This window comes from Symphalangus syndactylus, chromosome 1 (genome assembly GCF_028878055.3).
Source record: "Symphalangus syndactylus isolate Jambi chromosome 1, NHGRI_mSymSyn1-v2.1_pri, whole genome shotgun sequence".
NCBI classification, from domain to species: Eukaryota; Metazoa; Chordata; class Mammalia; order Primates; family Hylobatidae; genus Symphalangus; species Symphalangus syndactylus.
Window position 1 is genome coordinate 11,504,510 of NC_072423.2, and position 72,089 is coordinate 11,576,598.

A 72,089-nucleotide genomic window follows, 5' to 3' on the forward strand; every position below is an offset into this window, starting at 1 on the left:
TCAACATGAAAAAAGTGGTACGGAGGCTGAGCCCAGGTGGGGGAAATGTCCTTAGCAAGAGACCAGGTTATACTAGAAGTTTCTAAGACTCACGTGGGAGCCAAGCTTAAAGGAAGTAATACTCAGAAGTATTGTGGAGAATTAAATGCTGGCATCCTTCCTGCTGTCTCCTAGTGCATGCGTGCAGGTGCCAAGTTCTAATCAGCATGTATTGAGTGCCTGGAGCACACACTGCAAGAACAGAAAAGCTCATTTTATTGAGCACTTGTCAGGTGCTGTATGTCTATCCTATCGTTTGACCCTTGCAGGAACAACCTAAGATGCAGGCTTCATTACTATTACCATTCCCATCCCACGGATGAGGAAACCGAAGCTCAGACAGATGAGGTGACCTGCTCAAGGTCACATAGGCAGTACATAGCAGAATCAAAATTGAACTCAGGTCCGTCAGACTCCAGCCTAGATTCCCAAGCATTATGCTGAAGTACCCATCACAGCAGTTCTGTCAAGTAAAAAAAAAGAAAAGTATGGAGTGTCTCATGTTGGAATTTGGGAAGCAAACCACATCTGCATCACAACACAGATCACAAAGTCAAACGGGGCTCAGTGTGTCATGGGATTGGCTCCGCTGGGCTTGTTGGAAATTAGAAATCTTAGCTAGAGGCAAGACTGCAAACTAGGAAGAGAAGGCAAACGGAAAATTGGGGCTGAGGTCATTCCCTCTGCAGAGGTGCAATGGCAGGAGCCAGTAAGACCCAGCAGGAGGCAGGAGAGAGTTGCAGGAGGTCAGAGAGGAGGGGGCTTCTGGGTCGGGGAAGCAAGGTCAAAGAAGAATGGAAGTGGGCTGAAGAAGGATGATGCAGAGCTATTGTGGGCTCCACGCAGGGGAGTAACTTGATGAAAATAGCATTCTTGGAAGATTATCCTGCCAGCTATGTATAGGACGAACTGGAGCAGGAAGTGGGGACAGCAGAGAGCCTCGCCTGACGGCTGCTGAGGCTCTCCAGGCATGGTGCAGTGAGTGGGAGTGAGACTTGCAGGGGCAAGGGCCCAGAGGAGAAAATCCACCATGGAGGCAACCGGGAAGAGCACTCAGGACGGCTGCCAGCTCCCTGCAGCTTAGAGATGCCGCGTTCCAGGGGCTCCACAGGAGTTAAGCCACTGATGCCGCAAGAAGACATTGGTCAAAGACATCACTTTATCAATTTTAAGACTACCCATGGCCAGGTGCCATGGCTCACGCCTATAATCCCAGCATTTGGGGAGGCCCAGGTGGGTGGATCACTCTCTACAAAAAAAATATAAAAAGTAGCCATGCTTGGTGGTGCACATCCATGCTCCCAGCTATCAGGAGGCTGAGGTGGGAGGATTGCTTGAGCCTGGGAGGTCGAGGCTACGGTGAGCCATGACCTTGCCACTGCACTCCAGCCTGAGCAACAGAGCCAGACCCTGTCTCAAAAAAAAAAAAAAAAAAAAGACTATCCATGACCTCATACAGGAGAATTGCTTTCCTCATACAAAAGTTTGGTCTGGAGCATTGCTTTTGGCTATGTCTGCCCAGACAGACATTTGTCATTGTAAATGTGTAGTAGTTATAATTCTACCAATTATTTTGCCTATGGCTACAAGCACCATTCCCAGTGATATTTCCCCCAATGGTGTGTATGTGTCTGAGCATCTCATGGGATGGACCATAAGGAATGAGAGTCCTGTTACATGAGTGGTCAGAAGACAGGACGTGATGTCACTGGCTGTCCAGAGAAATTCTTATCTACAACACGGATGTCTGGAACCCGTAGCCAAGAGTGGACAAAAAACGTACCAGGACTTCATGAAAGACAGCCACACACACGTAGGACAAAGCATCACAAAACAGTCTCATTTACAACTTCAGTGAAAATAGGTGCCACTAGCTTATTCGCAGGGACTCGGAGATGCTGGTCCCCATGGAAGTGGGCTGGTTCTGTCTGAGTCTTTCAACAAGAACTTTCTATCAAAGGATTGGGGTCTGGAGAAGTTTGAAGGGGATAGGGACAGAGAGCAGGGGAGAGAAGGGAGTGACAAGACCAAATGCCCCACTTTTCAGGAGATGTGAGTTTCCAGAACAGCTACCCAGCTGCAGACACTCAATAAATCCTTCTCAGGCCATGTAGTTTATTTTCTATGAAGCCAAATTAACCTTCAGTGTGATTCAGCACAGGGACAAAGCCTTAGCAATAGCGGCAAGTAGCAAGAGAAAGATGCTGTGATCCTGCGTGGCGAATAACCGTATTTACACGCTTGAATGAAGAGCAGCATTGCATTGGCTTTTTGGTCTGAAGGTGTCCAGGACAAACAGTGCTCATGGCCATCTCTGTGTAAGCAGGTTCCCCCAGGAACAGGAGAGGACAGATCTCTACCGCTCCCAGTGTTTAGCCCAGTGAAGCTAAAACCACACTCCACACAGGGAAAGTCTGTTATCTGAGAGGAAGCTTCCTTCTGGGACTCCAATATCTCTCTAAGACCTCTTCCAGATCTGCCTCGGGGAAGACCAAGGCAGCGGCCAGCACCACCCACCTGACAAGCCTCAGAAGAGCAGCCAGTGCCTGGGCTCTGGGAGCCGCCCTTGGATGTCATGACCACCGGTCTCAACAACAGCGATGGGAACGCAGGGTGACGGAGGTGCCTCCCACACGGCCTGTACGGCACCACACGGCCAACAACCAGTGTCCGGTGGACTTCCCTGCACGGTATTGATTTCTGGAACTCTGGGTGCTTGGTCAGATGAAGATGGGAGGGGACTGATTGCTATTTCCCAGGTCCGAAGGGTGGCCAAGGGGAAGAGGAAGTGATCCTACTGGGCTTTTCAGGGACAGAATCATGACATCAGGAAGCAGATTTTGGTAAAGGAAGAAAGAACTTCCCAATCATTAGACTGCCTGAGAAAGGAATGGGCTGACTTGTGAGGCAGCGTTCCCTGTTGTAAGAGGTATTTAAGCAAAGGTTCAATGAATCGTCTGTACAGAAGGTCTGCCTCAGGCACAGAGGCTTGAGCTGATGTTGGAGCCCCTCCCACACAGAGCATTGGCATTTCCTCTTTGAAGCCCCCACAGAACTGCTGTGAGTCTCCCAGAACTGCCATAACAGTGTTCCACCAACTGGGTGGCTTCAGCAACAGCAATGGATTGGCTCGCAGTCCCGGAGACGGGTCTAAGTCTAAGGTCAAGGTGGCTGCAGTGGTGCTGGTGATTGCTGGTAGTTGCTGGCACTCCTTGGCTCATACAAGCATCATTCAGATCTCTGCCTTCATTTTCCCCTGACATTCTCTCTGTCTATGTCTGTCTGCAAATTTCCCCTTTTAATAAGGACACCAGTCACATTAAATTAGGGCCCACCCTGATGACATTGTAATTTGATTACCTCTGTAAAGATCATGTCTCCAAATAAAGCCACATTCTGAGGTAGTGGGGGTTAGGACATCAACATATTTAAATTTGGGGGAGACGCAATTCAACAAATGACAGAAACCTTTCTGATCAGGGCTAAGTCACCACATATTGTTGACCTGAGGTGTGTGGCTGTTTCAACAACCCAGGAAGACAAAATTGTTAAAACCTGAGGTGGCAGCAACACGAGGTAAACTTTTTCACAGGACTGCTACCACCCATGAAATGAGAAAGGCCTTCGTTTCTAAGCACCTCACCCGAGTTCCAAGAATTAAAGATTCCCCTGCAGCTCACTGCATATGACACGTTTGGCAGCTGAGAAATACACAGTCACCATCAGCGCTTCCTGAACTCCACAGGGGCCTCTGGGAGGCAGCAGTCCCCTCCATCCCCAGAGAACCTCCCTGTGCAGCTCACTGCCTGTGTGCATGACCCACAGAGCCACACCCTACATTACCATGACGACTTCACTGTCTGTCCTCCCACACCGGGTCCTCCATCACACTCCTTCATGCTTCATGTGACAGCCACCACGAGACGACTCCTTGACATAGTGGGGCGTTTCTGCAAGTCTCCATTTAAGTTAAACAAGGCCAGCTTCTCTGGGGTCTTGTTTTGACACTTGGTGGTGTGGGTCATACTGGATCCAAAAAAAAAAAGATATGTCCACGTCATAAGCACCGACACCTGAAAATGGGACCTTACCTGGAAATGGGGTCTTTGCAATCAAATTTAGATGAGGCCATACTGGACTGAGGTGGGCCCTATTGCAATAAGACTTTGTGTCCTTCTAAGAAGAGGAGAGACACAGAAACGCACAGGAGAAGGCCGCGTGACAACAGAGGCAAAGACTGGAATGATGCGTCCACAGGCCAAGGAACACCAAGGATGGCCAGCAGCCCCAGAGCTGGGAGGGAGGCCTGGGGTAGCTTCCCTAGAACCTTCGGAGAGAGCAGGGCCCTGTGGACACCTAGCGTTTGGACTTCTAGCCTCCAGACCGTCAGAGAATGGACTTCTGTTGTTTTAAGCCATCTAGTGTGAGGGACTTTGTTATAGCAGCCCTGGGAAACTAATACATTTAGGATGAGGATATAGCGAGATGCTGTTATAGTAAGAATAGTTGAGGCCAGACACGGTGGCTCACACCTGTCATCCCAGCACTTTGGGAAGCCGAGGCAGGTGGATCACTTGAGGTCAGGAGTTCGAGACCAGCCTGGCCAATGTAGTGAAACCCCGTCTCTACCAAAAGTATAAAAAATTAGCTGGGTGTGGTGGCAGGCGCCTGTAACCCCAGATACTTGGGAGGCTGAGACAGGAGAATTGCTTGCACACCACTGCACTCCAGCCTGGGCGACAGAGCTAGACTCTATCTAAAAAAAAAAAAAAAGAATAGTTGTACTATTGATAATGATAAAATGGCAATGTAAGGCTTCCTCTGTGTCCTGCATTTCCATCAACCCTTAGAACAGCCCCATAAAGGAAGTACCTCCGTTATTAACCCCATTTTACATATCAGAAAACAAAGAGACAGGCAGGTTAAAATGGCTTGGTGAAGTTCATACCAGTAAACAGGGAGAGAATGGTGAATCAATTAAAGGCCTTTTGGATCCAAAAGCCCAGGCTGTGTTCCAGAGCATTCACCTCAGCACAAGATATGCATATATTTTGCAAATAACAAAGATTTATACCAAATTTATAGACAGACATAGCATAGACTCTTCGCCAAAATTCACAGTGCTCCCCATTTTGGAATGATTTGCACAACTGTGATTTGGAATTTGTCTTTGATTTCACCCAGAAATATTGACACACATGCGTTACGGCAAAGGCAAAACAGTCCTCATGCTTCGTTCTCCATGAATCCAGAAATGACATTAACTGCATTTGCTGCAATTCATCCAAAATTTAAAATAAATATGAAAAGCATTGCTTTTTTCTGAAGCTAGTCATCTCAATATAAATGCAATTTAGATATTTAAATATGTCATACTATATCTATACTCATACCTTGAGCCTTTATAGAAACCGTGTTTCTAGCGTATGTACTTCAGTATAAAAAAATCAGGTTTAAAATATCATTTTAATAAACATTTATCAATTCTTATCCAGCAGAAAAGGAAAACATATTGTCTCCTCTTATCTTACACTGGCTAGAATATATAAATTCATATTACAAACAGCTTCATTTTTCTTGCTTCCTTCTTCCTTTTTTTTCCATGCAAATATGCACTTTGCGGGGGATTTGCTGTATTAATCAGAGTTTCTCGACTTAGCACTGTTGACGTTTGGGGCCGTATCATTCTGTATTGTGGAAGACTGTCCTGTGCATTGTAGGATGTTTAAGAGTCCCCTCTACCCACCAGATGTCAGTGGTGAGCCCCACCCCAGCCTGCCCCCCAAAAAACATCTCCAGACATTGCCAAGGACTCTTTGGGAGGAAGGGACAAAAGTGCCCCTGGCTGGGAAATAGGTACATTTACTATAGTGGAAACAGGTATGTTTCCAAATTCTTTCTGGTGTTAAGTTGCAAGACTGAATATTGACCTTGGAATGAAGCCATGTTCAAATAAATAATAACTTGGTAAAGAAATTAAAAGAGTAAACAAGTAGTAAATTTTCAAGCAAATTCAACATTTCTCCCCCCAGGATTCAGCCATCTCAGGGCCTTTTTCTAGGGAGTGGGGCCCTCCCCCGGGGGTGGGGGCTTCAAATTCCCCAGCTTCTAAGCCCAGGAGGCAGCCCCAGAACCCATGTTAGGCCTTCTCTTCCCTCACTCCCTCAGAGGCCACGGCCCCAGGCTAACCTGCAGGGAACGACTGAGGAATCGTGTCCCGTCTGAACTGCTCTTGAGACCACCAAAATAACCAAACCTATGGTGGCAAAACAATTGCAGTCCTAAAACAACCCGATGAGGTCCCCACAGAAGTCTTTGTTAAGAACTTTCCGTGGCCCTGACTTTGTGCTGGCTGTGTTTTCCAAGAAGAATGGGCAAACAGGCCCTCCCACTGAGAAATACTGGCCACATGAAAAATACCACCATGCATGGGACAGAGGTGCAGCTATTGGGGGTACGGCGACAGCCAAGACGACTGTGGCCTCCAGACTGCACACTGCACCTAACACACAGTAGGCGCTCTCTGTCTGTACTTGTGGAGTAAATGATAACTTAATCTTGCAATGCGGAAATAAAAGCAGCATTTAGAATGTCAGTGTGAAAATACCGTGCTGTTGTGACTTGATCCAGCTGCACATGGTGGCTGTGGTCAGTGCCGGTGGCTCCCAGGGTGAGGACACTGCCGACAGTGTACCGAGGAGAGAGAAGGAAAAACAATGATGAGAAGAAGCAAGATCAAAATGAGTGAGCAACACCTGAGAGATATGTAGAGGAGGGGTCTCAGGGGGGCTAGACAGTCATTTTCAAATATTCCAAGACCTACCAAATGTCTGGGGGGTAGGCTCAGTCCAGATGGTCCCAAGGGACAGAAGGAGGACAAATGCCACACCTGCAAGGCCACTCTCAGGCATCAGCAGCCCAGCCTTGCTTAATTATTTCACACGACCATTCCAAAGACAAATGACATCAGTCTTCTTTGAAACTGCAGAGATGGCAGGGACTTCCCGTTCACTCAGCGAGCCTCCCCGTGTTCAGATAAATAAATGTTGAAGTTATCACATGCTGCTTATTGAACACACAAGTTGCCAAATGAGGCTGGCTACTCACTGATTTTGTGAAGCTGTGAGTACTTGAATTCAATACAGAACATATTGCCTCTTGAAACACAGTACAGAAAGCCATTTTCATCATACTGGTACTATTCTGAATCAGCTATTCGAAGTTGCCTTTTGAAACTGCCTTTCAGAGGACACCCTGATGTATGAGCCCACGTGAGTTTTCTCATCCTCATTTTTGACCATTGTCAATCCCTCAACAACACTGTTGTTTACTTTGGTATTTGATTTCCTATTTCAAATGCTGGGAAACATCTTTACAATTGCAACGTTTCCTAAACATACAAGTTTGTTATAGCAGCAGTCTTCTGGGTTCTTGATTTCTGCTGCGAATCCCAGAGAACTAATTAAGCCAGAGCCCTTTCCACTGAAAACCTTGCCCTGTCACTGTCTGCTGCCAGGGGAACTAACTGGCAGCCATTACACTGCCTGGAAGGGGGTAGGGGGGCAGGGAGAGGCCAATTTACAGCAAGGTCCATGAAGAAGCAAGCTAATCACAATGAAAAAAACTTTGGAGGCCATTCTTCCCGTGTTTTAATCGTTTGAGGAAGCTGGTCAATTACCTGTGTATTTCTGGACTCTGCCGCCTCCACACCTGTGCTGTGTTGGGCTCTGAGCTTGCGTATACTCCCTTGCTTCATTTTAAAGGTACAGTGTGAGTTCCCACGGCCTTGAGTACCCGCATGCACTGAAATCTGCTGGGCACTAATGTCTTGTTTGAATGATTTCTGCAATGACTGCTGTTCAACTCGGCAAATGCCCTTTGAAAGGGCAAAACCAATTCTCTCTTAGATCAACTGGGGGTGAGACATAACATGGAAAATTCCAGTATAGGTTAAAAAAAAAAAAAAAAAAAGCTATTCCTGAATAAGTTCCATGCTGCCGTTTGAATTTATGCCCCTGGGGAAAAGTCGAAGAAATCAGAACACACAGCTCATTATTATTTGTGTAGATTATGCAAACTTTGCCTTTTAGAAAAAAATGACTAAGTTACAGAGGATCAGGGAAAGAATCTGGACTGTATTTAAGTGAGAGGGATTAGCTAGCAGGATGTTGATTTATAAACGGCAACAACCAATTCCTTATATTCCCCACTGCGGTCATGTCTCCTGCACGGTAATTCCCAGGGTTCCTTTTGAAAGCCCTTGGTGCTCAGTTAGCCCCGAGGTATAATGTTTGATAATGTAACCACTGCTTCTGTCACTGCGTTTTGTACAAACGCATTATATGTGGCCCAGAATGGTAAAGATTTATGTATGGGTATGGAAAATAGAAATCAGCATTGATTAAAAGCCCCAGATAGACCATCCAATACCGCCCAAAGAACATCAGTTATTTTGCATTTTGACGTGGCGATTGATAACTCATAAATGCAGGCAGGAATGACAAATGCGGATGGAAACTGGCTTTGACAAAAACGATAACAGTATCAGTCTCGAGGGGCGATGGAGGTATAAGCAGGAGCTGTTTAAAATATTTAATCATTTTATGAAGGCTGCAAGATGTTGTTTGACCCTGAAGGAGTGTGAATGTCACATGGATCAGAAATTGCCAAGTCTTTGAAGTGAAATAAAAAAATGGTGTTATTATAGATCCTTCTCGACATCCTATCACTTTTGTATAGGATTAAATATATGTATACAAAGCACCAGATAAAGGACTCCAGCAAAGGATGTGTTGGTTGAAGGGACAGGAAGTAAAGGCATCTTGGTCATGAATTTTTACCTCAAAACCCCAAAGCATTTCTTTCCTTTGCTTTTCTTTTCTTTTAAAGAGTTCCTATTAAAAAGATGCCATTGGTTTTTAAATAGAGGGTAAATCATCCTTTACTTTTGTTACCTGGGGTCCAGCTGTTGGAATTTCTTATCTCCCTTTTCCCCAAGCATTCTACCTCTCTTGGGTATTGTGTTTATAGCAAATGTTTCTATGTGGACAGTCATACCCAGCACTTCTGGCTGTAAATAAACCTGGGTGTATTTACACGCTGGTGTTTGCAGGGCCTCACGTGGCCCGTGGTGCATCGGTCATGGAGGCTCCCAGCTGCCGTGCTGCTCAGCACCCACCAGCTCCTCCAGCAGCCCACGCCACGGTGTTCTCACAGGTGGCAAAGCGGCTCGTGAATTCCCAGGACTATTCCTCACGGTTCACTCAGGAGCAGCAGCTAGTGGACTGTCACGCTGTTCTTTGTCTTCCCTCTCTGGTGTTGCTCTTCCGGGCTTTCCCCCATCTTGAATTTTCCCCTGTTCCTATTTTGTTGTGTCTGTGGGATGTGGGTGTTGGAAGTGGGTTTTTTCAGAAGGACTGTTTTTTCTCCTTTCTAGGAATGTGTGGCTCCTTACAGGAGCTGGTGTTCTGTGATTCCGAGATATTCTTGTTTTACCCATTTTGAACCACTCTGCAGAGTTCCTGGTGGCTGGAACTTACTTCATCCTGGCTGACGGATTCTGTTTTCTGGGATGGGAGCTGTACACGCAGACACACAGAGCAGAGGGAGGGCTTGGGCAGTTTTCCTCTTTGGTTCAAGTGTCCATTTCCTCTGTATTCATGGCTTCCACCAACCCGTGTGCAGGGTGCAGGGGAAGTGAGTGTTTGCTGACTTCGTGGAGGGGTCACTAACTGAGTGAGGCTTTCTGACCCCCCACTTCCCTGCAACACACATACACACTCACATGCAGACACACTCACTCATCACCTCACACACACACCCTCACATACACGCACACTCACACTCACTTACCAGACACACTTAGCCACTCATACACACATCACCTAGCCCATACACACACACTCACACATACAACCATACACTCACACTCATGCAAACACAGCCACTCACACGCACTCATTACTTCACATACACAAATTCACACACTCACACTCAAACTCAGCCATTCTTCACACTCACACTCACACTCCCTCACACTCAGCCATTCACTCACACTCAGCCACTCATGCACCCTCACACTTGCTCGTGAGAGTCTGTTATGAGTGACTCACACACACACACATATGCACACACACTCATGCAGACACAGACACACACACATCACCTCACACACAAACACACACGCCTTCACCCACACACAAAATCATGCAAACTCACACACACTTAACCACTCACACACACTCATCACCTCACACACAACCACTCATGCACCCTCACGCTCACTCGAAGAGTCCCTTATGAGTGAGTGACTCACATGCACGCGCACCCACGCTCACTGGTGGCCACTGCTCTCCCACACTCAGGACACCATCAGGAAGAGAGTTGTCACCAGTGCTTTGGTCCCAGTCTCTCTGTGTTCACCTGTTTATTCTGCTTATGCCTGGAGGACATGAGGACAGAGCGTGGCTGTGGAATGCCCCCCCGACATGGCCTCCCATGAAGACCTCAGCCCCACGTTCCCTCTGCACCACCTGGACGGGGACCCCCACTGCAGCAAGACCACACAGGCGGTCCCCTCGCCACCAGCTGGTCCTGCGGCCGTGGACACATGTTTGTCTCCATGCCCAGTATCTTCTGGAAGACAGCATTCCAGACACCCGAGAACCTGGCCAGGACACCCTCTAGTCTCAGACAAATGCAAGAAATCACTCAGCTAATGCTACCCCCACCTTGGAGAACAGAAGGAGTCCTGAAGGGGGAGGTGGGGCCCTCCAGTGTAGACTAATTGTCCTCATCACCCAAGTTCCGGGCTGGTGCAGCTAGACTCCCTCTCTGTCCCCCACCTCTCCCACCTCTCAGCTCCTCCATCTGCTCACCTCCTCCACCCCAGCCACCGCCTGAAGCCAGCAGAAAGGTCTGAGCAGCTTCTCCCTCCAGTCCTCCAGAAGGAGCCCACCCTGCCAACACCATGATCTGGGACATCTGACCCCCAGAGCTGTCAGACAATGAATTCCTGTGCTACGACGCCAGGTGTGTGGCACTTTGTGAACAGAGCCCTCACCCGTAGAACTCAGCGTAGCACAGGGAGGTGGTCCTGGACCATGCTGGTGGGCCTGATGCAATTGCATGTGTCATCACAAGAAGGAGGCAGAAGGGGCTTTGCCCGCAGGAGACAGAGGCAAGCAATGGAAGCAGAGAGAAGCCGACTCACAGAGAGGCTGTGCTGCTGGCTTGGACAACGGGGGCAGTGACCGTGACCCACAGAACACAAGGAATGCAGCTTTTGGTGTTGGAAAGGAAAGGAATCGGATTCTCTCCTGGACCACCCAGAAGGAATCCGGTCCCGTCAGCCCTCGATTTCAACTCACTGACGCTGAGTTCAGACTAGTGGCTTCTAGAAATAGGAAAGAATACATTTCTATTGTTTTCAACCTCCAAGTTGGTGATAATTTGTTACAACAGCCACAAGAAACTAATGCGGCCACCATAGACTGGGGTTTTTTCCACATATTAGGAACCAAACTAAGCATTTCGTAGATGTTATTACATGTAGCCCTTGGGAGTAAATTATATTATCCCCATTTTACAGAAGAGTAAACTGAGGACAGGTGAAAAAATATTCCCTGCCCAAGGTCATGCCACTAAGTGTGGAGCTTGGATTTGGCCTCAGAGCTGTCTAAGGAGGACCTCCAAGCTCTCAGCCTTCCTCACTGTGAGGAATCCCCTCTGTGTAGCTCCCAATGCACTCTTTACCTCCTACTCTGCTTCCCCTCCACCTGCCTCCGGACGCTGCCTCCAGCTCGTGTCACCTGCTGTTCCCCAGCTCAAAAGCTCCCAGAAGCTCCTCAGTTGCCACAGACCCCTCAGCCTGGCTTCCATGGCACCTAACAGCCTGAGCCACCCTAACCTTCCAACCTTGTCTCCCACAGTTTCCTCGGGGAGGTCTCTGTTTCCAGCGTGTTTCCTCACTTCCACTCCCCTCCCAGTCTTCAAGCCTTCAGAGGTGCACTCCCTCACTAGGACATCTTCTTACTTCCCTTCCACTTCTTAAGACAAATCGGATTCTAAGTTTTTCCAGTTATTTGAGTGCATACAAATATCTCCTTCCTCTGAATCCCCATTCTATGCAACACTCGGTTTAGTATACAATGATTCTTTATTGATTTTGTGTGTGTTAGTTTTCTCTTCCCTAGCTGTACTGTAAATTTCTTCAGGATTCTAAAGAACAATAAAAACATTTCCCTATCCTCATAAAGCTTATAGTTCAGCTGCAGAGACAAAACTTCTTAACATCAGAACAATCAACATCAAAGGATTTGATTTAATGAGGAAGCAGCAAGCTTCCACATGCCATATTGAGAACACAGGACAGGACGTCAAAAAAATTTGGTTCCAGGCCTGGTTTTGTGCCCTCAGGGAAGCCCCTCCAGCTCGCCAGCTCCCTTCCTCTTTATCTATAAAATCAGACACTTGAGCTACATGCCCCCTGATGTCTCTCCACTCTAGCGTCCTATGAGCCAGAGCTGGCATTGGAATGTGCTCCTGATCGAAAGACACCTTTCCCCCTCACTCAAGAATTCTGCCAGCGACTGAATCACATTTCCCATGAGGGCCATGCTGTAGCTATTTATCATCCTAAAAGCCTGGGTCCTGTGTGATTCACATCCAGCGAAGGCCACCTTGTCACTGAAGTCTTCATTGGCATTGAAACCTTGAAAGCTGCCCCTGACTTCTGCTACCTTGGCAGGACAGATCCAAACAGTGCCCTCTTATCCAAGGAGGTGGAAAATGGGAAACAAAGCCAGTGGACACGAGGCCAGACTCAAGAGTCTGGCACAGGCATAAGAGGAAGTTCTAAGCCGAAAGAAAAGCCCATGACACTGTGACTCCCCCACCAACCATCCACTCATGAACTCTGGATGTCACAGTTCACTTCTGGAAAACTGTATGTGCAGAAGCTTAATACCAAATGAAGGTCATGGATCATGAGTTCCTGGAGTGGTCCGTCAACTCAGCATCCTCATGACAACAGAGACATGCTGGTAGAGATGGGCTGCAGCCCACAGAGATGGGGGTGTCTCACTTGAAAAAGAAATGTTGTATTGCTTCCAAGCAAAGGCACCCATCAGTGGTGCCATGCCCTACAAACTGTGGTCAAATACCTCCCCCAAAGGCCATTGAATGCCCATTCTTGCTGGGCCTACACACAGGAGCAGAGACTAACAGGCATGAAAATTACTCCCATTCTTACGTCAGGTCAAGTTAATGAGCGCTCAACAGCTCACGATGGTCTCTGAGTTACAGAACTCTCTCCCTGCCCCCATACACCCTGTCCAGATGGACAACCTTGCTTGGGTTGAAAAAAAGTGGTGAGTAGGCTGCCCCAAGACCCTCCCTCCCTCACGCATGATAGTATCTTACGCATGCTCTGCCAACAGGGTTCTGGAGCAGCTTGCTGACTATCCAAGTTTTAATGTGCTATTAATATTAGTGTTGTTATTATTTTCCATAGCAAAAGCATTTGCATGCAAGCGTTTTATTGCGGAATAAGAGATAGGAAATCAACGTCACTAGCTAGAAAATGCAAGGTCGCAGCACCATCCAGTAGCACTTTCTGCAATGATGGCAATGCTCTATCATCTGTGCTGCCTAGTGTGGAAGCCACAAGCCAATGTGGCTTAAAATGTAGCTAGTGCAACCAAGAAGCTGCTTTTTAATTTTTAATTTAAGTTACATGTATTTAAATTTAAATTTTAAAAACTACACGTGGCTATTGGCTACCATGTTGAATAGTGCAGGTTGTGTTTCACTCCTTACTTCTGATATCATTTTGTTATTCATTTAACATGCATTTATTAGGGGCTTGCAGTATTCTGCTTTCATGCTAGATATTAGAGAATGAAACAAAGGAAAGGCTCTGGTGTCAAGAAAATCATCACAATGGAATGTAAGCACCCATTTGCAGCATATTATTAAAGAAACTAGGAGGGTAGGACAACAACAGAGATATGATTATTAGTGGCGCTCCTGGTCTTTTTCAGGATCTGTATCAGTTACTTCACATGTGTTTACCTCACTTAATCCCCACGATAAGCAATGAAATAGGCCCTTTCATAGATGAAGAAATTGAAACTACAAAAGGGTAAGTAATATGGCCAAGATCTGAAGATATGAATGGCAAAACCAAGGTTTGAACCCAAAATTATGTAAGACAGATCTTCCAAGAGTAGAAGAAACTTGGTCTGATACTTAAAGGGATGGGGTCAACCCAGGTAGGGAATTAGGGAGTAGCTTTGGAGGAGTAAAGGGCTGGGATAGAGGACAGGTGGAGAGTCAGGCAGAGCATTCCTAAAAGAGGAAACAGCATGTGCAAAAGCAGAGTTCCACACAGGGGCATGACGGGCCAGTGAGGCAATGGCCAGATCCCAGGAATGACTGCTCCACTAAGGAGCTGGAATTCTTCCCTGAAGGTCACAGGAATACCAAAGGTTTCTAAAGGCAAAATGAAGGTCTAGCATTAGAAAGGAAACTTACAGTCGTGGCAGAAGGATGAAGGGGAAGCAAGCATGTCTTCACATGGCAGCAGGAGAGAGAGACAGCAAAGGGGGAGGGGCCACATGCTTTCAAACAACCATATCTTGGGATAACTCACTCACTATCATAAGAAGAGCAAGAAGGAAGTCCACCCCATGATCCAGTCCCCTCCCCAGACCCCTCCTCCAACATTGGGTATTACAATTTGGCATGAGATTTGGGTGGGGACACAGCCAAACCATATCAATAAATAATCTTTTAAATTATTTTACTTATTAATGGCTCAATTTTTTTCTTTTTTTTTTTTTAACATGGAGTCTCACTTTGTCCCCAGGCTGGAGTGTAGTGGCACGATCTCGGCTTACTACAAGCTCACGCCATTCTCCTGTCTCAGCCTCCCGAGTAGCTGGGACTACAGGCACCTACCACCATACCCGGCTAATTTTTTGTATTTTTAGTAGAGACAGGGTTTCACCATGTTAGCCAGGATGGTCTTGATCTCCTGACCTCGTGATCCACCCGCCTCAGCCTCCCAAAGTGCTGGGATTATAAGCGTGAGCCACCGCGCCCGGCCTAATGGCTCAAATTTTTAATAAACTGATTTATTTTTGTTAATTTGTTGACATTAGGCAACATGATTGAATATGCATCATTACCTTTTAAAGTCTTGCTGTAAACCAGCATTTAACAAAGTGCAACTTGTCACTTAGGACCCCCAGAACCCATTCAGTCAGTCCATGAGGTCAAAATTATTTCCCTAATCATTTCCGTAATACCAGTTGTTATTTGCTATTTTCACTATGTGGACCTTGCTCTGGTGGTGCAAAATCAACAGTGAACAAAACTGTGGGTATCTAGGTACAACCATACTAGTAGTCATATTTTTCACTGTCATATCCACATTACAAAAAAGAGCCAATTTCACTTCCTGGATGAAGCTGTAAGAATTATTATTCAATCTTGATCTTCAAATACATGTCTTTTTAATATTCTGAGTGATGAAATGGGAACTTCTGCCTCACAACAAAGGAAGATGTTGTCTCCAGGAAAAGCATTTGCATGACTGTTGGATCTGGGAGCTGAACCAGCCACTTTTTTCATGGAACACCATTTTTGCTCAAAAGAATGACTGACAGAAAAACTATGGTTATTCACATTTGGGTATTTGGCACACATTTTCTCAAAATGAACAAAGTGAGCCTGTAACTACAGGGAAAAATAACTGACAGCATTTGTTGCCAAGGATAAAATTCAATCTTTCAAGTGAAAATTAGAATTTTGAAAAACATTGTCTACCACCATGAGCTTGACAGCTTCCCAAAACTTAAAGACTTTTCTTATGAGATTGGGTGATACTAACAAATGTGATATTTTGATAGTATATAATATAATGTTTCAACATTTGGAAGGTCTGCACAGTTTAGTGGGCAAATATTTTTGAAACAATGCAAAATGTTACAAAATTATACATGAATAAAAAATTTATTCAAAGTTCAAGAAAGACAAGTGGATTTTAATGTTAGAGAGTACAAAGATTCATTGACATGGAGGTTCATTGATATGATACAAAGGTTCAGAATCCATGTTACTAGTAAGAAACAACCATTTGTCAAGTTTTGGTGTAGTATCAAAGAAGAAGGTCTACAATTATCTGAAAAGCTACTCAGATATTTCTGCTTTTTCCAATTATGTAGTTGGATGAGCCAGATTTTCCTCATTTATTTCAATGAAAACAACATATCACAACAGATTAAATGCAGAAGCAGATATAACAATTCAGATAGGTATAAATCCTTACACTGAGGAGGTTTGCAAAAATGTAAAGAATGATACTCTTCTCTCTATATTTCTTTTGCTTTAGAAAATATAGCTATTTCATAAAAATATGTTATTTATGTTAAACAGCAACATGTTAAATGAATTCCTAAAATAATATTTCAAATGTTTTCAGTTTTAATTGCTAATGTAGTAAATACTAATAGGTATATCCCACATAAATTAAAGCTCTTTAAGGTTCTCAATAAATATTAAGGGTATAAGGGTATCCTGGGGTCAAAAAGCTTAAGAACCACTGATTTAAGCTGTAATGATATAGTTTAAGCAACGGTTACAAATTCAGTATAGGCCTATATTTTGTTGAATTTGTCATGATTGTTGAAAATGATAACTCACAAAATATGATATATATAACTAACATTTAGAACAGAAGAGCCTTCGTCCTTAAGGATAGTGGTTGTGAATACATATTTCAAACACTGCTCATTTTTAATTTTTTGGTCACCTTTTTGTCAGACTAGACTTTTGTTTTGGAAGAAGAAACACCCCTGTGAAGAGTAGAAGCCTCAAAGTTAACTATTTCTGATTAGCTTATTCCTGCATTATTAGCGTTATCTATAATATGTAATTTCTTTGCAAGAATTTATTAAGCCATTTGTCTATTTTGTGACCATTATCTTGATTAAGACTAGAAAATATGATTTGTAAAGCCACCAACTGGGCATGTGTGTTAGTCCATTCTCACACAGCTATGAAGAAATACTCAAGACTGGGTAATTTATAAAGGAAAGAGGTTTAATTGGCTCATAGTTCCTCAGGTCTGGGTAGGCCTCAGGAAACATACAATCATGGCAGGAGGGGAAGCAAACACATCCTTCTTTACATGGCAGCAGCAAGGAGAAGTGCAGAGTGAAATGGGGGAGCCCCCTTATAAAACCATCAGATCTTATGAGAACTCATCCACTATCATGAGAACAGCATGGAAGTAACTGCCCCTATGATTCAATTACCTCCTACCAGGTCCCTCTCATGACGTGTAGGGATTATGGGAAATATAATTCAAGATGAGATTTGGGTGGGGACACGGCCAAACCATATCATTCCACCCCAGCCCCTCCCAAATACCATGTCCTCACATTCCAAAACACAATCATGCTTTTCCAACACTCCCCCAAAGTCTTAGCTCATTCCAGCATTAGCCCAAAAGTCCAAGTCCAAAGTCTCATATGAGACAAGGCATGTCACTTCTGCCTATGAGCCTGTAAAACCAAAAGCAAGTTAGTTACATCCTAGATACAACAGGGGTACAGATATTGGGTAAATACAGCCTTTCCAAATGGGAGAAATTGGCCAAAACAATACAATGGGGGTAGAGGCATTGGGTAAATACAGCCTTTCCAAAGGGAAGAAATTAGTCAAAGCAAAGAGGTTACAGGCCCCATACAGATCCAAAATCCAGTGGGGCAGTCAAATCGTAAAGCTCCAAAATGATCTCCTTTGACTCCATGTCTCACATTCAGGTCATGTTGATGTAAGGGGTGGGTTCCCATGGTCTTGGGTAGCTCTGACCCTGTGGCTTTGCAGGGTGCAGCCCCCAACCTGGCTGCATTGAGTGTCTATGGCTTTTCCAGGTGCATGATGCAAGCTGTCAGCAGATCTACCATTCTGGGGTCTGGAGGACAGTGGCCCTCTTTTCACAACTCCACTAGACAGTGCCCCAGTGGGGACTCTTTGTGGGGGCTCTGGCCCCACATTTCCCTTACACACTGTCCTTCCACAGGTTCTACATGAGGGCTCCACCCCTGCAGCAGACTTCTGCCTGGACACCCAGGTGTTTCATTACATTCTCTGAAATCTAGGCTGAGGTTCCCAAACCTCAATTCTTGACTTTTGTACACCTGCAGGCTCAACACCACATGGAAGCTGCCAAGGCCTGGGGCTTGCACCTTCTGAAGCCACGACCTGAGCTGTATCTTGGCCCCTTTTAGCCATGGCTGGAGTGGCTAGGACATAGGGCACCAAGTCCCTAGGCTGCACACAACAGAGGAACCCTGGGCCCAGCCCATGAAGCCATTTTTCACTCCTAGGCCTCTGGGCCTGTGATGGGAGGGGCTTCCACAAAGGTCTCTGACATGCCCTGGAGACATCTCCCCCATTGTCTTGGCGAATAACATACGGTGCCTCATTACTTATGCAAATTCTTCAGCAGGCTTGAATTTCTCCCCAGAAAATTGGTTCTTCTTTTCTATTGCATCATTAGGCTACAAATTTTCTAAACTTTTATGCTCTGCTTCCTCTTGAATGCTTTCCCACTTAGAAATTTCTTCCATAAAATACCCTAAATCATCTCTCTGAAGTTCAAAGTTCCACAGATCTCTAGGGCAGGTGCAAAATGATGCCTGTCTCTTTGCTAAAGCACAAGAGTCACCTTTGCTCCAGTCCCCAACAAGTTCCTCATCTCCATCTGAGACCACCTCAGCCTGGACTTCATTGTCCATATTACTATCAGCATTTTGGTCAAAGCCATGCAACAAGTCTCTAGTAAGTTCCAAACTTTCCCACATCTTTCTGTCTTCTGAGCCCTCCAGTCTCTAGGAAGTCTCAAACTTTCCCACATTTTCCTGTCTTCTTTTGAGCCTGCTAAACTGTTCCAACCTCTTCCTGTTACCCAGTTCCAAAGTCTCTTCCACATTTTCAGGTATCTTTACAGCAGCATCCTACTCTCTGTGGTACCAATTTACTGTATTCGTTTGTTCTCATGCTGCCATGAAGAAATATCCAAGACTAGGTAATTTATAAAGGAAAGAGGTTTAATTGACTCACAGTTCTGCAGGGCGGGCTGGGGAGGCCTCAGGAAACTTACAATCATGGTGGAAGAGGAAGCAAACACTTTCTTCTTCACGTGGCAGCAGCAAGGAGAAGTGCAGAGTAGAGGGGTGGAAAAGCCCCTTATAAAACCATCAGATCTCGTGAGAACTCACTCACTATCACAAGAACAGCATGGAGGTAACCACCTTCATGATTTCATTACCTCCCTCCAGAGGTAATCATCCCTCCTGCAATACCTGGGATTATGGGAACTACAATTCAAGATGAGATTTGGGTGGGGACACAACCAAACCATATCAGTATACATAAACGACAATACTCTGAATGTCACTGGTCACTGCCGATGTACCCTCTGCTTTGGAGAGTGCCACCTTGCCCTCACCTACCTCATAGGCCATATGAATCTGCTGGGACTTCCATTACAAAGTACCATGGACTGGGTGGCATGAACAATAGATAGGGGTTTTTTCACAGTTCTGGAGTCTGGGAAGTCCAAGGTGCCAGCAGCTTCCATGGCTGGTTAGGGCTCTCTTTCTCATTTGCAGATGGCCACCTTCTCTCTGTGTCCTCATGTGATGGAAAAAGAGACCACTGGTCTCTTTTTTTTCTTATAAGGGCACTAATTCCATCCTAATAGCCCTACTTTTGTGATGAACATGTGCATTTGTGAATTCTTCACATTACGAGTTATTCAAATATCTCGTCATTCACTTTAATCCTGTTCCCTTTCATTGGTTGCTCCAGATAGATGAGGAAGCTGGCCTAACCCTACTGTGTACTTTAAAAGATAAACAACGAAGACCAGAAGGCATTGAGAAAGGGCCACACAGGCCTTGTCCACTTCTGCATTTCTTGTGGGGCCCTTACAAGATGAAATGGTGCTAGCTGATCACAGGGCTGTCCACACACATGCCTCCCGTCTGAGCACTAGGGCTGGCTGGGCGTCTCACTGCCTGGTGAAAGCCTTGTTCACTCCTTACAAAGCTTCCCACAGCTTCTCTGAACCCTGCTCTTTCCGGAAGGATATCGCGTTACTGGGCCATTGTCTATTTTCCCAAAAGTCACTTTAGAGCCCTGGGTGTGATGCCCATTCATGTGATTTGATGTTTTTCTACCATTTTTGACTTGGGTGAACTACAAATACAGAGCATTTAGAAGCGCAGCACTGAATATTCTGGAAGATTAAAGTGTTCACACATGGCCAGCATTTGGAGTCTTAAATTATCCGAGTTTCAAGTGATCCTTTTTCTTTCGGGGAGGAGGGTGTGCAAAGGGTTTGGGAGAGTGAACACCACGGATGGATTATCTCATTTTATTTATCCTGACTCTTCGTCTATCAAACCATGCAATTAACAATAGTACAAATGGAGCCTGCCTCAATCAAAACAAAGCATGAATCCATGTTCGAGGATTACTGGCCAGGCTTTCTGGATGGAGCTTTCCAGATCTTTCTGAAGACAAAGTGGTGAGTCAATTTGTAGTGAGACATCAAGGTGTGGACTTCTGTCTCCTCCCGCTCCTCCCCCTGCCTCCGTTGCTTCCCCTCCCTCACCCAGCGCATTCTTTTCAATACGCTTATAACGAAATCAGAGACAATGTGTAATTATACAGAAGAAAAATCTGTCAGAGGATAGCTGAAGTTGCTTAAATTGTGCTGATTTACAAAGATAAGAGATTCTTCCCCCCACTGTAAAAAAAATACCTTTTTGCATGTGTAATGGCAAACAACCTCCTGCAAAGTCAACTCCTTTTCTGAAAGTCATTGTGAGTTTTATAATTTCTGAGTCATTAGATAACAGATAGAACTCCACACGGAGTGGTTTCAAATGTTTATGGTCTGCAATTCATTCTTAATGAGCTCCCTCCATGTCTTTATTCTTCTCTGCACCCTCCTGCTGGGAAGTGTCTTACTCTGCCTTGCCTTTTGTTAATGATTCCACAATCATTTCAGAGCCATTTCTCCTGCCTTATGTAATTCTGACACTGCAGAAGAGCCCAGCTCACTGCCTCACAGTTGGAAATGTAACCTTTAATGTATTAATTTCTCTTGCTCAAAACAATTTAACCTCTGTCTTGGTTTTGTGATTGCTAAGTGTTCCAATTAAATGCCTCTTTCATTTTTTGTCCTGGAGGGCTTGATCCTACCCAAATTATGTAGCACACACCCCACCTCGCCACGAGGAGCATGCTGGGGCCCCTCACATGCCCACCATACATCCATTATCTCTCTCATGAGTGCCTGTCACATTTTCAAAACACCTCCTTCTCCAAAAAGATTAATTAAAGTAGTTTTAAATGAGGCAGCATTGTCTGTGGAGGAGAAACGAATCATCCTAGCCCAGAAGAGAGAGGCGTCCAGGAGGAGAAAATACTCCTCTCCCGCCCCCACTTCTGAACCGATCTGATCAACAGGAGATGGTGAGTGAATGGTCACTCTGCCGTGGACCGGCTGCTTCAAGATGCAGCCCTGGCAGCCCGAGTGAGGCGGGGAAATTAATCACAGCAACAAAAAGTCTCTGGACACTTGCCTTTTGAATTCTACCACCTGCTTCCAGGCAAAACAGGCCCAGTAAGAGGGAAGATTCGCTGAAGGATTCTCACACGTGGACGTGGAGCACCCAAGTCCTTGACAGTCAACACAGACACATAAAAGCAACGGGGAATAAAATCGAGGGACAGTGTAGGACAACCTATTCACAGCCCAACACGCAGGAGGCCCACAGCTGCTCCTGCTAGGGGGCACCGCCGTGCGGTCAATGCCTGGGAGCAGGGAGCCCCCTCCTCTGAAAAGCCTCACTTCAAATTGCCCGTTGTCTTGGTACCAACAAGTCTATACTCTCATCTCCTTCGCTTCTCTCAGAAGCTTAGAAAGGGTAACAATTTGGAGCTGGGGTCGGGGGCCTTATCAACCTCTGGTCCAACTCAGGAGTGTGCCTAGAGGAACAGCTCAAATCCATTTTGATGAAAACTATTTGCAATTAAGCATTCTATGGTCTTTAGAAAAGCTTCTCCAAGGCAGTCCATGATTGGAGACAAATAACTCTAGGAGAGCCACGTAGCTAGGGCACGCCCACCTCAAATTTGCATTCAAACAGTTGTTTACACATCCATTAATGCCATCCCATCAGCATGCCTGTGGTCAGTCCAGTGGCAAACCAGGGGTATGTGTTGGTGGGGGACTGAGACAGTCAGGCAGATTTGCCTGCCTCCTTCCTTTGGGAGGCAACAAATGGATGGTTTTGGTAAAAAGAGAAATGCCATGTATAGAAGGCGCTATAACAACCACAGGTCAACTAACTCATCATTAGAAAAAATTTACACAAATCAGCAGGGCGTGGTGGCTCATGCCTGTAATCCCAGCACTTTCGGAGGCCGAGGCGGGTGGATCACCTGAGGTCAGGAGTTCGAGACCAGGCTAGCCAACATGGCAAAACCCCGTCTCTACTAAAAATACACACACAAAAATTAGCTGGGCGTGGTGGCGGGCACCTGTAATCCCAGCTACCTGGGAAGCTGAGGCAGGAGAATTGCTTGAATCCAGGAGGCGGAGGTTGCAGTGAGCCAAGATCGTGCCTCTGCACCCCAGCCTGGGCAACGGAGTGCGACTCTATATCAAAAAAAAAAAAAAAGAAAAAAAAATTTACACAAATTGTGTCTACACAGTCCAAGTTGTCCCTGCCTGTTTCAATATTTATATCCTTCCATTGGGAGGGACACCAGGTGTCTCCTTACTTGCTAAGGAGAAAAGAAATGGATACCTTGCCCCTCCCACGGCTAATCAGGAAGCTGCCACTGCCTCTGAAATTCTGAAAAGTGCCTGTGAGAAGCTCCCGTAAAGTTCTTAATTTGTTTATTGAGAACTACATCAGACTCTGTTTGGGTTTAACATAGCATTCAGAAAGAACAAGAAAAATCTTCAGGAAGGAACCTACTGCCTGATGGAAGATTAGTTCACCGAAAGAATAATGCCCACATTTTTGGAGCAAATCAACATGCATGAAAGTATTGTTATTTGAAATAATCAGCATAGAAGCATCTTAAAACAGTTTCAGAGTTTTCACAAGTCCTGACTTTCTTTGGACCAGTATCAGTGGGCTATGAATTATTCTTGAAAAATAATTGAAAGTAATCTAGACCTAACTAATAGTTTACAGAAAATACAAGGGATAAAATAACTTATTAAACAACAGAAGCAAAGCAATCAGGCAAAGTCAAAGATATGGGAAATTCTACAGGCCAAAGGTTCACTTTTTCAAGAAACAAATGTCAGGAAAGCAGAGGGAGGTAAATCTGTAGATTAGGACCCTTAAGAGACATAGATGTATCAACAAAATACAATGTACAGACCTTGTTTAGACCTGGATTTGGTAAAAAAAAAAAAAAAAAAAAAAAAAAAAAAAAAAAAAAAAAAAAATTGAGATATACCTAAAACAACCTAAGAGAATATTAGCTGGATATTCAATGATTTTAAGAAGCCACTGTTAAGCTTGAGGTGTGATACTGGCATTGTGCTCATGTTTTGGGTTTTTTTTTTTAAGGCCCTTGATTTAAAAAAACACCTGAAATACTTATGAATATAATAGTACAATATCTGTGACTTGTTTTTAATAGTCCTTTGGGGGAGTGCCATAGTTTGGATATTTGTCTCCTCCAAATCTCGTGGAACTTTGACCCTCAGTGTTGGAAGTCGGGCCTAGAGGGGGATGTTGGGGTCATGGGGGTGTGTCCCTCATGAGTGGCTTAGTGCTGTTTTCCAGGGAATGAGTAAATTCTTGCTGTATTTTAGGAGCCTGGCGCCTCCCTCCTTCTCTTCATTCTTCTTTTACCATGTGATGCCTGGTCCCCTTCGCCTTCTGCCTTGAGGAGAAGCAGCCTGAGGTCCCACTAGACGTGGAAGCTATGCCATGCTTCTTGTATAGCCTGCAGAATCGCGAGCCAAATAAACCTGCTTTCTTTATAAATTACCCAGCCTCAGGGATTTCTTCACAGCAGTGCAAACAGACCAGGACTGGGAGGGAGAGGCTGATCATCACTGGAGCTGGGTGGCAGGTAGCTGGGATTCACTGTACTGTTCTCTCTACTCTTGTACATATATATATGTGTGTGTGTGTGTGTATATATATATATATATTTTTTTTTTCAGACGGAGTCTCTCTCTGTCGCCCAGGCTGGAGTGCAATGGTTCATTCTCAGCTCACCGCAACCTCCGCCTCAAGGGTTCAAGCGATTCTCATGCCTCAATCTCCCAAGTAGCTTGGGTTACAGGTGTGCACTACCATGCCCAGCTAATTTTTTGTATTTTTTTTTTTTTTTTTTTTTAGCGGAGACTGGTTTTCACCATGCTGGCCAGGCTGGTCTCAAACTCCCGACCTCAAATGATCTGCCGCCTCAGCCTCCCAAAGTGCTGGGATTACAGGCACGAGCCACCACGCCTGGCCATCTTGCACATATTTAAATGTTCTATAAACATTTTTATAAATGGCTGAGAGTGGTCCCTCCTGAGCTTGAGCCTCTCTGTGGCCATCTCTGTCTTGCTGTGAAGAACCCAAAGGCCCTCTCTGAGTTGTACAGGTCGGCATCGCACAGGGGACTCATTATCCCACCATTAAGACTTTCCTTTTCCAGACAAGGAGCCCCAGGCATTGTCCCAGGACTCAGATGTAGATGAGTCAGCGCACACGTGGCTCTTGCTGCCTGGGTCTCATCCTTCCAAGAAGGCTGGAAATGGATCCTACAGCCCCCCCGCCTGGAGTCTTTTTAACAGATACATTTGCTGGGGTCATGAGGGGTCACAGGAGGTCCTATAAAAAGAAATCACTGCAGCAGGTTGAGTTTTCACCCATCCTATCTAACATACTGCAGCACTTTTTCTGCTTGATTAAAAAACGCTTGTTTTCTTTATTACAAACCCATAGATGCTTATTGCAAAAAATTAATAAAAACACAAACAGGACAAAAGAGGAGAAAATAAAACTCACCGTAATTTCACCCCATATTTTTTAAAAATGAGAACAATTACATACAAATTTCCCACTAAATAATTCTCAGGTTAAAAAAAAATTCCTCCATGTTTCTCAGAATTGGGTTAAAATGAGTTTGAAAATCTTAGCACCTCTCCTACTTGCAAAGAAATTTAAAAGGGAACTGGGACCATTTTGTTTTATTTATCTTTTTTTTAGAGTTCTCTTATTTTAAAAGCAAATGAAAATATATTTCGGGTTGCATGAGAATTTCTGAATGCTGGAATGAAGCAGATGCCTCTTCTCAAGCCTTCCATGACATGCCAGCCGGTGGTGCCATCCTAGGGGCCAGGTGGGGAGATTAGGAATGAAAATCAAGTCTTTATTTGTTATTTGTTATGTGGCTCTGGAGAAGCTTCCCAACCCATCTCCATCTCAGTTTCCCAGTATCCCCTTTGCTGGGCATTGTAATGACTAATCACAGTAGCAAAATTGCAATGTGGCAGATACTGCATAAATGAAGACTGAATTATAAATCTTTTGTAATGATTACTTGGCTAAGAGCTGCCCTCTGAAAATCATAAGCAGTCTTTCTGGTAATCCCTACCAATGCCTTTCTCATATACACATGTTTTGGAAGCTAAAACAATTGTGATTTTCCCAGTAGGCTGGAATGATCAGACCTAGTTCTGATTCTCTTATTTAGGCAATATTTTTGTCCCTTGTTAATATCCACTTTGCTGTATAAATAGTAATCAGTTTATTTTTTCCCTTCCTAGGGGAGGAGCAGAGACATTTGACCTTAAACCAAATTAAAGAAGAAACCTTTTCTTTCCGAGGAATAAGTCTTCCAGGTAGCAGTTACTTGCCTTGTGATTGAAACTCGAGGTCAGAGCCTAAATGAATGCTGTGCTCAAGCAGGTAATCCAGGAAAGGCTGCTTTCTATTTGCCAACCCTTGACTTGCACTATTTTTTGTCTTTTCTCCAACAGGTTCATAATTAGAGACATTTACACTGTTACAAAACCTTCTTGACAATAATTTTAAAATGCTTGACAGTGGAAGACAGAGACATGCTAGTGAGGAAGAGTCTGGGAGGGAAACACAAACAGAAGCAAAGATCCCACCGTGCATGAGCAAAAATGGCTTTTGGTGTTGAATATAAGTGGATACTGCACTGTTCACTTTTGACAATCACCCGATGCTTTGCATTTTGGCCTTTGGTATTGCGTTTCCTAGCACCATTTTTATTGACATAAGCAAGCTGCAGCCCCGTCTGTGCTGGGGGGCAGGGTGACTGTAGCCCCCCACATGCATCCTAAGTCATCTCCCCTGGTGGTTACTACTCCTCCATGTCACCGCTGCGCGCCCTGGGCAAGGAAATGAACTGTGGCAAACTCGTTGGTTGGGCTGTAATGTTATGCTCTTGCAGAGGATAACTGAAATGTATCTTCAGACCCAAAGGTAGAGGTTGGAATGAACTGGGAATGAAGGCAAAACCTCCCTGAGTTCAGGTATTGAGAGTTTAGATCCTTCGTCACAGCCTGTGCCTCCCTCATCCCAACCTTGTTTAAAAGAAATACGACCCCCAACTAGATTCCAGACAACTGAATAGGGTTTCCATCTTAGCATAGACAGAGCACTCAGGCCTGCAGGTTCCTGAGCACCAAGGATGCGGAGGCAGGAGCCTGGGGAGGACTGGAGGTGGCCGGGGCCAGGACTTGGTCTCCCCGCAGCCTTCCCAGCCTCAGGGCCTCATCAGACTCTCCTTCACTCAGTGCCCACCTCGGACACTGGCTCCTTCCATTCAAAGGCAAACTGCAAACTCAGGCTGGGTGTGGTGGCTCATGCCTGTAATCCCAGCACTTTGGGAGGCTGAGGTAGGCAGATAACTTGAGGTCAGGAGTTCGAGACCAGCTTGGGCAACATGGTGAAAGCCCGTCTCTACTAAAAATACAATTAGCTGGGTGTGGTGGTGCATGCCCGTGATCTCAGCTACTCGGGAGGCTGAGGCACGAGAACTGCTTGAGCCCGGGAGGCAGAGGTTGCAGTGCGCCAAGATCATGCCACTGCTCTCCAGCCTGAGCCACAAAGCGAGACTCTGTCACAAAACAAAACAAAACAAACAAACAAACAAACAAACAAACAAAAAATGCAAACTCAGGGCAGCATCAGAGGCCAGCAGTGCAAACCACTAGCGCCCCTCAGCCTCTGCTCTCTGCTCTGCAGCGCCTCTCCTGCTTCCTTAAGAACCGGATGTCAGTGTCTCCCAGTGACCCATTGCCCAGGACTTGCTTTTATGTCTTCATGATTGGCATGACTGATTCTGCTGTCTCTGAGGGTTGTTTATGTGTGGCAACGTGGAATAAAACTGGATGGGACCTTGTTTTCTCCTCTATCTCAGATCATGTGAACACAAGCAACTCTACCTGTAATTCTCAGAGGAAATCTTTGCTTTAAAATGTATGCACGAGTCATCCTTCTGCTCAAGTGAAACTTGAAAGGGTGGATCTCAAAGAAGATACATAAAAAAAGAGGAAACTGTTCATGTTGTTCTGCTGTTATTATTTTAAAAGCTCATGATGCATAACCTCTTTAAAATTGTGTTTATTTTATGTTCTTATGTAATATTTATTTTATTTGTGTTTATGTGAATATCTATATAGCTATAATAAAATTATATCAATTTATATTTTATTTTTACACTGTTCTCATCAATAGCCAGGGTCATACTATATCACTAAAACAACCAATATTCAAACGTTGTCCCTTCTGAATGACAGTTTTGCCCACTAGAAATTCACACAGTCCTCTTGCCTATGCCCTGGTGTCACCAGGAAGGCCACCAGACACAGCCATTGAAACTGAGTCCCCTGGACAACTGCTGTGACCATTTCAGCCAAGTGGCTGCTCTTAGCCCATTCTGGGAAGCGGCACAGGATAGCCCTCCCCCAGCCCAACTCTCCCGAATGTCTTGCAAAAGGCAAAAGGACAGCGGAGGTCATGTCACCATTCAGCAGTGCTTTGAGGTGGAGTCTGTCTTTGGGATCTTGAATGAACCAAAACAAATTTGGGGTCAACTCAGGGGCATTCTGGGGACACCCGCACAGCGGCTGCTGGGCCAGACACACCACGCCTGTGTCTCCTGGTCTGTGCTTAGCAGCTTGAGCGGATGCAAGAGAGCTGGAGAAAAGTTAGGGCCTAAATAATAAAGAATAATTAGAAATTCTTGCCTCATGTAGCCACAGTTTTAGCATCTAATAATTATTGTTGCAAATGCAAATACTAGTCCCTGGGACTCCTTATGCATTTGAATCAATCGCTTAAAAACAATTGCTGCTCCAGATGAAAAACAATTTCTCAACAGCTGGAGAACATTTGCAGAAGGCAACTTTTAAAGAACAGAGCAAGGGAGAAAGACGGAGATAGACACAAAAGTAATCATCAGCCTCCCTTGTCTAAAGAAGTCTGAAGTCTTCAGATGGTGTGTTATTAATTACCATACCTACAGCTATGCTCACGCTAAGCCATAGTTAGACTAGCAAGGTAAGGCAGAATAGCATTTTGTGTTGTCAGCACTGTTAATCAAAAATTTCCCTGCCTTTTACTTTATTCAAAAACAGAGCTCTTTTTTTTTTTAAGAGCATCTTGTTACTGAGTTTTAAGGATAAAAAAATTGGAGGTTAGGATATCAAGGAGGTGCTCTAGGAAGACAACTATATCTTGAACATAATATTTAGCATGGGCAAGCAAGGAAGACCTTTTTTCATTGTGCTGAATTGAAACATTCATTAGGCAGGATTCTGGAGGGGCATGGGTAAAGGCGAAGGGAAGAGTGGGAGGGAGAGGGTGGAAGCACTAAGTCTTTCATTTGTGTATTTAGTTTGAAACTATGGATGTTTTGTGTCCAAAGCACACACATGAATTATAACCAAGTCCTGACATTTTAGATTAAATACCCGTGGCTTCTATTCTAATCTGTTTTATTTTGGCCCAATCACTTAGATTCAAGTTTAATATGAAATATTGATTGGTAATTAGATCATCATAATGATGGTAATAATAGCTAGCACTTCGTAGCACACACCACACACCAGACGTTGTTTTCCATGCTTTGACTCATTTAATCCTCATAAACCTGAAGAGGTGAGTATTATTATTATACCCATTTTACAGATGAGGGCACTGAAGTACCCACAGTTTACACGACCTGCTCAAGGTTACAGGGCTAGTAAATGATCAGTGTTTTTCAACCTGGACTTGCGACTGTAGTAATTGTGCTCTGCAATCAGTGAAAACAGCCTGCCAATATTAAATTATCCTCGGATGTGCTATGCTCCTGGCTGAAACAGTAACAACCGAGTGGAAGGCACACACCCAAACGACATAACCCCTGGGGATGCAGACATGCTCAGAGCAGAGGGCAAGCTGGCAAGTGGCCACATTTACCTGTGACTAGCTAAGTGGACTTACAGATGGTGTGGCTTAGTTTTATAGTTTTACCCTCACAAAATGAGCAGGCAGCTTACTAAAAGATTTGTACAAAGGGTCTGGGACTAGAAGATGGTACTAATAATGCCCAGACTAGCAACAAGAAAAGCAGCCATGGTCCCTGTCTGTTCAGCCAAATCAATAAACAAAAACAAAGAAAATCGAACCCATCCTCCGTTGTTAATGAGAGACCCCACCTTGAGCTCATCTTACACATGAAGATATTAGTTAATGGTAGTAGGAAGCCATTAGCACTAACAAGACATTTTGCAACTAAGCATCCAGAACATGAATGCAAACCTCTATGAACTCAAAGCAAAAATGTTTTTGTACAATTAGTAAATAAAATAATAGCTTAAAATATTTTGTCACTCACATATGATCATTTAATTTCTGTCATGTATGTCTCACAATGCATTTAAATTATTAACATGTATACCTACTTTACCAAAGAGTAAACATGCATAGAGAGAAGTGCTCAAAAATCTTTCACTGATAGGATTATGCAATCAAAAAAGTTTGGAATCAAGCACAGTGCTAGAGTTTAGTCCACCCCGTGGGGCTACTCTCAGGTAACCATGGCAACGCTAATCCGTGGCCAACTGTCTGGCAAAAGCTTAGCAACTCAACAGGGAGACAGGGAGGAGAAGGTGGACAGAGCCCAGCGGACCCGTGTCCACCCCGAGTGCACCCTGGCTCCTCACATCATCGCAGGGCCGGCCTTGAGCATCTGGAGGCATCAAGTCCTCAGGTGGGGTGGCTGTCACTCCACGTCGGTGGAATGCTTTGTAGCTAAAGAAATATGCATAATTATCACCATGAGTTGATCCTATTAACGTATCGAAAGCTAAATGAGGGACTAATAAATTGTCTGAGGTCGCAGAATTTTCAACATGTAATCTTCAAAACCAAATTTACAAAACAAGTTCTCATACTTTCAAAACTACCAAAAAAAAAGAGTTCTTTTATGAGCAAATGAAATCCCAGAAATGTAACAGAATTTCATGTCAGAACATAATGATGTTCAGAAACTGAGAAGCTTGTCTTTGGATAATATTCTGTGTAGAGAAAATATGAAAAGAGGATTCAAGAAGAAACTTGAAATGGTCACACACCTACGATATACGATATTCACCCACATGTATTTTCCTTTCTAAATGCATGATTTTGCATGGTTGATATTTTTCTTTTGCTTTATTCCTAATAAGATGTGTAAAGTAGCAGAATTTCCAAGTTATCACTGCAAAGACCTTGAATCATACTTCATGTCTCTCAAAAATTCGGTCAGGTGGATGTTTCCTACTAAGGATTTAAAGCTATTTCACTGGCTATGCATTCTGTATTTTATAAATCATTAACATGAACAAAGTAAGAACCAAAACAGAAATACCCATTTCCTAAGTGTGAAGACAGTTAACCTTTAAACAGATGGGTAGTCCCAGACAGCTCTGGAAAATTAATAGAGCTTAAACCTAAGGTCTCAGAGCTGCAGAATACATCTTTGGAGACCATGTTTTTGAGATCATCATAAATCAGCTTTTTCCTCATCAGTCCCTCCTGCCTACCCAGGCTCCTAGAACCGCCAGGTTATGAATATGTATATCAGGACACATCAACGGATCCAGTGCTCTGGTCTCAAAGGTTCGGGTCGTGTGTTCCCTCCGCCGTCCATCCTCCCTGTTCACACGGCTAGAAAGCCCCGCCTCGATGGGCCTGCAGCCTGGCGCGGCGGTGGCACTGGGAGACACCACTCCACATTCCAGCTCAGAGCCTGAGCACCCTTCACGCATGGCTCCCTTGGGGGGACGCATCTCCATTTTTTATTTGTAAGCCTTTGCTTCCTAAATCAGCGGTGTTATGGGGGATTGTTTTGTTGTCAAAGCACTGTGTTTTTCCATGGCCAAGTCAGTTCAGATCTTAAAAGAGGCACAGCGAGCGATGGGCAAACCTCCAAGCTGGGAGAACTGGAGGGATGAGGTTGTTGTCTCCCAGGAGATGGCTGCCTTAGCACTCACAAAAGACGTGGCTGGGCCGGCTGCAGAAAATTATACACACAAAAAGGAAGAAAATGACTAGCCAATGTTATCAACATTATCATTTTCAACTATTTAAGTAGGTGTTTGGAGGCATTTTTTAAGAATTGGGTGAAATTCTAAATGCGGCCACCAACCCTGTAAGAATGTAGATGTAAATGGAATTGAAGCCAAAAGTTTGATCTTACTGAGCTGCCAGCCTCAGCTAGGCCAGTCCAGGGAGATTCTTTCTTTGGCAACCAAGAAGACATTGGCCGTGGGAGAAATGTGGAATGGGATCAGGTCGTCTCTGGCCTGGAGACCTCCAGGGCCACTGCTCAGTGGGCAGTTGCAGAGCCAGCACACGGCTCTCTCTGCGCAAACATTAAGCCAATCGGTGATGCTCATGTGTAGAGAAACTTCACATTCGTTCCCCTGACATGTTGAAGGGAAGAAAGGCACGATGGAATACGGTCTCGGTGTAGAGTTAAACCTGGAGGTGAATAATCCCACCAAGGACAACAAACGGCACTTTGTTCTTTCAACACAAGCCCCACGCAAGAAACTTTTGTCACTTGCACTGAACAGGAACCCTGAAAAGTTTGTACATATTTGCAGCTACTTACTGTTAGAAAAGTTAATTTAGCAGCATTGTTGCAAACGTCAGGAAATTCAACAAGCATGAGGAACTCAATACAGATATGAGCAGAATATGTATGGCAGAGACCCAGGGGCACAGGTCATGACAGCCCAGGTTGTCTACGCACAGAACACAGCCGGGACAGGGCTGCACCCAGCGGGACAGGCTCAGGCTTCCAAGCAGTGAGACCCACTTCTAGGGAGTGTTCAGCAGCACGTGACATAAATGACATAAAGCTGTGGCCCTGTATCTTCTTTATTATTTTTATAGATACATTATTATTGAAGGGAGGCCATTCCATTCTTTATGGACTTGGGCGTCCATCTGCCTCTCTCCTCCCTGTTCTGTGGACAGTTCCCATCTTCCCGCAGCCCCGTTTGGAAAGAAAGAAACTGCGAGCTGTTTTATGAAGTGGGGAGGGTAGCCGGGTCCACTCGCAGGTACAGGTACAGCCCTCCTGGAGGAGGAGACAGTCCGTCGAGGGCTGCTTCCTGATGCAGGCGCTGTGCTCGGAATGTGTGTTACATCCCCGGGAGTTCCGCATCATAAAAATCATAAAGAGTAACGTCCCATGTCTGGAAACAGAAACGATTCCTATGAGAATTTATATGCTCAATGTAATTAATCTGTATGTTTGGGACATCTCATCACAGGCCTGTCTTCTTTGGCTAATTATTAAAGCCTGATTCAATGGATCTGCTCAATTATAATCCCAGATAAACAGCACTTCTCCCCACCCACCCCTGGATTATTTTACTTAAGGGTTTAGCAAATTCACCTGACAAAGAGTTAGGTTTCAACATTGACCCTCATAATGTGATTTTTTTATCTTCCTGTTTCGTTTTCTCCTTCTTAAAGAGATAGTCACCAGAGGCAATTCGACTTTCTGTAGCCACAGGATTCAACAAGGCCTCAGCTAATTGCCCTTCAGTACATCAGCGTTTCCCACCACGTGGGAGAAACTCAACCACATTCATTATAGAAATCCATCTAACCAAGAGAATTGTATTGTATGTAACAAGTATTTTCAGGCTTACTCTGTTTCCCAAACCTTTTATAGTAGAAATTTTCACTATCACCTCACTGGGCAAAAAAGTACCAAATCTGAATATTTGTGTTTTAACTGCTAATAGATGCCACGTTGGCTTCTGACATGCCAGGGACCACAACTATCGCTGATGGTCACAGGACCACCTGTGTGTTTGAACTGAGTGTTAGAGTGTTTACCAGAAAAGGCCACTCTCAGGGGAACCTGGTGCCAGTTACACAGTTTATAAATTAACAAGAAATGGAGGCTGATCTGAACGGGACTGATCTAGACTCTTTGGGAATTTTGTGCACTCAACAAAGATCTAAAGATACTGCAGACACCATCCACCAGCGTTGCCTCACCCAGACTTTAAACAAAAGACCCAGCAGAGGTAGCAGATGGGCTTTCATCCTGCCCTAGCTTGAGTGTCCCAAAGACAAAGTGATGTCTTTAGTAATTACAACACTGTTGCTTAATGTTTATTTTCCTCTTATGATGCCATAAGGCCCAGCAGCACCTCCTTATAGCACCAAATGTTCACTTGTGGCTGCTCCTCAGACATGCATGGTGAGAAGACGCCGGGGCTACCTCAAGTTTCCAACCTCAGCAGAGCAAAAAAGACCAAGAACCTCACAGGACAGCATGGATCCCACAGCTTTATGATCTTGTTAAAGTGATCAACAAAACAGCTTGAAACTGCAACTGGAAGATAGCCTCTTGCACTTTCTTTACAAACACTCTTTGAGCCTTAATTCCATTGTCCTCTTCCCGCCTGCCTTGGCCCCACCTGCAGCCCCGTGTTGGGTTAACCTGGCTCTGACCTCCAACATTCTCTCATCTTCTCAGCAGCACGCTGGATCCTGGTTGGTTTTCTTTTAGACATCATGACAGATGCTTTAGGTCACCCACTCATTGGCCATCCCTGTGCCCCTTGGCCCTCACCCTTTTTCCTTCCTAACAGAAGAATTTTGTCCTCTGTCCTGCCAGTGGCCCCATCCTTCAGGGGTGAGTCACATTCCCCATCCCAAAGGGGGATTGCAATTATCCAAGCTGAGTGACTGGCGTAGGTCTGGACCTGCAGCATAATTCTGGCCAATAAGACCTGGAGGAGAAAGGAGAGTTCAGGGAAAGTTTTTCTCATTCTGAAAAGGGACACAAGACCCTTACTGGGATGTGCAATGCCTAGACGTCTGGCTGGCAGTATTCAAGGCCAAAAGAATCTGCCTCCAAGCTTGGAGTCAGGCTGCATCCAGATGTCCTGTGACTTGCACCTGCATGAGGCTGACGCTCAACCCTCCAGCTGTCTGGGGCCTCCAGCCCTCACTGTTTATGCGCCAACAACCCTGCTGGGGACTGTCTCATCAGAGAGGGCAACTAGAGCACCCTCGGCCCCCACCCCATTCCCAGCCCCAGGACTCGGCTAGAGGAGTTCAGTCCGGAGAGCACGTATTCCCTTTAGTCCAATGTCCTGATGCCCGTCCGTGCTGGCAAGTGACCCTCTAAAATCACCCGAATCAATGATCGGGGTGAAGGGGAATAGCTCTAAACACAACTGGGGAAAGATATCGGTTCAGTTATGTGAACTCAAAAGGAATATTCAATAAAAAATTTTGAGTTCCATGACTGAGTCACTGAATAATATGGTCACCATTAAACAAAATTTTATTGTCTGCATGTTTGTTCCGTAAAATACATATATATTTTATCTAATCCAAATTGCATCCGACTGCTATAATTTGTGAGAGGCGTTGAAGTGCTTTTCTTGCCATTATTTTTAATGTGCTTTCCTAGATAATGAACTCAGGCTTAGAATCACAGAAATTAGAGATTGAAGGGCACTCCCGGGTCAGCGGACACCAGGCTGCCAGACTCAGGATGGGCGGGCACCCCCCCAAGGGACAGACCATAGAAGCAGGACGCCAGGAAGGGGGCAGGGAGAAGACTTTCATTGGCCATTTCTGGTTTGATAGCTCCAAGTTGCGGGTGCATCTCCTAGAGAAAGCTGTATTTTGCAACCTCTTCCCCACAAAATGAAGATCCTTATTGTTATTCTCAGGTACAGTCTTCTTTTTATTTGGGGGTGAAGGACAGGAAGGATAAAACCCAGGTGCGCTAGCTCAGTCATCTGTGCACGGGTAACTCACCACAAATTACAGCAAAATGACGAAAAGGCATCCCTCTCCCCTGTGTAACAGGTCACAGCCATGCTTCAAAACCCACTTTTTTTGAGAAAATAGAGCCTTTTATTTCATTTCTTAGTTAAATATTTAAAATACAAAACATAATCTTACATGGGTGCAAATAGTAGGTAACACGGATTTTCTTGGAAGGTCTTGAGAAAAGAGCATGAGCTCAGAGGACGATAAATAGCACAAAAGGATAAAGCTGTGCACACTCCACACACTTCACAACTGGATGGAGCAACACGTCTGGAACGTGTAGACACGCAGCCCACTTAATGCCACCTCTGTGGCAAGGATGCTTAATGCCCCCTCTGTGGCCATCCACGAAGACTCCGGTGCCTTCAGAGCAAGGCCCTCCCTGCCATCAGTGCAGTGAGTGTGCAGTGGGATGGGACACAGGGTCACAGGGAAAGGTGCACATGAGTGCTCATACACACACTCGAGCACATAACACACGAGTGCATACAAGGACATTACACACACGAGTACACATGCAAGACTGCACACACAAGGACACAACACACACACAAGTACATATACACAAGTGCACACACAATTACACAATACATGCACACACACGAGTAAACAACGTACGTGCACAGAAATGAGTGCACACATATGGGTACACACATGAGCACACAGCACACACGGGTACACATGTGCAAGTGCATACATGAACACGCAACACACATGCACACACAAATATACGTGAGTACACATGTGCGAGTGCACACACAATTACACAACACACACAGTCGACATTCCAGTGGTGGGGCTCTGCTTCCATCTCACCTCCTCACCTGGGAGTCACACATCTCAGGAGCTGGCGGGAATCCCAGGGCAGAATACATCGCCTGGAGATGTAGCAGGGCCTCCTGGAACCACGGGAGAGGGAAATGTGGGAATGTGGCCTGAGGTCGAAGGCATCAGGGGGGCGAGTGGGAGAAGGAGAAGCTCCAAGGAGATGGTTGTGACAGGGACGTCCCTCACAGGAGCCCCTGCCCAGCACCTGCACCGACAGTGTGACTGCAGGAGCCTGGGGCTGCTGGGCCCGTGGTCATGAAGGGCGCCAGCCGTGGGCAGACTGTCTGCAGGGTGCTGGCGGGGTGAGAGGCCATATTAGCAGCTACTCCTTGAAGAGGCTGAAACAGGATGTCACCCTGGCCACACTATACACCCTGTAACCTCCAGCACATGGGAGGGTGAGGCTCCTGGGGCCCGAGAGGCGGGGTAGTCTCTGCTCCCCTGGCCTGGGGCTGTGGTAATTTTGGCGTCAGGAGCATCTGTGGTGAATAATGACACAAATGTCACCTCGGCAGGAAGGAGTGAGAGAGGTGACGACTGTGAGTATCAGGTGGCCCCCAAGGAATTTTTCTAGAATCTTCTACCACAGTGGGTCTCAAGCATTTGGGTCTCAGCACTCTTTTACATCTAACTATGGAGAACCCAAATAACTTCAGTTTGTCTGGTTATAACTACTGATAGGCCAGGCGCAGTGACTCACGCCTGTAATTCCAGCACTTTGGGAGGCTGAGGTGGGCAGATCACAAGGTCAGAAGTTCAAGACCAGCCTGGCCAATATGGTGATATGCCAGCTCTAAGATAGACCCTAAATAAAGGAACTAAGAGTTAGAAAGACCAGGTACATAAGAAGAGTGCTGGCAGCCATGTTTTCAGGGTGGCAAAGGATTGTGCTCTTCTCTCCAATACCTGCTGCATGTCAGCCATCTACCAGAAGCTCCTCTGGGCTGGGATTCAGCAGAGACGTGGTCCTCACCCTGTGTCCTGAGAGAGCTCACGTTCAGATGAGGACTGTGGAACCAGGGAACAGAATTGGTAAAATGAGGTCACTGGAGAGGGTGTGGGGCAGACGGCGCTGGACGCATCCGGCAGTGAGACCGCTGGGAGGAGACTGCCGCGGTCCTGACTTCAAGGAGCCCTGGGAGGTGGACATCCATCCCCATCCCAGCCAGGGTTACACAGCCAAGAGGAAGAGAAGCGCCGCCCCCAGCTGGCTGGCCCACTCCCAGGCCCCCACACAGCACATCAGGAAGGCACACTAGGGTCCGAGTGGCTCCCCAACCCCTGTTACCACATTTCATCTCCAAGGAAAAGTCAGCACCATTCCCTAGGATGTGAAGCTTGATAAAAATAAATGCCCACACCAGCTTTCCTGGGAGACACGAAGAACACCGAGCCCCTTCTTTGCAGAGCACCCTCTGGCGTTCCACCCTACAAGAAGTCCTGAGCTTGTGCAAACCGTGGGAGAAAAGCGGGGCCCAATGTTAAACAGAGAAGTGCCCTTGGGGATCCCTGCTGCCTTCTTGCACGTCTCTTCTAAGGGCGGATAACCAGGGTGGGGAGGTTCCTGCACACAAGGCCACGCCATTGTCACGGTAAGGAGGGGCCTGCACTGTCTCCCAGCACCTCCTCAACAGAAGCGAACCCCAGAGCTGGCCCGACCATCGGATGGAGCCATTCAGATGCAAGCATCATGAAGGTACAGGACCCGTCTCTAGAATCAGACACGCCCAGCGCTTCCTCCAGCCTCTGCACCTTCTCAGAATTTCAACCTCTCAGCATCTCAGGTTCGTCTACCATGAAGCAGAAAAAATAAAGCTACTCCCCAGTTGTTGGGAAGAGCCAAAGAAATGATTTTCGTGAAACACTACCTAAATACTGTGATGTTAACCAGCTGTTGGCTTCAACCGACAGCTCATTCTGTCAGACTCTCTGATGACTTCCGCCTGCACGGCCCAAGTAGTCCATGTATTGGTAAAAAGACACAGATGACACCAAAATACATTTTCTGCCACACTTTAAAAAATACCCTTTGAGTTTGAGTCTAGTACGTAATTGTGCAAAATTTCTTCATTCCTGTAACTTGGGCTTGATTTAGAAACACACACCTTGCCTTCTCTTTGTCCTGTAAGAACATGGCCCGGCACACACATGTGCCAATGTTCTAAGATAAAGAAAGCTTTCACGGCCCAGGGCCGTCAGATATCAAGGAAACTATATAACTTCCCTCTGATTTCTTTTTTTCTTCTTTCCTTACCTTTTTTTGTTTTTTTGACGTCACAAGAGTGGTATTTGTCAGGTGCTAGGTAGAGAATAATGACACCGTATAAAAGAAATAGCCTGGGTGACCTGTTCCTTCCTCGAGTGGTGGATGGGTGCTTTTGAATTACAGAAAAACCTCTGCTTTTTGAACTACTGAGTAAAAAGGGAAAAAATAACCACAACCCAGTGCTTTTACAGTTCACATATGCTCTCTGGGTATGCAGTGCAGGGTGCCGTGAATGAACGCAGGATTTGGTATAAATCTTTTCCTATTTTGTGTTTCAGAAGGTATGCAATAGAAAACCCATTCTAACAATAAATGCTAGTCACCTGAGGTCTATAGCTTGTTTTGTAGCTAAGAAAATAAAGCCTCCGCTCACCCTTGGCCAACTGAGTTACATTGTACGCTATTATTAATGCATTGCAAGCCTTTTTTCCATATCAATTTGAAATTATACATCTGGGAAATCCCAGTACAACAGCAGTCAACGCTTTGTTCCTCTGTGTGGCCCCCTGCAATTACTAGAATGTGCAGCTATAATTTAGCTCAGGTAAAATTCAATCAGTCACCCCAAGCACAATGAAATCTCCATCTACAGAAAAAAGAAAGAGGAGGAGGAGGAGGAGGAAGAGAAGGGAATGGAAAGAGGGGGAGAAGGAGGGAAAGAGGAAGACGAAGAAGTAGAAGGGGAAAAACCAGGAGGCAGAGGAGAAATAAAAGGAAAAACTGATGAGGGTTTTCCTGCAAATGGCCCAGGGAGCCATAGGAGTTTCTACAACAAATTGATTAGAATATTTAAATTCTGATTGTAATAGGAAATTTAGCTGAAGAGAAGCAGTGCTAAGCATTGGAATTGACATGAAACAGATTTTAATCTGTTTTACAGCCTTCTTGGATTCATTATAAAATATAATATTCTGTGCATTAAAAATAGAAAGAGGAGAAGAAAGAAGGGAGATTTTGTTGGTGTGCTGAATTTCACAGGGAGACGCCTGGAGAAGGGGAGTAGGCCAACCTGAAAAGCACTGTCCAGTGGAAAAAATATTTATTGAGAGAAGTCAGCAGGTCATTTGCCTAACTGGAAAGTGGAATCCCACCGTCAAAGAGCCTAGGTTCTTTAAAGAAAAAGTCTCAGATGGCTCAACTCATTTTTTTATTTCATTCTTTTATCTCACAACTTTTACAAGTTATATAGGAAAGACTGTGATTGTTAATCAAATATTTCTAGACTTTTGTTCCATAATTGTTTCATATACATCACTTAGTCAAGAGCAGATAATTTAGCAATAATTCACTTAGAGGTCAAGCATCTTCCTTCTACCACTGATAGGCTGGTCCTCATGTTATACACATTTTCAAGGCAATAATTTGATTTACTATAATATTTAACCAATGTTCGTTTGCTTCTAGTCACGTGACCTTGTAAATTCACACCTTGATCTCTTCATTCTGCTCTAAATCCCCCAGTATAGATAAAATGTCTTTAAACTTTTTATTTTGAGATTCCCTTGCAGTTGTAAGAAATAATGCAAAGGGATCCCATCTACCCTTTTCCCGGTTCCTCTGTGGCAACATCTTTCAAAACTACAGTATAACAACACCCCAGGATGTTGACCCAGAGACAGGCAAGATAACGAACAATACAGCCACACAGGATCGCCCCTCTCGCCTTCTCATCATTCCTCCTGCTGCCACTCCATCTTTAGCCTCTGCAAACCACTAATCTGTTCTCTATTTCAATAATTTTGTCGTTTCAATGATGCTATACAAATGCGCTCTTTTCCACACAGCATAAATCCCTGAAGATCCATCCAAGGCATTACACACATTAATAATCCACTCCTTCCTATTAGCAGAGTAGAGTTCCACAGCATGGGTGTACCAGAATTTGCCTAACCATTCACTGATGAAGGACATCTAGGTTGTTTCTAGCTTAGGCCTATTACAAATGAAACTGCTGGCTGGGCACGGTGACTCACACCTGTAATCCTAGCACTTTGGGAGGGCAAGGCAGGTGAACCACTTGAGGTCAGGAGTTTGAGGCCAGCCTGGCCAACATGGTGAAACCCCATCTCTACTAAAAAAAAAAATACAAAATTAGCAAGGTGTAGTGGCACGCACCTGTAGTCCCTGCTACTGGGGAGGCTGAGGCATATGTATTGCTTGAACCTGAGAAGCAGAGGTTGCAGTGAGCTGAGATCACACCACTATACTCCAGCCTGGGCAACAATGGGAAACTCTGTCTCAAAAAAAAAATAAAAATAAAAATAAATAAAAAATAAAACTTTTGTATACAGTCATACATAGATTTTTATGTGCGCATATGATTTTACTTATCTGGGAAAAATGCTTGGGAGTGAAATTATTGGGTCATATGGTAGTTGCAAGGTTAGTTTTTTAAGAAACTGTCAAACTGTTTTACAAAATGGCTATACCATTTTGCATTTCACAAGAGAAGTCTGAGTGGCCCAGTCTCTCCTCATTCTCACCAGGCCTTGGTATTGTCATTATTTTTTATTTTAGCCATTCTGATAGATGTATAATATCTCATTGCAATTTTAATTTGCATTCCCCTAATGGCTAATGATATTGAGCATATTTTTATGTGCTTATTTGCCATCTGTATGTCCTCTTAGATGAAATGTCTGTCTACGTCTTATGTGAATTTTCTAATTGGATTGTTTGCTCTTTTACTGTTGGATTTTGAAAACTTCTTATATATTCTAGATACTAATCATTTTCAGATATGTAGTTTGCAAATACATTCTCGATTTCTGTAAATTGTCTTGTATCCTCCTGGCAAGGTCTATCATGGAGCAGAAGTTTTTTTATTTTTATGAAATCCAGTTTATCAAATTTTTCTTTTGTGGCTCGTAGTTTTGGTCTAGAATCTAAGAACTCTTTAGATGGCCCTAGGTTAGAAAATTTTCTGTATGTTTTCTCTAAAACTTTTACAGTTTTACATTTTACCATCTTATATCCATTTTGCATTAATTTTTGTATAGGATATGAGGTTTAGGTTACAGGGTTTGTTTTTGTTTTGTTTTGGACATAGGAATGTCAAATTACTCCAGCACCATTTGCTATTAAAAAAAAGGCTATCTTTCTTCCATTAAATTGCTTTTGCACCTTTTTCAAAAGTAAGTTGTTTGTATTTGTGTGAGGTATATATCTGGATTATCTATTCTTTTGCACTGATCTACACAGCTGCCTTCTACCAACGCCATGCAGTCTTGATTACTGTAGTTACATAATAAGTCTGAAATTCAATAGACTGCTCCCATTTTAACCTTGTTTTTGAAAATTATTTTAGCTATTTTAGTTCCCTTGCATTTCAATATAATTCTACAATAATCTCGAATATGTCTACAAAAAGCCTTGCTGGAATTTTGAAAGGAATTGTGTTAAACCTTCATGTCTATTAATATTTAGAGAGAAACGATATCTTCAAAATGATGAATCTTCCAATTCATGAACTCAGCATGACCCTTCATTTATTTAAATATTCTTTGATTCTTTCATCTGTATTTTGCGTATGCATCCTGTATATGTTTTGTTAGATTTGCACTTAAGTATTTCAGTTTTGGGGGTGGTTGGAAATGGTACTTGTATTTTTAATGTCAGTTTCAATGTGTTCATTGCCAGTATATAGAAGTTTTTGTATATTTATCTTGTATATTGCCACCTTGCTTAACTCATTTACTAGTTCCAGGAGTTTTTTGAAAGATTCCTTGGGATTGTCTATACAGACCACCATGTTATCTAATAGGGAGAATTGTACGTTCTCTTTCTGATCTATATGCCTTTTATTTTATTTTCTTGCCTGATTAAACTGGCTCAAATTTCCAGCACAATGTTGAATAAGAGTAATGAGAACAGACATCTTTGCTTTTTTTCCAATCTTAAGGAAAAAGCATTCAGTATTTCACTACTAAATATAATGTTAGCTGGAGGATTTGTGCAGATGCCCTTTATCAAGTTGAAAAGTTGCCATCTATTTCTGTTTCTCTGAGGTTGTTTTTTTTAACATGAATGGATGTTGAATTTTGTTAAGTGATTTCGCTGTATTGATTGATATGAGAATGTGATTTATTTAGCCTGTTAAAATAATTAATTACATTAATTGATTTTTGAATATTGAGCCAGCTTGTATCCCTGAAATAAATGCTATTTGGTCAGGGTGTATAATTTTCCATACATGGCTGAATTTTATTTGCTAATTTTTTTGTAAAGAATTCTTGCATCTATATTCATGAAGGACACTGGCTTATAGTTTTCTTTTTTTGTACTGTCTAGTGTTGGCATCAAAGTAATACTCATTTAATAAAATATTAGAAAATGTTCCCCTTCTCTTTCATTTTCTAGAATAGATTGTGTAAATGTGACAATAATTCTTTAAGCATTTGGTGGAAGTCTCCAGTGAAACCATCTGGGCTTGGAGATTTAATTTATGACAAATTTTAAACTATGAATTAAATTTACTTAATATATATAAAGCTATTCCTTGTATTCATTTTTACATTAGGTGTGCTGTGACAGTTTATGTTTTTCAAAGAATTAGTTCATTTCATCTAAGTTGCCAAATTTATGGATGTATAATTGTTCCCAGAATTCCCTTATCATTTTGAAATGCCTGTGAGGTTTGTAAGATCCTATTTTCATTCCTAGTAACTTTTTTTTTCTTCTTTTTTCTTTGCCAGCCTTGCTAGAGCTTTGTCAATTTGATTGGTCTGTTCAAAAAACCAGCTTTTTGTTTCATTGATTTTTCTCTATTGTTTTTCTGTTTTCAATTTTATTGACTTCTGCTCTTATTTCCTTCCTTCTGCTTGCTTTGCATTTATTTTACCTTTTTTCTAGATTCTTGAGGTGGGAGCTTATATTATTGATTTGATACTTTTCTTATCATACTGATATAGCCACTACTGCTTTCCTTTGATTAATGTTTGCATGATGTATCTTTTTCTATCCTTTCAATTGTGCTATATTGTTAAGGTAAGTTTCTTGTTGAAAGCTTATAGTTATGTCATGCGTTCTAATTTATTCTGCCAATCTCTGTCTTTTAATTGATGTATTTAGACAATTTACATTTAATGTAATCATTGATATGTTAGGTCTCATGACTGACTTTTTCTTTTCCTGCTTGTTCTTGCTGTTTTTTTGTTTCTCTCAGTTCTTTTTCATGTCTTCCTGTGGATTACTTGAACTTTTTTTAGAATTTGATTTTAATTTATCTGTAATCCTTCTTAGTGTAACACTGTCTATTGGTTTCATCATTTTACCAGTTCAAATCAAATATAAAAACCTTACCTCCTTTTACATTCCTTACTTTCCCCTAATTATAGTTATCTTTAATATATCCTTTTCATATATTTAGAACTTTATCAGAAAGTGATTTAATTCTTGTTTCAACCATTAAACACGATTTAGAAAAGTCAAGAGGAGAAACAAATTCTATTATATTTACCCATATTTTTGTTTACCTTGTTCTTCTTTGCTTTATGATGGTTCAAGATTCCCTTTTATCATTTCCTTCCTCTTAAGAGAACTCCTTTAGCCATTCTTTTTGAGTAGGTCTGCTGGAGACAAATTATTTTAGTTTTCATTCATCTGACACTGTTTAGATTTCCTCTTTATTTCTAAAGAATATTTTCACTGAATATATGATTCGGGGTTGACAGTTCTTTCCTTTCAGCACTTGAAAATCATTCCATGGGTTCCCATAAAAAAAAAAAAAATCCAAAGTCATCAAAATTGTTTCTTTCCTCTAGGTAAGGTCCACTTCTTTATTATTGCTTTCAATATTTTTTTATCTTTAGTTTTTAGAAATTTGGTGATGCTATGTCTTAGTGTAAATTTACTTGGGTTTATTCTGCTTGAGGTTCATGCAGCTTCTGGAATTTGTAGGTTTATGTCTTTTCTTTCTATTTTGTCATCTTTTGCTAGAGAAGAGAAGTTATTGTAAAGTTTTCTGTTTTGTTAGATTGCTCTCTCCTGATCCTATAGCAAGAGGGCTTTCTGTCTGTGCCAACTGGCCTTGCTGAGTTGTCAGGTTTTTCAGCTCCATGTCTAGTATATATGAGGCAAAAAGAAAACCCGTAGAATGTACCGTTGTGTCATTCCTTGGGTCCCAACCTCTCTGGGCATCTACTTTCTTCTCTCTATTATTCAGAGTCTCCTTATATTTGTTTCCTATATAATGACTAGGGATTTTAGTTTACTTAGTGGAAGGAAAAGAGTGTTGACTCTGCCTCAAAATGAAAACAGCCACCAAAACATATATAAATCTATGTTTGAAAAGTCTAGCCAAGCTCAAGTATAATGTGCACATGTATGTTCCCTCTTCCTTAAACAGGAAGGAAAAAAGCCACATGGAAATGGGTGTATCTAGAGAAGGTTTTCCATCCAGAAACACTCAGAAGCAATTAAGAGTCCAGGTTCCCATGCAGCAACAGGTCCGAAGCACCCACCAGTACAAGGAATGGAAGCCATTCTCATTTCAGGAGCTGAGATTGAGCTCTTCCAGCCACAAATAGGGGCTGCTGAAAACTCATTTATGTAGAGAGCATCACATGTGCAAGGGTGGGAAGAAGTGGGGAAAGCACCTAGACCAAACATCAAGAATAAAGAGAAAATCTTACACATGACTAGAAAAATTACATGCAATTAGAATGATGGCAGATTTCAAATCAGCTATAAAATTTTCAAATCAGCACACAATGAAGTAGTATCATTGGAATGTTAAAGAAAATACACTGTCAATTTACAATTCTGTATCCAGACACATGATCACTCAATAATAAAGATAGAATAAAGAAATTTCCAGGCTTATGAAAACTGAGAATTTACTAATTAAGAACCCTCCCTCGGAGGGAAGAAAAAACTACCAAAAATATGTGCTTAGCAAGAAGGAAAGTAAACCCAGAAGGGGAGAGATAGTGTAATAGCAAGCCAAGAAATCAGTAAAAGAAAAAAAAGTTGATAAATCTAACTGCTAATTTTTAAATCAATTTTTAAAAAGAAGAAACTAATGAAAAGACTAAAGTTTGTGGATTTTTAAAATGCTGAAGCAGAAGTTCTAAATCAGTGCTATTCCCAATCCGATTGGGACATGTGTAAAAAGTAATGAGGTCGATCCTCCCCCTTGGAGAGTTTGGGAAGCGCTGCTCTCCAAGCAGCAAGAGGGGGAGGCTGAGGGGGAGGGGTTCATGGCAAAGTCAAAGTGCGCTAAGATCTTTGTCTTTTACTGAAGGAAGTTAGAGATCAAGAATAAATTTAGATTTAATTAGAAATTTGTCCATCTGCTTCGAGGTATTAGACAAGTGTTTGCCAGGTTTTTTAAGCCATTTAAGGCTGTTTGAACAATTAGCATTACCAACAAAATAAACTCATGCCCAATGGAAGATAGTATATTTTGCCATTAAAAGTCATCAAAGCAAGTTTCTCAAATCCTGAATGTCTTGCAATTACCTTCTAATGTATTTTGCATATTTTTAGACAGAACTAACTTCCCATTTACAAAGTGAATAGCTCTAGAAAGAGTCTGCTGATGTTTCTGGCAGATTTGAATAGTGATCCCATCCAGGGAAAGTCAATGAGGCCAGTATGAGGTATCTGGAAGCCTTTTTACCAATGGAAATGTCTTCTTGCCAAACTTCTCTCTTTCTTTCTTTTTTTTTTTCTTTATCATTATTATTATTATACTTTAAGTTTTAGGGCACATGTGCACAATGTGCAGGTTTGTTACATATGTATCCATGTGCCACGTTGGTGTGCTGCACCCATTAACTCGTCGTTTAGCATTAGGTATATCTCCTAATTCTGTCCCTCCCCCCTCCCCCCATCCCACAACAGTCCCCGGAGTGTGATGTTCCCCTTCCTGTGTCCATGTGTTCTCATTGTTCAATTCCCACCTATGAGTGAGAACATGCGGTGTTTGGTTTTTTGTCCTTGTGATAGTTTACTGAGAATGATGGTTTCCAGTTTCATCCATGTCCCTACAAAGGACATGAACTCATCATTTTTATGGCTGCATAGTATTCCATGGTGTATATGTGCCACATTTTCTTAATCCAGTCTATCGTTGTTGGACATTTGGGTTGGTTCCAAGTCTTTGCTATTGTTAATAGTGCCACAATAAACATACGTGTGCATGTGTCTTTATAGCAGCATGATTTATAGTCCTTTGGGTATATACCCAGTAATGGGATGGCTGGGTCAAATGGTATTTCTAGTTCTAGATCCCTGAGGAATCGCCACACTGACTTCCACAATGGTTGAACTAGTTTACAGTCCCACCAACAGCGTAAAAGTGTTCCTATTTCTCCACATCCTCTCCAGCACCTGTCGTTTCCTGACTTTTTAATGATGGCCATTCTAACTGGTGTGAGATGGTATCTCATTGTGGTTTTGATTTGCATTTCTCTGATGGCCAGTGATGATGAGCATTTTTTCATATGTTTTTTGGCTGCATAAATGTCTTCTTTTGAGAAGTGTCTGTTCATGTCCTTCGCCCACTTTTTAATGGGGTTGTTTGTTTTTTTCTTGTAAATTTGTTTGAGTTCATTGTAGATTCTGGATATTAGCCCTTTGTCAGATGAGTAGCTTGCGAAAATTTTCTCCCATTTTGTAGGATGCCTGTTCACTCTGGTGGTAGTTTCTTTTGCTGTGCAGAAGCTCTTTAGTTTAATTAGACCCCACTTGTCAATTTTGGCTTTTGTTGCCATTGCTTTCGGTGTTTTAGACATGAAGTCCTTGCCCATGCCTATGTCCTGAATGGTATTGCCTAGGTTTTCTTCTAGGGTTTTTATGGTTTTAGGTCTAACATGTAAGTCTTTAATCCATCTTGAATTAATTTTTGTATAAGGTGGGATCCAGTTTCAGCTTTCTACATATGGCTAGCCAGTTTTCCCAGCACCATTTATTAAATAGGGAATCCTTTTCCCATTGCTTGTTTTTGTCAGGTTTGTCAAAGATCAGATAGTTGTAGATATGTGGCATTATTTCTGAGGGCTTTGTTCTGATCCATTGATCTATGTCTCTGTTGTGGTACCAGTACCATGCTGTTTTGGTTACTGTAGCCTTGTAGTATAGTTTGAAGTCAGGTAGTGTGATGCCTCCAGCTTTGTTCTTTTGGCTTAGGATTGACTTGGCGATGCAGGGTCTTTTTTGCTTCCATATGAACTTTAAAGTAGTTTTTTCCAACTCTGTGAAGAAAGTCATTGGTAGCTTCACGGGGATGGCATTGAATCTATAAATTACCTTGGGCAGTATGGCCATTTTCACGATATTGATTCTTCCAACCCATGAGCATGGAATGTTCTTCCATTTGTTTGTATCCTCTTTTATTTCATTGAGCAGTGGTTTGTAGTTCTCCTTGAAGAGGTCTTTCACGTCCCTTGTAAGTTGGATTCCTAGGTATTTGATTCTCTTTGAAGCAATTGTGATGGGAGTTCACTCATGATTTGGCTCTCTGTTTGTCTGTGATTGGTGTACAAGAATGCTTGTGATTTTTGTACATTGATTTTGTATGCTGAGACTTTGCTGAAGTTGCTAATCAGCTTAAGGAGATTTGGGGCTGAGACGATGGGGTTTTCTAGATATACAATCATATCATCTGCAAACAGGGACAATTTGACTTCCTCTTTTCCTAATTGAATACTCTTTATTTCCTTCTCCTGCCTGATTGCCCTGGCCAGAACTTCCAGCACTAATACAATCTACCATCAGAGAATACTACAAACACCTCTACGCAAATAAACCAGAAAATCTAGAAGAAATGGATAAATTCCTCGACAAATACACCCTCCCAAGACTAAACCAGAAAGAAGTTGAATCTCTGAATAGACCAATAACAGGCTCTGAAATTGTGGCAATAATCAATAGCTTACCAACCAAAAAGAGTCCAGGACCTGGTGGATTCACAGCCAAATTCTACAAGAGGTACAAGGAAGAACTGGTACCATTCCTTCTGAAACTATTCCAATCGATAGAAAAAGAGGGAATCCTCCCTAACACATTTTATGAGGCCAGCATCATCCTGATACCAAAGCCTGGCAGAGATACAACCAAAAAAGAGAATTTCAAACCAATATCCTTGATGAACATTGATCCAAAAATCCTCAATAAAATACTGGCAAACCGAATCCAGCAGCACATCAAAAAGCTTATCCACCATGATCAAGTGGGCTTCATCCCTGGGATGCAAGGCTGGTTCAACATACGCAAATCAATAAATGTAATCCAGCATATAAACAGAACCAAAGACAAAAACCACATGATTATCTCAATAGATGCAGAAAAGGCCTTTGACAAAATTCAACAACCCTTCATGCTAAAAACTCTCAATAAATTAGGTATCGATGGGATGTATCTCAAAATAATAAGAGCTATCTATGACAAACCCACAGTCAATATCATACTGAATGGGCAAAAACTGGAAGCATTCCCTGTGAAAACTGGCACAAGACAGGGATGCCCTCTCTCACCACCCCTATTCAACATAGTGCCAAACTTCTTCCTAATGCAGCGTGGCCACTTAAGTATTGTAAACATTCTGTTTAATTTTCAATCTAATATTTTGCAGCTTACAAATGTGCCTAACTTAATCATTTTTAGGTTGGAAAAAAAAGTAAATTCCTACATACCTCACCACTTTATTACTGCATTAATAATAAGCAAAGGTTTTAGAGGAAAGGGAGGGTCCAGGTAAGCTTTGTGGGATGGATGTGCAGGCACAGCTGGTTGTTGGTGTTATTTTATAACATTATTCCTGGTGTTTCAAAGTAATGTTATGTATATTATATATATATATATATATATATATTCATTTATTCATTATATAAAATTTGGGAAAAAATTTTATTCACATCTTTTTTTAATTGACAAATAAAGATTGTATACATTTATGGTGTGCATCATTGTTAAAGAAATTAAGTGAAACTTGCCATAACACCACCATAGTGTCTGGAATTTTCCTTCTGGCCTTTCTTCCATGTGTAAATATGACCACACCGGTACCACCAGCACTTACGTGTGTCACGCACAGTGCAAAGTGCTTCATGCACGTGATGTCGTCTCAAATATTTTGCCCTTGAGGAAATGAAAATGCACTGGGTGAGTGTCTTGTCAAAGTCACACAGCCAAAAGGAGGAAGCTGCAGGATTCAAAGGAGAGTTGGCCTCCAAAGCCGCAGCTTTCCCAGCTAACACTGCTGTGGTCCTCTCTCCTGTGCTGAAAGGTGAGTTATTATCACACCAATGTTTCCAATAATTCCCTGAGGCTCAGAAGTGCTGGGGAGATTGCCATGTAACAGACATGGCTGGCAAGGGAACCCAGGTCCACTGATGCCACGGCGGCTCTCTTCACCTTTTCCTGCTGTCACCTCCCTCCTGCTGGGACAGCCTCAGGACCAACGCCCAGAGCTGAGAACAGGGAGAGGAGGAGGGGGGATTTCAGGTCAGGAAGGCAGACGAGGCCACGTGGCGGGGGGTCTCCTGGCCCAGGGCCCTAAGGGGATAAAACTACAGAAGAGCAGAATAAAAAGGAAGACGGGGTGGGAAGAGGTGACAAGTGGGATTCTTCCAGATTTAATAATTTTGTCAGCTGTTTTCTCACACCTAGTTTGGCAGCAATACAGTTTTTAGCAACTTGCTATTGTCAGTCTTTCAAAGGAGTAAACCTAAATTTAGTGGAAGCAATGCTTATTTTCCACATGTATATATAACGCATTTACAACATACTTCATTAAATCACACCAGTATAATAAAAAAGGAGAAACCAGACTAAATACGGCTGGGAGCAAACGCCAGCCAGTCCGGGTCAGGCTGCACTGGCCGGGGTGCAGGGCAGGCCCCGGGCACATGCCCTGTCCTCCTCTCAAAGAAGCCACAGTGGATGTGTACGCCCAGCTCACTGTACGCCCAGCTCACGTGTCCTTGGTGGTAGCACGTTGAGGTGAGTGACCCCACTGTGCCCTCACGCATGGAGAAGGGAGTCTGGGAGTTGGACTGAGGACGAGCCCGGCACCGACAGCCTTGGAGGGCTCCCTGGGGACTCCAGGCCACTCCCATGGGGTACGCTCAGGGGACCCTTGCCAGTGCCCCCCAGACAGCCACCCTCCTCACACTGCCAGACTAGACCCCTCCCAGTTCCCAGCAGTCACCTCGAGGCCCTGCCCCAAATTCCCACCCCAGGAAGCTTGGCAGGCCACCTGCCCCCCACAGTGGCCACCAGGACCCTCTCACAGGAACCAGCAAACCTGGTCTCCTCTGCCTCCCTCCTAGCCTTGTCTCTGTCCACCTGTCCGGAAGCCTCCTCCCCTCCAGCTCAGCTGGGTTTTTCTGGCTGCCCTCAGGCTTGACAGGGGATGATGTCCTTTCTGTCCCCTCCATTCCTAACCAGCACTGAGCTCTGAACCACGCCCTGGGTGGGTCAGCTCTGCAGGCAGCCACTGTGCCCCCAGCTGCGACACTCCCTCTGCAGCGAGGAGAGAGCCGTGACCTTGCAGGTGACCTTCCAGCACCCACCCTGCAGCTCTGGGACCCCAGTCCTCGCTGGGCTCCGTGGGGGACACCTCAGCCTACCATCGTCCCCGGACTCCTTGGCCCTCTCTGGGCAATGCTCCTCCCCAGGGCGTCGCAGCTTGGGTTCTCTTTGTCTCCTTCTGGTCTTTACTCCAATGTCACCCTCTCAGCGAGGTTCTTCTGCAACCCCATCTGGCCTTGACACCCACACACACCTGCCTGCTGCCTTGCTGGCTTCCCTGGTCCCCTGAATGCGCTGCGCACCTCAGTTAATTCCTGTCTCTCCAGGATGGACTGGAAACTCCGCCAGGGCAAGGATTTGGGACTGATTTGTTCACGTTTGTGTCTGCAGCCCCTAGAAAGTGCAGGTCCACCATAGGCACTTCACACATCAGGTGAGGGGTGAATGAACTTGGTTTTCGGGCACTGCCACCACGGAAGAATCCAGGACTCACCTTAGTCTCACTGAGCTTAGAGCAGGAAGCCGGGCACCTACTTGACTCGGCCCTCGCTGAGTGCTAGTTACACAGCACATAAACACAGCCTTTTCGTTTTAAACTTTGGGAATGCACCTGAACAAATTTGTTTGTGGTTGTAGGACATAATGTAAATGTTAACAACCTTGTGAAACTGCAGCTGATAGAAAGCAGGATGTGGAAGAAAAAGTAGGAGTGTTGATATCCTCATCTTACAAATAAGGGAGTCGAGCTGAGGGAGCAAGGAATCGAAGTTTAAGGGTGTTTTCTGTAAAGTCACAAAGGCAACCATAAGAAAAACTAAAAATAATAATAGTAGGCCAAGCGCAGTGGCTCACACCTGTAATCTCAGCACTTTGGGAGGCGGAGGAAGGTGGATCACCTGAGGTCAGGAGCTTGAGACAAGCCTGACCAATATGGTAAAACCCCATCTCTACTAAAAATACAAAAATTAGCCAGGCATGGTGGCGGACACATGTAATCCCAGCTGCTAGGGAGGCTGGGGCATGAGAATTGCTTGAACCTGGGAGGTGGAGGTTGCAGTGAGCCAAGATTGCGCCACTGCACGCCAGCGTGGGTGACAGAGCGAGACTCCCTCTCCAAATAAATAAATAAATAATAGCAATGCCAGGCACTGTGAATCGGCCAAGAGGAGGAAGTTGGTGGGGCACATTCAGTCCTCACGTTTCACATGGGAATGCACACCCACCTGGGCGCCATCCACGCTGCTGTATTAAGGAGACGTGCAATGGTGATGGCTGGAGCGAGAGAACTGCTCTTTCCTCCCTTCTAAGGTTGGTGGGTGATGCAGGGCAGGAAGGTCTCTTTCTCCAAGAGGTCCTCCTGGAGCCAGGACCCTTCCCCTGCCTGCCCAGTCATTCCCAGCCTGCTGCCCCCTGTTGGGTGCACCTGGCTGCCCCTGCAGCCCATCTGATGTGGGGGAAGGGGAAGAACAAGCAGTTTCTTTTCAAGGATGTGACCCAGAAATTTCACATTTTTGCTTCTCACATCCTGGTGGCCAGATCTAATCACAAGGCCACATCGAGCTTCACCTGAAATGTGCTGGGGGAAGAAAGAATTGATGCAGTGAGTGAACAGATATTCTACAAAGCTATAAACAACAACAACAAAAATACAAAAGTGGAGTATTAAGATTTACATTGGTCTGTCAGTCAGGACAGGCTAAATTTTCTTGTTAATAAATAATCAAAAAACCTCACTGGCTTAAAAGTTTTTTAAAAAATGTTGTCCTTGTTCGGACTACATGCTCAACTTGGGGGCTCTGCTCACATTGTCCTGAGTCAGGGCCGCAGGCCGGCAGACCTGGTCATTGCAGCAAGGGAAAATAAATAACAGGAAATCATGGTTAGAGGTCAAATTGTGTCCTTCAAAAGATATCTTGAAGAACTAACTCCCAGTGCAGCAGAGTGCGACCTTATTTGGAAATGGGGTTGTCGCAGATACCTAACTAAATGAGGTTGTACTGGACGAGGGTGGGTCCTACATCTAATATGACCAGTGTCCTTACTAGTAGAGAAGACGCAGAGACACGGACACACAGGGAGAACGCCATGCAAAGACAGAGGCGGGGTGGAGTGATATGTCCACCAACCGAAGGGCCGAGGACTGCTGGAAGCCACAGCAGCTGCAAGAGGTGGGAGGGATCCTCCCCTAGAGGCTTCAGAGGGAGCATGGACCAGCTGACACCTTGGCTCCAGAATTAAAGCCTCCAGAACTGTGAGACAATACGTGTCTGCTGTGTTAAGACACCCAGTTTGTGGTACTTCATTATGGCAGCCACCGGAAACTAATCAAATCACGCAGTCACTCTTAAAGGCTTTTACCTGGGAGTAACTTGCAATAATTCTTCACACATTCTGTTGGCCAAAGCAAGTCACAGCCATGCCTAATGCAAGGAGGAAATTAGCAAGGTAGCAGATCTCCGAAAGCTGGTTTTGTGTTTTTGCTTCATTTTGTTATTCTGTGTCTCTTTATCTGTGAACCTCCATCGCCAAATAACTCAGCCATTAGCCCTGCCAAGTGCCCAAGATGAGTTTTGGGGCCTTCTCTGTTAATATTATTAGGAGAGCTTCGTTAAGAAAAATATAATATTGTTCAAAACAAATCAGACAGCTACATGAAGACACTGCTCCCAGGGCCTCTGAAGGGACCATGCAAATGAGACACAGAAACCTTCTCTGGCCATGACGGGCTCCCAGCTGTCTCCAGGGCTGGGGTCCCCAGACCGTCTCTACCTGAATGCTCAGCCCCTGCAGCCCAAGAATAAAGACCTGCCACCCTCCGAATTATGACCAGTGTCCTTATTAGTAGAGAAGACACAGAGACACGGACACACAGGGAGAACGCCATGCAAAGACAGAGGCGGGGTGGAGTGATATGTCCACCAACCGAAGGGCCAAGGACTGCTGGAAGCCACAGCAGCTGCAAGAGGTGGGAGGGATCCTCCCATAGGGGCTTCAGAGGGAGCATGGAGCAGCATGTTCCCTACGCCAAACTCATATCATGCATTCATGGTGGAATAAATGTTCACGGTGCACCTGAAGCAGGCCCCAGCCCAGACAGCACTGGAGAGCCACCGTGCCTGCTCCTAAGGAGACCTGGACAGGTGCACGGGATCTGCTAGACGTCCAGGCTGTGTCTCTCACCATGCTCTCAAGTATTCTAGAGGCATTTGGTGCCTAAACTCAGGCTTCAAGGGTGAGGAGGAATTAACAAAGTGAAGTAATGGGAAAGAATTCCATGAAAACAGAAAGAATAGGAAGTAAATTAAATAAATGGTAGCCACTGTCATAAGAATGGAGGCACATGGGGCAAATCAGCATCCCACTCCACAGGCACACACGCACTCACACAGGCTCACAGACACACCACTCCTGTCCCCAGCGTGATAGAGGGCTCTCCTGGAGTTCACGTCTCTCCTCTCCTGAACCTGGAGCAGAGCTGTGTGCAGCCCCTCCGGTGAGCCAGAAGGATCCCAGTGCCCCAGAACGTGGCCTTTGCTGTTATTAGGAGCCATTGAGGGTTGGGGACAGTGCCTCAGACAGTGGCCACCCTTCAATTGCATTCAGACAAGTGTGGAGTCAACGAGGGGCAGGGAAGACAGGTAAACATATTGGAAGAGGTTTGTTATCTACCTCTCAACCTAAAAATCTCAGCTAAATTGTCACTTCTTCAGGGAAACCTCACAGAGTTCCCTATTGTTGGTTCCCATGGCAGCAATGCTTGCCTCTCTCCTTGGTAAATTTGTCACTCAGATTGTTACCCATATATCCATGCAATTATTTAATTATAATGAATGGAAGGATGGCTAAACGGATGGATGAGTGGATGGATGGACGAATACCTTTATAACGCACTAGTCCAACACCCAACTCAAAAATGAAATACTCCAGCAGAATTAGAGGAGACGTGATGCCTCTATTGATCACTAAAGGGCTCCGATGCAGCACCTACCGGCTCTTTGAAAAATGACTCGCAGTTCCTCATACTGAACTAACTTGGTGCGCTTCAGAAAAGTCCCTAAAAGACCCCGTTCCACTTATAGAATATCACATCGAAGAACACAGCGTAGTCTGTAGCTGATTTGTGGAGCTGATACCACTTGGACTTGTTTGTAGAGAGTTCTGGCAGGGAGTGGGACTTAAATTATCCATAAAAACCTGCTATCTTCACACCAAGCCAGTAAGTCTCCACACTCACGGAGAGTCATATAGCCGAATCGGTCTCGGTTCCAATAATAGATATGAGCATTTTGTTTGAACTTAAGCCAAATAATGAGAAATTCTCCCATTCTCTTTACACAGGCATGGGACAGGTTAGAGGGCAACCGGAGTGTATCAACAAGGGCGTTACAGGCACAGAAGTGGCACATCTGTGCCCCACACCATCGTCACCCCACGCCCCGAGTGAAATGCACACCGAATGTGGCAGACCACGTTTTCACTCCACTCCAGCTGCCGTCCGCTGGAACTATCACTTCCCTGTAGTTGGGCTCACACTCTGCGATTGGCGATTTCTTCAGAGACCTCCAATTCAATTAAGTCTTAAAGCTCAATGCAGAGCTAGACCATGAATATAAGATGTCACATTAATATGAAATTTTTTCCAGTCAAAATAGGATTACTTCAAAGCCACAGTCCACACAGGCGCTGGTGACACCAGCTGGCATTTGCCATACAATTTGCTCTGTGGCTCCTACAGTCTTCATGGTGGAAGCACTTGGGGCCAGGGCTGGGTAGAGGTCATTAATTCTCTCCCCAGCACAGCTAAGGGCCCCACTCCAGAGACCACGGCACCCTGTGTCACAGGGGTGAGACCATTGTTCCTGCCGCTTCCATGCCCTCAATTCTAGTTTCAACCTGATTGTCCCACATCTATGCAGGGTTTTGAGATGGGCCATCGCTAGTCTGTCCTCTGGCGCGGATTTCAAGGCCTTCCCTGGAGAGGGCTCTCAGACCCACCAGCGTGGCTCATGAACTTGCCATGGCTAGCCACATTCTGCCCCATCTACAAATTCATCACTGGCTCCTAGGATACTGTACCCAACTCTGGGACCTATACTCCAGGCCAGGAGGCTCCCTCGTGTGTGGAAGAGAGAATCACACTTAGTGCATAATTCCTTCCTTAGGCGCGTCACATGACACACAGGGTGGCTAGGAAGGAATCACTCTCAGTCCAGGATCGGCAAAGACACGTGGGAGCAGGTGACGTCAGACATTCAGCCTGCTGGGGAACACTTTTTTCCAGAAGTTTTGGATATGAACCTAGAATGTACAGCTGGAGAACCAAAGAGGTCAAGGCTTCTAGTTAAGGACATCACGTGCTCAGGGGTCAGGAGCGTGGGTCTGGAATCAGCATTGGAAGTGACCTGACGGTGCCACATCCTGGCTGTGAGACCCCAGAGAAGTCACTTCCCCTGGCTAGAATAACTGAGGGCCTCTGCCTTGTCCTCATCTGTAGTGAGCTGTACAGTATTACTTGGTTCCCAGGGCTTTTTAGGGAATTAAATGAGTTCATGCCTCTCGGCGGCTGAGCACAGCACAGGGCATACAGGAGGCTGTCTGTAGACGTGGTGATGCTTGACTTGCTTATCAGCCCATTCATAAGAAACCAGGACTGCTGAGGACCAGCCTCCTACTCCAAAACTGTTCTCAGCCGGGCGCAGGAAGATGTCCGTGTGAGCAGGTGGAAGGCATCTCTGGCTTGCTAAGGAAATAAGGAAGTCACAAGAATCGCTAGGAGCCTATTTTAGGTGATTCAAGAAATAGCTAAGGGGCTGCCTCCTCAGGGTAGCCAAATAGCTGGAAGATGCGAGCTGGAAGATTTATTTCCCTCCATAAACCCTACAGAGTCTTCTATTCTCTATTAATATTAATCAAATTATTGCAAAAACACATTTCAGAAAACAAAGTCTGCTTGAGGGCCTACCAGAGACTGATAAAATCAAGTATCAGGTATTTCAATATACACGAAAAGGGTTGATCTCACGTGAAGTGTTCTTACCACCAGAAAAAAAAAGAGAGAAAGAGGAAAGAAAGTTCCAGGGAACCCGGGGGTGTGGGTATGTCAGTTACCGAGACTGGTGATGGTGTCATGGGGGTTCGAATATGTCCAGACTTACCAAGCACACATTAAATATGTGCAGTTGTTTTTCTGTTTCATTTATAACTCAATAAAGCTTTTAATAAGGAATACATAAATAAAATCCTGCCTTAAAAAGTTTGTAAACTTGTTGGATATGCCCATTTTCTCCCTGGCCCTGGCCTGGAGGTTTCCTCTGGCCTTTCTGGGCAGACACAAGAGAGATGAGAAGGGGGAGGAAGGGGAGAAGGCCCTTTTTCCCACTGAATATAGGGAAGGCCTAACCCCTGAAAGTGAGGAGAAACAGCCTCTTATCTTCCATCTTAAATTTGTTTGTTTGTTTTATTTCAAGAACTCCAAGGACCAGACCTTCTGTTTCTAAGCCGCAGAGCAGGGTGGGAAGAAATGTTATCATCAGAAAGTAGGACATCTGCTAGTGTGCAGGGACATTCTGGAGGTCTCGGTCTCCAAGCACCACCCTCTGTGGGTCTGGGTGGGATGGTGACATGTCCGCCTTCACCCCCAGATGTCATTTCCTCAAGTCTATGACAAATACAACAAAAATATCACATCGGACCAAAACAAAAATCAGAAGGTAAGGGTGTCAATTTGCAAAAGGGTAAACTGAAGTCGATTACTTTTCTTTCTTTCCTCCTTTTTTTAAAGATAGAATCTAAAAATTGAATTACACCAAGCAAATAATATAAAAGACCTTAAACTGGAATGAAGCGAAACTCAGTTTGAAGCCCTGAAGTGTTTATGTAAAGTTTCGTGAAGGCACAAAAGCCCACAGCCTTTCTCTCTCTCTAGAGAGGCTGTAGGGGAGAGTGATGGAGGAGTCCTTCTATTTAAGGTGAAGATCCCAAGCCCAAGTGCATGTTGGACACTCACTTATTGCTTGAAGACTTGCAGGCACAGGGACAGGCAAATAAACAACACTCCATCTATGTGTGAAAACTCATGTCACCAAGAAATCAGTTGAAATGGGAGGTGGGGCCAATATCAACTTGCCCTTTGGTCCTGGGCTTTCAGAACACAGTGATATGGGTGACAGTGCCATGCTTGCATCACTCAAAAACACATACACAGGACCTACCATGAGCCAGACACACGGTGTGTGAATAATCATGGCCCCTGCCTGCATGGACGTCACAAACCTTGGGGTGGGAGACACTGATTACACATACTTGCAAAAGCAGAAGAAATACCAAAACACTAATAATTAATACTAGTATCTGTGGATTACTAATCATCTGCTGAATGAGTCTTCACAGCCAAAGTGAAGCACTACACGTGGGTGACCTCCGCTTTGGGTTGAATTACCCTGAATTGTGGTAGATGTCTTATTCCATTTGGTGCTGCTATAACAGAGTACCAAAGAGTAGATAATTTGAAATCAACTGAAATTTATTTCTCTCCCCTCTGGCAGCTGGGGGGTCCAAGATCAAGGTGTTGGCAGGTTTGGTTGGCTGATGAGGGCTGCCCCCTGCTTCCAAGATGGTGCCTTGAACGCCGTAACCTCCAGAGGGGAGGGACACTGTGCCCTCCTGTGGCAGAAGAGCAAAAGAGAGGAAACCTACTCCTGCATGACCTCTTTACAGCGGCATTTATCCATTCATCCAACCTAAACACCTCTCATTAGGCCCTACCTCGTAACACGGTTTCATTAGGGATTAAGTTTCCAATATATGAACTTTGGAAGACACATTTAAACCTGAGCAGTAGATAATCTGGGGCATTGTGAATGTGATGCTCTAGTGAGCTGGCAGTCAGACTGCTGCCTATTTGTGATACTTTCATTTTTTAGATATTTTTGTCCTTTTTAAATTTTGCTTTTATTAACACATAATTGTTCATATATTCATGGGGTACATACAGTGTGGTGTTTCAATATATGTATACATTGTGTAAAACTCAAATACTTGTATTTAATATATCCATCACTTGTACATTTATCATTTCTTTGTGGTGAGAACGTTCAAAATCCTTTCCTCTAGCTATTTTGAAATATATAATACAATATTATTAACCATAGTCATCCTACTGTACAACAGAGCGACAGAACTTATTCCTGCCATCCTACTGTAGCTTTGTACTCTTTGACCAATCTCTCCCCAACGCCCTCTTCCTCCTCACCTCCCCAGGCCCTGGTGACCATTATTCTACTCTCTACTTCTTTATTATTAATATTATTTTTTGGAGATGGAATCTCACTCTGTCACCCAGGCTGGAGTGCATTGGCACGATCTTAGCTCACTCCAACCTCCGACTCCCAGGTTCAAGCAATTCTCATGTCTCAGCCTCCCAAGTAGCTAGGACTGCTGGCATAAGCCACCACGCTCGGCTAATTTTTTTTTTTTATTTTTAGTAGAGACGAGGTTTCGCCATGTTTGAAATCTACTCTCTACTTCTATGAAACTGACTTCTTTAGATTCCACATATGAGTGAGATCATGTAGTGTTTGTCTTTCTGTACCTGACCAATTTCAATGTCCTCCAGGCTCATCCATGTTAGAAATGAGAGGATTCATTCTTTTTATGAGTGAATAGTATTCCATTGTGTATATATTTCAGAAACTATATGGTATAGTGCTCTGTGTTTACATAAGCCAAAGAAAGGACAAAATTCCATAAGATTAACACTCTACCCAGCAATTGTCCAGCGTGTGTGTCTGTGTGTGTGTGTTTGTGTCTGTGTATGTTTGTGTCTGTTGTGCATCTGTGTGTCTGTGTTTGTGTGTGTGTGTCTGTGTGTGTGTTTGTGTTTGTGTGTGTTTGTGTTTGTGTGTGTGTTTCTGTGTCTGTGTTTGTGTGTTTGTGTGTGTGTGTTGGGGTTGAGTGTGGGTAGAAAAGAACCTGTTTGTGGTGAGAGCCTTCATTTTCAAATACTATCCTACAAATACTGCCTAAAGTACAGAAATAAAGGAATAGAACTCACTGATCTACATTAGCTTGAAGATTTCTAACCAAAACCCCGAAAAGGAGGAATTATAGGCCACTGTCTGATTTCACAACAAAAGATGCAGCTGTTCCATGATCATTGCAGGGAGATGGAGAAGTGTAGGATTGCCTATATCTTACCAGCAAGGTGTATACTATATTTGGATTCCAGGAAGAAAAATGGAAGAATTATGTAGACATATACTGGTAGGTGGCCAGGTATAGGAAAACATGCAGCTGCTTCTCAGTGCATGCCCATAAAATCACATTTCACATGGTCAACAGCTCAATTTTATGTGGACTCTAAGGGGTAAATTTCCAGTGGCATGAATGGAGACTCACTTACACAATTATCATTATTGTTAATAGAAATTGTGTGTTAACGGCTTACTCAGTGCCCCTTGTTGAGAATAAATCTTGTGTGTGTGTGTGTGTGTGTGTGTACCCTAATATCTCTAACTGCCCCATCTCTGACAATAGAAAAAAATTGATACATGCAAACCTACTTCTATTTCTCAAGTCGTATTTCTATAAGCCTTTTCCCCACTGATACTTTTTAAATCAATCTTTTAAAAGAAAGGGAGGCAAAGTATGGAAAAGCTAAGGTCAAGCTATAACCCTATTCATATTATAATTATTAGATAACACTATAATGTAGAGAAGAGGACTCCATAGTTGTCTTTTTCAAATCAGAGTGTGAGGTTTTCTGACACCAGCTGACAGTGTGTTTACTTTCTAAATCTTGGAAGAACATGCAGCAGAAGAATCTTATAGAAATGTTACGATGACAAATGCTTGGGTAGTCTTGCTAAGATTGCATAATTGAGGTAGAAGGAAACACAAATTACCAGCAAGGTAAATAATACATTCTATAAGTGCTTTGAGAGTATGAATTCTAAAGGAAATTTACAGAATATGAAATGAGAACTTCAGATTGGTTGGAGCACCTGTTACCAGACCTCCAAACTCTGCACCTGAAAAGCATGAAACAATTGCTTTGATGAGACACGTTGAGATCATAAAATATTTCACAGTTCTCAAAATCAACATGAATATAATGATTAAGCACAAAGGCTACTAGAGACTTCTAGAGTAGAGAATGGCAGATGAATAAATGAATGCAATGCTCAAGGAAACTGTAAATGGGAGGACCACAGCAGATGCCCTGCTTAGGGTCAGATTTAAAATTAGGGTCGTGATTAGATACGGGGAAAAAAAAATCTATGGATTTGCCAGGAAAAGGTCCATAAATTTTAAATGACTGGCTGGAAGAAAAAGAGGAACTCGAGACTTGGGCAAAGGAACCTGAGATAAGACAGTGGCGACGAAAGAGAAAATGGAATTCTCCTTCAACAGAGCAGGCAGCATTGAAGGCAGCTTCTTCCAGGTGCCTGCATGAGTTCCTGGAAGGAACGGAGGGAACCACAGCCTGAGCAGCAGGCAGTGGGGCTGGCCTTGCGTGCACAGGTAGGAGAGGTGCTCTTGGTGGCTTCCAGGAGGTGCTGAGTGGCATTTGCTCACCGAAAGCTGATGGAGAAAGAAGGAGGGAGCAGCTTCCTGCTAAAGATGGTGGATTAAGCCCACATGTTCACATTGGCTCCCTACTGAAACCACTCTAATGTGAGAGGAGAGCAATGGAAAAACAAGAGGGGGGACCATAAACCCACGAGGACAAACAGAAGGGGAGAGATGTCGGCAGCAAAATGCGGGAAGCTATAAAGCAGATGGACCAACAGCAAACGTCTTAGCAGACCCAAAAGCGCCGAAGTGAGCCAGGAGTGTGGAACAGCCCAGAGCGGCTGATGTGTGTCCAGAGCCTCCCACCAAAGCTCAGGAGCTGGCAGCTCCTGCAACCCCCGGAGGTGGGGGTGAAAAGAGATCTGAAATAAGGACAATTACTTGAAAGTCTGTTGAAGAAGCAAGTACATATTTTTATGTGCAAAGGGAAAATGAAAGACTAAATACTCACTTCCATAGGTGTAAAAAAAGGCTTCCATCTTACCCAGATGCTAAATATAACTACCCAGCAACAGGAACTACAGGGGACAATGTCACACGTCAGAGGACACCAGGGGGCTGCCATCAGCAAAGCCCAGACTGCACTGAACTCTAGGACAGACTACCCAGCTTCCTCATCAAACACATCACAAAGAAAACAAAGAGGTGCAGGGGGAGAAGACAATTTAGAGATTAAAAGATATTTAAGGGACATATTAATCAAGTGCAATGTATGGATTTTATTTGAATGCAGATTACAGAATCAATAAGACCAACAGCAAAAATTATTTATGAAGCAATAAAGGTAATTGGACTTCCAGGGGTGGGATTTGGTGGCAGCATGTGGGAGCTGGCATCTCAGGCAGAACTGTCGGGTAGGGCAGCCAGTGTGGGGCAGGTGCCTGGAGAAGGCTGGTGCAGACAGCAGGAGCTGCCAGGGCAGAGGCCATGAGGCTGGACCACACCAGGCAAATCCGAGAAACTGAAGGAGGCTGACATTGCTGAGAAGACAGAGTGGGAGGTGGAGGAGCAAGAGAAAAGGCAAAGGTCCAAGTCACACGGGCCTGGAAGGCCTTTGTGAGGGCTTTGGACTGGCAGCCGATGTGGTCTGATTTAGGTTTGTAAAGAACCAATCTAACTGCTGTGTTGGGAGTGGACCAGATGAGGGCGGGGTGGAACAGGGAGAAGACAGGGAAGGAGAAGACTTCTAGGCTATTCTGCCAGTGGAAACCACCAGCTTTCTTTATTGACTGGACATGGTCAAGAGATAAAGAGAGGTTCCAAGGACACCGCCAAGGTTTTCACTGTGGGTGTAGCATGTGTGGTGGTGGTGGGGTGGTGGCAATCAGATGTTCAGTTTTAGACAAATTATGGTTGAAACGCCCAGTAGGTAGCTATTATGAGTTGAATTATATTCCCCAAAAGATATGATGAAGTCCTAACCCCCATGCCTTTGCGTATGACCACACTTGGAAATAGGGGGTCATGGCAGATGTAATCAGGTTGAGAATAGGTCATCAGGGTGGGTCCAAATTCAATATGGCCTGCCGTAGATATCAAAGGAGAAAATGTGTGGCAGGGACACACAGGGAGAATGGCACGGGGAGACAGGCAGAGGCCGGAGGACACAGCTGCAGACTGAGGAATGCCAAGTGTTGCCAGGAGCCACCAGAAGCTGGAAAGGCAGAAGTATGCCCCCTAGATCCTGCAGAGGGATCACGGGCCTACTGACACCTTGATCTTGGACTGCTGGCCTCCAGCACTGGGTGAGAGTCCATTGCTATTGTTGAAGCCACCAGCTCGTGGTACTCTTTTGGGGCAGCTCCGGGAAACCAGACACCATCTGCATGGGCATGCTAGGTAGGAAGTAGGGCATAAGAGGCTGGAGTCAGGAGCAAGGTCTGAACTGAGACATAAACCTGGGAATTTTTAGCACAAGAATGGTATATAAAGCCAAACACAGAATGAGAGTGCCAAGGGAATGGGGTGTAGGACAAGATGGAAAAGGGCCCAGCACCAACCCTTAGAGCACCTTGGGGCTGAGTGGCAGGGAGAAAGGAGGAACCAGCAAGGACACCAAGAAAAGCAAAGGAAGGCAAGAGGCAGGTGTCTTGGAAGCCAAGTGCAGAAAATGTATCAAGGAAATGGAAATAATTAAGTTTGCCAAATCCTCTCAAGTTGAATCAGTAACAGGAATGTAGAAATATAAACCAAACCACACACACACCAGGAAAATAAAAAATCGCACAAGAAGTGAAATTCAATCCTAGTACACTATATGGTTCAGCTCTAAATAATATATTTTCAAAGTCTCAGTAGTGTAAAAGTGGACTATTGATCAAACCAAAAAGGTACCATGTAGCTCAATTGGGAGAATACTGGCAAGAGATATACAAATGAGGTGGAGAGAGGAGACAGAGGCAAGTGTAAGGTGGCAATGTTTTTCTCTATAGCAGAAAGTCATGTAATATCTAAACCTTGAAATAAAATAATTGTCATTAGGATGAAGAAACTGGAGGGGTAATTGAGGGACAGCCCTTTTCCCCCATAATAAGCCTTATGGAACTATTTGCCTTTTAAAATTATGTATATGGATATGGTTTGGCTGTGTTCCCTCCCAAATCTCATCTTGAATTCCCACATGTTGTGAGAGGGACCCAGTGGGAGGTAATTGAATCACAGGGTCAGGTCTATCCCATTCTGTTTTTGTGATTGTGAATAATTATCATGAGACCTCATGGTTTTATAAGGAGGAGTTTTCTTGCACAAGCTCTCTTTGCCCACTCCATGTAAGACGTGGCTTTCTCCTCCTTGACTTCTGCCATGATTGTGAGGTCTCCCCAGCCATGTGGAACTGTGAGTCCATTAAGCCTTTTTCCTGTATAAATTACCCAGTCTCAGGTATGTCTTATTAGCAGTGTGAAAACAGACTAATACAGTATTAAGAAGAGAGCTGGGTATCCAAGTGGACTTAAGAACTGGCAGATACTCCTCCATACTTCAGCACAGCAGACTGAAATTGTCCTGAAATGCTCAATGTCTAAATTGCAGTGGAAGTAATTCATGTTTGATTTGCTTTAAACAGTATTTTTTCATAACAAAATTTCATAATGTAACTTACAGTGCTTGCCCTAGATTTCAGATAATCTCAGGATTTCTAGAAAAGGGAACGTGCCACCTGTAACATTCCATAACATGATCTGGGAACATTTCTGTTTGCACTGATTCAGGAGTCGTGCTAGTTCTTTTCCTTGAATGTGCATGACACTTTTCTTTCAAAGTATTCAAAGCACTTTGCAGATTCCATTTCATTAATTGTCACAACATCCTGAGCTGCCATCCAGGCTCACAAGTGGGGAAGAGAGAAAGTGAAGCAAGGAGAATTGACATCACTGGACCCAAAAGATGGCAAGAAGACTCAGCTTGTTTTATGGCAGTGAGGTTTCAGGGACAAGAAGAAAATTCAACTTATCTACTTTTTTTTTATCAGTCTGGACCATCACTTTCTTATGTCAATCTTGAACAGAAACAGGTGAACAGCTTTCATAAGAATGTTGGAAAGACTAATTTTACCTAAGCTGACAAAAATATACTTTTGAAGTAAGTTGCCCAAACTGTGGCTCTATGAATTATTTATCTAAGAAATGTTAACAAGTCGAGGAAAAAAAAAGAAGTACTTGATAATAAAAAAAATGGGGGGATAGCCAAAACCATCTTGAAAGAAGAAGAACAAAGTTGGGGGACTCTCACTTCCAGATATCAAAGCTTATGACAGAGCTACAGTCATCAAAACGGTGTAGTACTGGCATAAAGACACATCTGTGGGCCAATGGAATTTAGTAGAGAGCCCAAAAATAAACCCTCATATATGTGGCCAAATCATTTTTTTTTAGATGGAGTCTTGCTCTGTCACCCAGGTGGAGTGCAGTGGCATGATCTCGGCTCTCTGGCAACCTCCGCCTCCTGTGTTCAAGCCATTTGCCTGCCTCAGCCTCCCGAGGAGCTGGGATTACAGGTGCACCACCACACCCAGCTAATTCTTGCATTATTAGTAGAGACGGAGTTTAACCATGTTGGCCAGGCTGATCTCAAGCTCATGACCTCAAGTGATCCACCCGCCTCAGCCTCCCAAAGTGCTGAATTACAGGTGTGAGCCACCATGCCCGGCCACCAAATCATTTTTGACAAAGGTGCCAAGACCATCCAATGAGGAAAGGACAGTCTCTTCAACTAATGGCACTGGGACCAGTAGATATCCACATGCAAATTAATAAATTGAACCCTTATCTCACACCATATATAAAAATTTACTCAAAATGAATCACAAAACTAAACATAAGAACTAAATGAAAAGCTCTTAGGATAACGCATACAGGAAAAGTTTTATGGCATTGGGTTTAGCAATGATTGTTTTGACATTATGCCAAATGCACAGGTAACAAAAGAAAAACTAGATAAATTTGACTTCATCAAAATTAAAAACTTTTGTGCATCAGTGAACACTATCAAGCAAGTGAAAAGGCAATCCACAGAATGGGAGAAAATATTTGCAAATTATATCTGATAAGGAATTAATACACAGAGTATATTAGGAACTCCTACAGTGCAACAACAAAAAACAACTCAATTCAAAAACGGGCAAAGAACATGAATAAACTTTCTTTAAAGAAGACATACAAATGGGCAATAAACATGAAAATACTCTCAGCATCACCAGTCATCAGGGAAATGCAAATCAAAACCACAGTGAGACACCACTTCACACCCATTAGGATGGCTATTATCAAAGTAATGGAAAATAACAAGTATTTATGAGGATGTGAAGACATTGGGATCTTTGCTTATGGGAATACAAAATGGTGCAAACACTGTGGAAAACAGTTTGATGGGTCTTCAGAAAGTTAAACATCGAATGGCCATATAATCTAGCAATTCCACTTCTAGGTATATTCCAAAGAGTTGAAAGAAAGGATCACACAGATACTTGTACATCAATGTTCACAGCCACATGAATTATTCAAAATAACCAAAAGGTGGAAACAATCCATCAGCGGATTAATGGATAAACGAAGGTGGTGTGTGCACACAATGGAATATCATTCAGCCTTAAAAAGGAAGGGAATTCTGACACACACAACAGCACAGATGAACCCTGAGGGCATTACGCTAAGTGAAATAGGCCAGTCACAAAAAGACAAATACTGTAGGATTCCATTACATCAGTCCCAAGGTCCTCACATTCATAGAGATAGAAAGTAGAATGGTGGTTGCCGGGGGGCTAGGGGGCGGGACAAATCAGGAAGTGTTGTTTAATGAGCAGAGAGTTTCTGTTTGGGAAGATGAAAAATTCTGTGTGGTAGTGATAGTGTGAATGTGCTTAACACTACCGAACTGCATACTTAAAAATTGTTCGATGACGCATTTTATGTTATGAGTATTTTATCACAAAATAAATAAACAACAATGTTGTGCACTGCTAGAGACCATGTCAATCTTGGAAAGTCACGATGTGTATTGAATCTTGTCATAAAGAACTCTGCCGTGTTTAGCCCAGTGTTTCTCAAAGACACTTGAGCAGGGAACCATTACTGGTCTGTTTATTTCTGCACGTGGGCAGTGGTCAGAGGGATTCCAGTTTCAGGAGTGGATCTCAGGAGATTTTACAGCACAGAAGATTGAAGTCACTGCTACCCTGATGCACGCAGTCAAATTAAAGAGTTTATTACGGCAGTATTTTTGAAGCAGAACAAAACATTTGCATGTAAAGATGGTTCTGAAGATCCCAAGAGGAGAAAGAAAGGGGGATTGGTTTTGGGAGGAAAAACAGAAAGGTCCCTCCTCTCCTAAAGAAGTCACCATTCCTGTATTTTTTTTTTCCTTGCTGACAAAACATGGAGGAAAATCTATGCCATGAAGTATAAAGCAGAAGTCATGCCCAGCACTTCTTAGAGTAGCAAAGGAGAAGTGGCAAAGCAAAAGCGTGTTTGGGGTGGCTGGAGGTGGCAATCAGTGTGACTACAGCCAGATGACCTCAGGAGGGGCAGCACGCATGAGCCCCTAACACACTCAGGAGTTCAGATTCCCGAGGGTTCCACCATCTCAAAGTGGCTTCCCCGCCGATTCGGAATCCGTCGTTGATCTGTTTCTGGGAAGGGTATGAACTCGGGGCCTCAAACCTCCTGCCCCCCCGGGCTTTGGAGTGATTACTCCTTCCTCACTGCGAGCCCCATTCTGGCGAAATGCACAAATGATCCTAATGCAATCGCAATGCCATATGTTGTTTTCAGTCAGTGGTGGGAATTCCTGAAAAAGCCAAATTAAAAATGGGGGAAGGGACCCTTTCAGTTGTGCAGCAAAATTCTACAGCTGTGGCTGCAAGCTGAGACAACAACTGGATACTACACCCCAGGCCGGGCCAGGCAGCAGCTCGGAGCCCTTCTCAGAAGGCTGAGGAATGAATGGCACACATCGGCGCGCAGGTCTGTGTGCCACTGAGAAGGCCCCGGGGATTTGCAGTCTCAGTAAAGCCTGCACGCCGATGGGCCCTCTGCACTTCTGTTTTGTTACTTTGCATCTTTCATCTCTAATGGACCCCAACACGTTGACCTTCCCTACCTGCCGCACGTGTGTCTACCCTGGACCGTCACACACTGGGCAGGACATGGCGATTGGCTCTTATTAGCGGCTCTTCAATAGCTGTCCAATTAATGAGCACTGAGGGCACATACTTGGCGGCCACTTCTGAGTTATACCTAATTGTGCTTACAGCTGGAGAGGAAGACAAACAAACAAACAAACAAAAAAAAACACCTGCTCTTCCCTCTCTTCCCCTCCCTCTTTCCTCTGTTCCTGGGTGCACTGCCTTGCAAGGGCCCGTCTTTGTCATCAAACATGGGGTGCACCCAGTTTACCCCACTCACAGCACTCTCCAAATAGGTGCCTTTTCAATGGCAAAATCCAGTGGAAACAAATTCAGTCCAAGGGTCAATTATGGGCTTATTTTCATATTTATGGATGGAATACTTTTCCTCAAAAGACGCTAATGATAGCCTAAGGCACAGGCTAATCAAAACACCAGCCACTGAATGGGAAGAAGCCAAAGGAAGCTCCCGCTCTGCTGTTCTCCCCACGCGGAATGGTTACATCGTGCACAGTTTCCCACCTCAATCTCTTTCCAAATGAACTTTCTAAAATGTCTTGACAAAAGTCAGCATCTCCACAAAAAAACAAAAACAAAAAAACAACAAAAAAAACAGATTATTTCCCATTCTCCGCTGGCATAAATGACAGCCTTGAACAAATAACATCTTTTGGTGTGGGCCTGTTAGCCATCTGTCTTGGAGAACTCTGGCAGTGCAGTCCCTGGAGGTCACCTCTGCCGTGCTCTTTCAGGGGTATTTAACACCATCTGGGGCTTTGCTCACCTTCGCTCAGGTGCATTCTTTGTGCCAGATGAATTTGGGGTGATGAGCTCAAAGGTGGCGTTTGCATCTAAGCTGCAGGTTCCATTTAGCCCCGCATACACTGTCAAGGGCACCACGGAAACGTGCATGTGGTACAGCTTCATCATGTCATTCACCAAATTTGTTTTAACTGATCCCAGATTTCACGATCATCTTACGTTTATTTATCTAAAATGTACTTTCATTGTAATTATAAATGCTCCATGAAACAATTACCAGTACGGAAGATGTCTGTGTAAGTTTGATATTATCGGGTGGGCGTGGTGGCTCATGCCTGTAATCCCAGTGGAGGCCGAGCTGGGTGGGTCACACAAGGTCAGGAGTTTGAGACCAGCCTGTCCAACATGATGAAACCCCGTCTCTACTAAAAATACAAAAATTAGCCAGACGCGGTGGTGCGCACCTGTAATGCCAGCTACTTGGGAGGCTGAGGCAGGAGAATCGCTTGAACCCAGGAGGCGGAGGTTGTAGTGAGCCAAGATCGTGCCACTGCACTCCAGCCTGGGTGACAGAGAGAGACTCTGTCTCAAAAAAAAAAAAAAAAGAAAAAGTTATTATCAAGCCATATACTAAAAGAATTGCATAATATTTTTGGACAAATATGAACTGATTCACTGTGTTGCTGGGGCCTATTTTAAAAATGTGCTAACCTCCCCTCATCTTCAAATCATTGTGGCCCACGGATCCTTTATCACGTGGAAGTTCTGTCCTCTCAGCCGTGGAAGTGACACTGTTAAGTGACTTCTTTCCTAATTGTGATTTTTAAGCCTTAAATACAGCCCATGTGCAGCTCTCTTTTTTGCTCCCTGACCTGACCTGTGCCGCTTCTCACCATTTAATAACTAAAATTTTAGATGTAATATTTATATCTACAAATTATCAATGATGTCAACACAGGTCAGCTTTATTTTTGCAAAAAAGTACAGCACCAATTTATTGAGCACATACCCCAGGCCAGAGTCTGCACTAAGCACTTTATGTAGATTATCTCATTTAATCCTCACATCAGCTCCTTGAGGAAGGACATGCTATTGTCAGCCTCAAATTTCAGATGAGGAAACTGAGTCTCAAAGAGGTTACAGAATGGCCAGGTCACACGTCTAATCACACAGGTAAGTCAGATTCAGCACAGGATTGACCTGGCTCCAAGGTTAGCACTCTTAAGTGTCACCAAAGCTGCCTTCCGTCCTGATGCATGCACAGACATGTGCTGAGCACATTTGGGCCAAGCCCTCCACGTGGCCCAGGGATGGAGAAGCATCTCCCCTTAACCAGGACCTCTCAGTCAGCTGAGGAGGACAGACACAGCCTGCCGGGAGAGCTGCTCAAGGTATTTATAAGATTCCAAAACAGATGACCAGGTGGATGTGCCTGTGATGTCGCCCTGCCTGGCCAAGGGTCAGCTCACGTGTAAAGAGCCTATCATGGGCAGACAGAGCAAGGTGAGTGTGCAGGCTCACCAAGGGCACCCACTGTCCAGGGTTCCCCCGATACCATCATCTATGAAACAATCAACATTGAACAAGTTCATTTCGTTTTTGGCCTTGTGCTAATTGCCAGAGAATCAGCAGTGTAGTAGTGACCTGGTTACCTTACTTAGCCAAGGTGAAGAGATGCTTCAAATGTGATCAAGGCCCTCCAACAACAGGCTTTGAGTTCATCAAAGGAAACCATCATTCACAGGCCCGACGTAATCAGGTGAGCCCTTAAAAGAGACTGGAAGCCACAGAGATGTTCTCCTGCTGGCCTTGAAGAAGCAAACTGTCGTGTGGTGGAGAGGCCCCATGGCAGGCAGCAAAAACAACAGGGGCAGCCTGTTGTTTTTGAGGGTGTCAGTTCTACCACACAAACAATCGGATTCAGCCAACCCAAAGCATGGAAGGGAGCACGCTGAGCCCCTGGAAAGATCACAGCAAGGGCCGATGCCTTGATTTCAGCCCGGTGAGCCCCTGAACAGAGAACCCCAGACTTCCTAACCACAGAACCTAAGATTAACAGGTCACCATTTACTGGAGTAAGTTTGGGATTAATTTGTTATACAGCAACGGAAAACAAATACGTAAGGTCATCAAGAAAAATAAAGAAGCAATAGAAAGGGGTGAGCGGGTCTATGAACAAAGAAATGTTGTGCAGTTCAAGCTCACACTGATGCCATTGAGGTGACACTACCCAGCCTGCAGCAGCTTGCAGCACCCATCCCTGGAAGTGAGAAGAGTGTCATTTGGAGTATGAAGCTCATTTCATGAAATATTGATATTAAAGCAGATTTTGCAATGAATTCAATCTAGACTCATTTTAATGAAAAGAATTGTAACCAAAATATGTGACAATCATCTCCCTTAGGAAAACTTTCCTAAAACTTGAAAGCTTCTGGTGTCCTGGCCTCTTGTGTGATCCCTGCTAGAGCCCCCATGACTCTATGTTTAGCCAATTTGCAGAATTTAACCTGTAACTGTAGTTTTCATGTTGTTTTCTAATATTTTTGAAAATAACAAACATCTAGCAGGAAATGTTGGTTCAATGAATGAACATATGCATGGATGAGATTTTAGGAGGAAAACTATGTCTTTGCTTCTAGGTACCTTGAAATTGAACACAAACAATGAGTTCACTGGAAGCTGCAGGAGGCCAGAGAACATGTCTGTCATCATCACCATAAATGATATTGGGCTCCTAGCCCACCACCTGCCACATGGGGGACCCTCATTTTGTGAGCCTGTGTTCACCAACCAACCTCATTGACTGAGGCTGGTGGAGCTAAAAGAAAGAAGGGCGAACTAAGTCAAGATTTAAGTTAAGATAAGCAAAGACTCAAACAGCTGAAAACATGGAAGTGCACATAGCTGGTGATGATGAAGGCAGGGTGAAGTAGTTATTTAGTCCAAAAGTAGATACCAAATTGAATAACTAAAGGATACGCAGTCTGGAACATGAACTGAACATCACCAAAATACCAAACACAAAACAATCACAACAGTCCCAGAATATGACCTGATATTTCCTTGATTATCCAGATCGGGGGCCTACTTTTGA